General features: G+C 45.5%; 2 protein-coding genes and 1 pseudogene across 4 annotated transcripts; all 3 read left to right on the top strand.

Moving 5' to 3' along the window:
- Positions 1-8,664: 8,664 nt before the first annotated feature.
- LOC103628254 (TORTIFOLIA1-like protein 3) lies at positions 8,665-54,838 on the top strand (annotated as a pseudogene).
- Positions 54,839-61,068: 6,230 nt separating this feature from the next.
- Positions 61,069-62,498, top strand: LOC100283919 (regulator of ribonuclease activity A). Of its 3 annotated transcripts, none has more exons than XM_023302509.2 (2): positions 61,069-61,308; positions 61,648-62,498. In XM_023302509.2, exon 2 carries the CDS (start codon positions 61,667-61,669, stop codon positions 62,171-62,173), a length of 507 nt encoding a protein of 168 aa, XP_023158277.1. In that variant the 5' UTR covers positions 61,069-61,308; positions 61,648-61,666; the 3' UTR covers positions 62,174-62,498. The 3 variants fall into 3 exon arrangements, with proteins under 3 accessions (XP_023158277.1, NP_001150289.1, NP_001335907.1); NM_001156817.2 differs by having other exon boundaries at positions 61,117-61,308; positions 61,642-62,325; NM_001348978.1 differs by having other exon boundaries at positions 61,164-61,308; positions 61,645-62,306.
- Positions 62,499-63,110: 612 nt separating this feature from the next.
- On the top strand, positions 63,111-66,442 carry LOC118471885 (exosome complex component RRP42-like). Its single transcript, XM_020538406.2, is given in 8 exon segments — positions 63,111-63,147; positions 63,150-63,235; positions 63,355-63,411; positions 63,815-63,907; positions 64,055-64,133; positions 64,886-65,010; positions 65,395-65,538; positions 65,902-66,442. Coding segments are annotated over 8 exon segments (861 nt in total). The 3' UTR covers positions 66,142-66,442.
- Positions 66,443-66,473: the final 31 nt, after the last annotated feature.

The raw sequence follows: 66,473 nt of genomic DNA, 5'->3' as shown, positions 1-66,473 counted from the left end.
GATATTGTTGACATGGAATACCCCTACAACGCCATCATTGGTCGTGGTACCCTAAATGCTTTTGAAGCAATTCTTCACCCAGCTTATCTCTGCATGAAGATACCTTCGGACCAAGGGCCTATTGCTATTCATGGGAGTCAGGAAGCTGCCAGAAGGGCCGAAGGAAGCTGGACTGATTCCAAGGCAATCCATAATATAGATGGAGTTGAAGCTTGTGAACAGTATAAGTTCAGGAGGGAAAAAGCAGCTTCGGCTGATCAGCCGAAGCCCATGCTGCTGTGTGAGGATATAGCAGAGCAGAAGGTGCTATTGGGCTCGCAATTATCTGAAGATCAAGAGAAAACCTTGATAAGGTTTTTATTCAACAATAAAGATGTTTTTGCATGGTCAGCCAATGATCTTTGTGGAGTGAATCGGGATGTTATTGAACATTCGCTCAATGTTGACCCATCCTTCAGACCCCGCAAGCAGAGGCTTCGGAAAATGTCTGATGACAAGGCCGAAGGGGCTCGCAACGAAGTAAAAAGACTCCTAAGTGCAGGAGTTATCAGAGAAGTGAAGTATCCAGAGTGGCTAGCTAACACTGTTATGGTGAAGAAGGCCAATGGAAAGTGGAGAATGTGTATTGATTTCACAGATCTCAACAAGGCTTGTCCGAAGGATGAGTTCCCGCTGCCACGGATAGACTCTTTAGTTGATGCAGCAGCTTCTTCGGAACTCATGAGTCTCCTGGATTGTTACTCAGGCTATCATCAAATCTGGATGAAAAAGGAGGATGAGCCGAAGACTAGTTTCATAACCCCAAGTGGTACATATTGCTATCTTCGGATGCCTGAGGGGCTTAAGAATGCAGGAGGGAGTTTCAGCAGGATGACTGCGAAGGTTCTCCAATCTCAGATAGGCAGAAATGTGTTGACCTATGTTGATGACATTATTGTAAAAAGCACGAAGCAAGAAGACCATATTGCTGATCTGCAGGAGACCTTCGCCAGCTTCAGACAAGCTGGTCTGAAGCTGAATCCAGAAAAATGTGTCTTCGGAGTAAAGAAGGGTAAGTTCCTTGGATGCTTGGTTTCAACAAAGGGAATTGAAGCTAATCCAAACAAAATCGAAGCTATACTTCGAATGGAGCCACCAACCACAAGAAAGGGGGCCCAAAGATTGACAGGAAGACTGGCATCTCTTAACAGATTTATATCCAGATCAGCGGAAAGAAATCTACCCTTCTTCGAGGTGCTAAAATCAGCTGAAGTCTTTCAATGGGGCCCAGCTCAACAAAAAGCTTTCGAAGAACTCAAGCAATACCTGATAGATCTAACAACATTAACTCCACCAATGCCAGGGGCTCCTCTGTTGTTGTATGTGGCAGCTTCGCACTCAGCAGTAAGTGCGGCACTTGTGCAGGAGAAGTTTGATGGACAAATCAAGAAGCAGGTCCCAGTATATTTTGTATCTGAAGTCCTTAGTGTCTCAAAGAAAAATTATACAGAACTGGAGAAGGTGTTGTATGCCGTTCTAATGGCATCCAGGAAGCTTCGGCATTATTTTCAGGCATATAATATTATTGTTCCTTCTTCGCAGCCGTTGAAAGATATCATGAGAAATAAAGAAGCTACTGGCCGAATTGGAAAATGGGCTGCGGAGCTTAATGAATTTTACATTGATTATGTGCACAGATCCTCGATCCAATCTCAAGCATTGGCAGATTTTATTGCCGACTGGACGCCAGGGGCTCAGGGCGAAGAAGCGAATAAAGATGCCGAAGCATGGACAGTGTTTTGTGATGGCTCCTGGGGAACCTTCGGAGCAGGAGCAACTGCTGTTTTGGTTTCACCGTCCAAGGTTAAAACTTGCTACGCAGCAAGACTGGATTTCAGCTGCACAAATAATATTGCTGAGTACGAAGCCTTGCTCCTGGGTCTTCGGAAACTAAAGGCGATGGGGATCAGGAGGGCGATCCTTAAAACTGATTCTCAGATTGTTTCGGGTCATATTGACAAAAGTTGCAAGGCTAAAGACCCGAAGCTTGAAAAATACCTAGACACAGTCCGAAGGATCGAAGCTTCCTTCGAAGGATTCTCTGTTAAGAATATCCCTCGAGGGCAAAATGAACATGCTGATTTGTTAGCCAGGTCTGCAGCACAGGGGCTGCCGCTACCTTCGGATGTATTCTTTGAAACAATAAAGGCACCTTCGGTGGAGTTACTTGAAAGAGCAGTTCTTACTATTTCCCCTGTGTACAGTGAAGATTGGAGAACTGAAATAATTTCTTACCTTCAGGGCAACTTCCTATCAGATGACGAAGCTTATAATAAAAGAATAGAGGCAAGAGCTCGTCCGTATATCATTATAGAAGGGGAGTTATACAAGCATGGAGTTTGTGCCCCGTTGCTCAAGTGCTTGTCTAGAGCCGAAGGTATAGAGTTGATGAAGGAGATACATGCAGGCCTTTGTGGATCCCACGTCGGATCCAGGCCGTTACTTGGAAAAGTGTTCCGTCAAGGATTTTATTGGCCGAAGGCAGCTTCGGATGCAGCTGAGTTAGTTCGAAAGTGCGAAGGTTGTCAGAAATCTGCAAGAGATCAAAAACAACCTTCGTCTTTGACACAGCTAATACAACCCATCTGGCCATTGCAAAGGTGGGGCCTCGATCTGCTGGGCCCATTACCACCGGCTCAGGGCAATCTGAAATATGTTGTAGTTGCTGTGGAATATTTTTCCAAGTGGATTGAGGCGAAGCCATTAGCTACAATAACTTCGGCCACTGTCCAAAAATTTTTCTGGCAGAATATTGTCTGTCGCTTCGGAGTGCCGAAGGCTATAACTGTAGATAATGGAACACAATTTGACTCCGAAGAATTCAGAAATTTTTGTGATCAAATTGGCACGAAGATCCACTTTGCGTCAGTCAGGCACCCGGAGTCAAATGGGCTTGTTGAAAGGGCCAACGGCATCATAATGACAGGAATAATGAAGCTAATCTTCAATCAACCAAGGGGAAAGTGGCCAGATCAGCTTACCAAAGTGGTATGGAGCCATAACACAACAGCATCAAGATCTACAGGCTTTACCCCATTTAAGTTGTTATTTGGTGACGAAGCAATAACCCCGGAAGAGGCCAAAGCTGGATCAATAAGAGTGGTAGCTTCGGCAGAATCAGGTCCCGAAGATACTTGTCTCGTGGAAAAAGATGCCTTAGAAGGGATCAGGCTCCAGGCCGTGGAGAATATCAATAAGTACCAGGCTGAAACAGTTAAATGGCGAGATAGAAAGGTCCGGCTAAAAAATATTGAGCCAGGACACTTGGTGCTTCGGAGAGTGGCCAATCCGGATACAGTGGGCAAATTGCAACTGAAATGGGAAGGGCCTTTCTTAGTAGCATCTTCGTCAAGGCCTGGTTCGTACAGACTGAAGGACATGGATGGCAATGAAATTCCAAGATCTTGGAATGCGGATGAGCTTCGGCGGTTTTATGTATAACTCGATGTAATTTTGACTTTTCTTTTCTTTTTCATGGCACCCTTTTCCTTTCTAAAGGGGGAGAAAGGTTTTTAATGGGGCCATCACATGTAATTTTTCTTTTTAGTTTTATAAGAGCAAAATCCCCCAAAGATGTACATGTAAAAGCTGAGAGCGCACCATCGAGTGCCGAAACTGAAAAAGAGAAAAAGCTCCGAAGACGTCCCTAAGGGGATGCAGAGCTTACAGCGAAAAGTCAACGCTGATTCCGCCGAAAGTAAAAGGCGAAGAAGCTCCAAAGACGTTCCCAAGGGAATGCAGAGCTTATACCGTCTAAGTAAAAGACGAAGAACCTCCAAAGACGTCCCTAAGGGGATGCAGAGCTTACAGCGAAAAGTCAACGCTGATATTGCCTAAGTAAGAGGCGAAGAAGCTCCAAAGTCGTTCCTAAGGGAATGCAGAGCTAATGTGTGGTTGTTTCCAAGTAATGGCTGACAATATGGCTTCGGACATATGCTTCGGACATTCATTCGTGCATTACATTACATCATAACATTCGCATGCATAAGCATTCATTCATAGCATTTGTGTTCCCAAGTGGCTGCTTCGGCAAAAAAGCTTCGGAGAAGTGCCTTTTTATGACTTGTTACGCTATGTTGTGTGCAAAAGTGAAAAGTTCCGTTGCTTTGGCACAAAGAAAAGTTTCAGTATAAGGGAGAACTGGATTTTTATGAATCGTTGTAAAAGAGTAGTAGTCTTTTATGTTTTGTCATGTAAAGGAAAGCTTCGGCAGAAAAGAGAAAGTAGTTTTTTATGTTTTGTAAAGGAAAGCTTCGGCAGAAAAGAGAAGTAGTCTTTTATGTTTTGTCATGTACAAAAAAGCAAAGCTTCGGCAAAAAGAGGAAGCGACCTTTTAGGCTTCGTTGTGTACGAAAAGAAGGGAAGGTGTTTTTTCGCCTTCGGCTCAAAATACTGATTTCGTCCACAACAAAGCGCCTCAAGCAAAGGGTAAGAATATATTACAAGGTATGTACAAAGTTCCTTGAAGATAGTCTAGTTGTGTTTACAAGAATTGTTACAAAAATATCCTGAGTTTTTCTACAGTACACTTCTACTGATCTTCATTAAGTTTCAGCTTCGACGACATAATTTAGGCATCATCTTCACCTTCGTCATCCTACATAAATTAAGAGTTTATGAGTAAAAATCAAGAGCAAAGGAAAAGGTAACTCCGAAGTATCATTTCTTACTGGTTCAAGATGACTTTGTGCTTCGTCTCCAGCTTTCTCCCGCCCGCCTTTTGTCCATATCATTTTTATAAATCTATTGGAGATGCTTCGGGCGAGGTCAGGCATATCATCCAGGATTGATGGAGATAAGGTGAAGTTGGGCCTGTTGACAATTTTTCCGTGTTCGCAGCCGGCCTTCAGAAATGCAGCAGCGGTCCCTCGAGAAGCCACCCAGGCACAGAAGTCACCATGCCCAGCTATGACTTCGTCGAGCTCGTCAATCTCCCCCTCAATGTGTTCAAAGGTTTTCGGTAGATCTTCAGCTGAGGGGGCATTTTTCTTGAAGATTTGTCAGTAGTTTTCTCAAATCTGAATTCTGCTGAGCTTCGGCTTCAAGTTTTTCATTGAGATCTTGTTTTTCTCGTACGAACTGCTCGGACTGGCGGAGAAGCTTCGAGTTCAGTTCTGATATCTTTGCTTCAGCTTCCGCCAGTAAGCCTTCGGCTGCCTGGAGCTCAAAGTTCTTTTTCTCAAAAGCATCTGATTGCTCCTTTATTTTGTTCTCTAAATTTTCAATTATAGCTTCGTGCTTCTTATCTTCTAGATCTTGCTGCATCCTCAAAGCTTTGCTTAGAAGCATGCTCTACAAATAAACAACCTTCGTTAAAGAATATTGCCATTATTAAAAAACAATAGAAGTTAGGGAGAAGGATGTTTACCTTGAAATTTGAATAAAATAAGCTGCCGACGATATGTTGTCGTCGATAGCGGCTGATGTCTGTCTCTAGCTTCGGAAAACCGATACTCTTTGATAGAGTACCGATGACCTTAGCTCCAGCTGAGTCCCGGATGCAGCCCAGTTGTTCGTCATCAATGCCCCCAAATAGGAGGGCACCTGACTTGTAGCCGCAAGACTTGGCGTAGTCTTTAAGTTCTTCTATTTCGTCCTTCGTCAGTTTTTGCCCAACTAAGTTCTGGAAAGAGTAGGCTTCGTCGTCCGAAGGGTCTTCGGCTATTTCTTTTCCTTTCTCAGGCACTGTGGCCATGGTTTTTTCAGTAGTCGCACCAGCTTCTTCCGCAGCCATGTCTTCCAAAATCTTGTTGATATTCTCAATCGTGGATTTTAAGTTTGTATCTTCGGCTGTAGCGGCTTCGGTAGCCGCGACCCCCGAAGCTACGCCCTCGACGATTGCTGTATCTTCGGCAGCTGCCGATTTTTGGATTGACGCCCTTGGCGGCGTCTTATCGATAACTTCAGTTACCGCAATGATTCTTTGCCGCTTGGGTTTGCTTGTCTTCGTCTGATCCGGCTCGTCCACCTTTCGAAAAAGCTTCGTCAGTTGGAGCCCTAGTGGACTTAGCTTCGTGGGCATGGGTTCAGTCATTACCTTTAAAATTTCATCCACGTCGCTGGTAGAAGGCGGTGTGGGGGACCCCTCTTCTTCGGGAGATTGGCGCTTCGGAGTGGATATTGTTCTTTTCTTGATAATTTTCTTTTTCTTTGCTGGTCCTTCTTCACCTCTGATCAGAGTTTCGGTTTCAGCCACTCTTTTTCTTTTGTGGCCTTCGGCACCCTTATTCAACTGCTCATAGTCTGGATACTCGAGGCCCAGGGCATCGAATACTCGGTTCAGCCTTCGCTTCGGTCGGGTGCCGAAGGCTGCTGTCATTAATTGATCCTCCTTTTTGGAGTAATTCCCCAAGATTTCATTGCACATTGTCTCAACTGTGTCTAACCACTCTTTGCAGGGTTTCTTAAAGTACTTCTTGAATTTAAAGTGATAAGGCAGACGAACTAGCTCCCCCTCCTTCTTCTCTCCCTCCAGCTTCGGCATTTCCCACTCTTTTAGAGTAGGGAAAACCCTGAATGCCAAGAATTCCTGAACTAGATCCCTGGTGCCAATATTTTTTGAGATAATTTCAAATTCACCCAGAGCAGCCCAGGTGGGACCCTTTAAATCACCGATGCGGCAGCGTGGCCTCGTCTCTCCGAAGATTAATTCCAGAGGGCTTTGTACCAATTTTTCTCTGTCTTCGTCAACTTTTACGTAGAACCACTCAGACTTCCAGCCTGCTGGCCATTTGCTTCGGTAGCTGATGACAGGACACTTTGTTGTCTTCCGGTAGGCAAAATTGTAACAGCCGAAATTATCGTGTAGTCCGTCTGTTCTGGCCTTTGTTTGGTAATGTAATTCGTGGGCTCGGCAGAAGCTGTCGGCAAACGGTTCCACAGCTTGGCTTCGGAGGGCCCAGATATAAACATTGAGTCTAACGATGGCGTTAGGAGTCAATTGGTGAAAATAAATGCCAAATTTTTGCAACACATCTCCAATAATTCCATGGAGAGGAAATCTCAGCCCAGCTTTTAAAAAGCTTTTGAAAATTACAATCTCATCCTTCTCTGGCTTCGGGGTAGACTCCTCTCCCCCGAAGCGAAGTAGCTTCTTCTGATCTTCATTGAAAAAACCTGCTTTTACCATCTTCGCAAGGTCAGCTTTTGAAACAGTTGATTTTCCAAAATCCAGGTGACTGGGCTTGCTGGGTGTAGCAATGTCGTAGTCATCTTCGGAGTCAGTCCCATCAATGTTTTCTTCTTCGGCTGTTGTCGGGTTTGCTTCGGCACCAGGCCCCTCTTCCGCAGTCACTAGACCGGAGCGCTGCATCGCTTCGGAGATGGGCACAGTGCCTGAACTTTCGGCTTCGTCTCCCTCACGAACAACTTTGGCAGTAGATCGCACTCTCGCCATTTGATTCTGAGTTTGGGGAAGTCAGAAACCTTTTTCTTTTTTCTTTTTTCCCGAAGCTCTTCTTTCTGACGAAGCAAGCGTCGAGACGGACCTTCGTTCGATTTTGGGATTTAAGCTTCGGCTATGATGGAAAATTTCGGCAGCAAAACAGTGCAAATAGCAATGAATGCTGTGGTAACTTCACACCTACCTGCTTGTTTATATAGTACTGCAGGTAAGAAGGCGAAGCGGCGGAATTGTTACACCAGGCGCGCCGTAACTTGTACCCGCTGCACAGTGGACCGCAAGGATCAAACAGTAACTCTGCAAGGTGGGACCGACACGCGCTCGGAAGTCGGATCGTTTCTCCGCAACGAGCTCAGGGAAGGTGTTTTTGGACCTTCGGCTTCCCGAAGCTGAAGAGGCTTTTTTCCACGGGTCAAGCTCGTTACGAAGAACGATCTAGCACCGCGAAAGGGGCTACTGTTGGGGTCGTGCTTCGGTGCGCCGAAGGTCTCACACGAAGAAGCAGCTTCGGCTGAAGTCGTCTCCAAGAGATGGCCGAAGGTCCCTTTTCATGGAGCTTCGGCGTTTTAAACCGACATAGAGATAGAATGACCTTTTTATACATATAGGTCTGAGTCAATGCTATAAACTTTCGCAAGGGGCATAATTGTAATTTGTCACAGGCTGCGACCTGTGCCTATAAATAGATGAACAGTACCTCTGTACTATTCACGTGAATCTGTCATTTGCTTTCGCATCACGCTTGTACTTTTGCCTTCCGCAAGACCGAAGGTACATTTGTAATTCAAAGTCATTTATATTCATTAATACAAGTAGAGATAATTCTATGACAATATTTAAATGTTTATTTCATATTCTATAATTTATGTGAATGCATCATTCTTCGTTGTCATGCTTACGAAGGTATGTCCTTCGTAACCTTCGTCCGAGATGCTTTATATCCCGAAGGGATATATCGTTATGGAGGACGAAGGATCTTAACACTTAACATTTTTTGTGTTGCCTTGTTCTTAATTCTTAGCATTTGAGAACAAGTCCCCAACACATCTTTTGTTTGGAAAGAAATTACTTGGACTACCCAACTTGATAAGACTCGAAATAGATCCATTTCATTGAGGTTTTATTCATACCACCTGCTACAGATACCTTGAAATACTGAAAACACACATCCCACCGTCACTATTATTTTGCACTCTTTCTAAAAAAATCAAGTTGCGTTAGCTATGAACAAGTAGATAGAGGAACAACCTCACAACAGCTGCAATGCGATCTTGTTTGATGATCTATGCCTCTGTCTATATATTTTAAACTCCATTCTATTACTCTATCTGCAGTATCAGCGTCAAAATAAAGTTATGATCATAAGAGTCCGCTCCGTCGCCACGCGCTGCGCGCCCTGGCGCTCGTCGCGGCGTCCCACCCGCGCGATGCCGTGGCCCCGCTCGTCCCGCGCATCCTCGCCGCCGCTCTCCACCGCATCCGGGACTAGGACTCCTCCGTCTGCGCCGCGCTCGTCGACACCGCACGTGTCGCGGCGGCGGCCTCGGCCTCGACGTCCGCCGTGCTCCGGCCCCTCACGGACGCGCACCTCCACGAGCAGGACCAGTGCACGCGGTTGGCTGCCGCGCTCGCCACGGCCGCCGCCGTCGAGGCGTCCACCGTCACCGTCGACCTTGCTTCCTACCTCCACAGGCTCCAACCGCGCCTCCTCAAGTTACTTCGCAGCAATGCCTTCAAGGCGAAGCCCGCGCTCATCACCCTCATTGGCGCCTGCGCAGCCATGGGCACCGATGCCAAAGTCACCGCCTCCATCCCGTGCCTCCGCGATGCAATCGCTAGCGATGACTGCGCAGCGAGGAAGGCCGCGGCGGAGGCACTTTCTGCATTGGCCCTAGAGCACACAGATCTTCTCACGACCTACAAATCCTCTTGCATCACCTTCTTCGAGGCCAGAATGTTTGACTATACATGGCCAAATGGGCGGCCCGGCCCGGCACGGCCCGGGCACGACCAGGCACGGCACAGTTAGGGCACGACCCGTTTGGCCCGTTTAATAGCCGTGCCGTGCCGGCACGGCACTAGTGTCTAAGACCAGGCCCAAGTGTCGGTGTTTTGGGTCCTGTGGAGCAAGGGAGAACCTCGCCGCGGGCTTGCAGATATCGAGGAAGCTTGGAGGACCGCTCGGAGCCGATCAATTGCTCGCCGTCGAACCAAATTCGCCGTGGAGCCGCCTCTCGCCGTGGGTAGTGTCGCTGTTGTCGCCTCCAACCTCGGTGAGTAGCGCATCCAGTTAGTTGCGCTAGGGGCAACGCGTAGTCCGTAGGAATTGAGTTATTAGGGCCCTAACCCTGGGATTGGCCGAACGCTGGCCATGGCGCTGCCTAGGGCACTCTGCGCCGCCGTCTGGGCGCGGGTGGGAAGAAGACAGTGTTCTGACCGTCGATGCATGATGGACGGCCCAGATTAGTTTAAGCGTACCGCTTTAGGCAATTGGTTCTGTGCCGTCGATCGGATGATGGGTGGCCACGAAGTGATTCTAAAGTTTTAAATCCGGGCCGTGCATTGCGGATCGGGTGGCGCGGATCCGAGCAAGCCTAACTCTTCGCGCGATATAATCTGAGTCATCCAGATCTAATCCATGGGCCGAAATCAGCCCATACCCCTTCGCCGCGGCCATTTTCTAAAAGAGCCCCCTACCTTTCTCGGTATAAACCCGCAGTCCTCCGCGAGTAGGTCCTGAGTCTTGGGAGCATTTGCATATTAAACCCTGAGGTATCTATTATTAGCGCGCGCAGTCCAGTGTTGTGAGAAAATAAGAAAAAGGGTTTAGAAAAATGGATTTCTAGTGCCAAAATAATTCCAGAACTTATATAACTTATAGAAAATTCATATTAAGTCTAAATGAGTCCATTATAATTTCTATAATTCTATAATATTATTTTTTATCACATAGTACCTCTGGTTTAACATGAAAATTGTATTAAAATTAATCTCTTGGTTAATCTTGTATTGAGTACATAAAACCTTAAGAAATTCATAACTCTTCCGTTCTAACTCTGATTTGATCCGTTCAAGTTGCGTTAGTCTCGTAACAACGCGTAGATCATTATTATGCAGTATATTCTTATGTTTGGTGTGATGTTAATTTTATCTATGTCATGTTTGTTTGTATTGCTACGACTAGCGCGAGGCTACGAGTCATTTGAAGATCATCCTGATATCTGGAATCTCAAGTCCCAGGCAAGTTGTGCCCTTGATCACTTCTTTTTACCTACTCATGTTCTGATTAATCATAATGATCTGCATAGGTTAATTTTGATGGGACCCAATAGGTCACCCTAGTTTGTTCATCCTGAATACCTTGTTTACCCCTGAATCACTTGGGTAGTTCTGCTACTGCTTTATATGGTTTTGGGTTAATATTTCATTACATCTATGTTCCAATTATGTTGTTATTCTATTTATGTTCATGACAAGATCATTAAATGTTAATTGGAACATAGAGCTTAACTTGAGAAACACGTGCCACCACAAGGGTTTATGGACGCCCTTGGCTGATTAATTAGGAAACCTAGTGGAGGACTACCTTACCCGAAAGGGGCAAGGGCAGTAGGGGAGTGGTCAGTGTAGGGAGGCCCTCGGGAGGATTTTGCTGCGATGGCGGTCCTGCAAGGGATTCCTGCATTGGACCTTCCTATAAACTGTAGCGGGTTTTCTGAAGCTAGTGGAACTTTGTAAAGGCCTCGTAGTGTTACCCTGCCTCGCCTCCTCGGTAGAGGTGTATGGGAAGTCGCGATCCCTTGGCAGATGGGTAACATGACTTGTGGGTAAAGGGTACCACCTCTGCAGAGTGTAAAACTGGTATACTAGCCGAGCTCACGGTCATGAGCAGCTCAGGACTCTCTGATGATTAAATTATGGAACTAAATTCAATTTGTCATATGCATTGCATCGCAGGTGAAGTTGTTAATTTTGTTCTACTATTTAATTGGGTTGGTATTTACTTATACTTAGTAACTGCTAATAAAATTTTGACCAACTTTAAAAGCAATGCTCAGCTCTAACCATCCTCTTTGGTAAGCCTTACACTTCACGTGAGCTCCCACCTTTGGCGAGTTCATGCACATTATTCCCCACAACTTGTTGAGCGATGAACGTATGTGAGCTCACTCTTGCTGTCTCACACCCCCCCCACAGGTCAAGAACAAGGTACCGCAGGATGAGGCGCATGGAGGATGCTGTGATGAGTTCGTGAGAGAGATCTAGGCCGTCGTCTCCCAGTCAACTTTGGGTTGCTGGACCGTTGTCTCCGTATAATGTAATTATTTATTTATTTTGTATAGAACTCCTATTATATAGTAAAGTTGTGACATTCGATCCTGTGCCATGATTCATCATATGTGTGAGACTTGGTCCCAGCACACCTGGTGATTATGTTCGCGCCCGGGTTTTGGACCCTAAAATCCGGGTGTGACAGAAGTGGTATCAGAGGAATGTTGACTGTAGGACGAAACCTAGATAGAACTGGACAACCATTACTTACTTACCTTTGCTACTCTGATTCTTTTCTAAACTTTTCTTAATCTTTTCTCATCTATTTCCGCTTACTCTGATTATTCTTACCTTTTCACTTCTAAAAGACAAATGTGGATTTCACACTTTGAAATCCTGTACCCAAAGTGACTTTTAGGAATAGGAGACCTACTCTTAGGAACAAAATCAAAACTATTTTTATAGGTATATATGTGCTTGAATGTTTGTTCTTATGATACATGTCTGATTTGGTTCTTTGATTGAGTGTGATGAATTGTGGAGTAATATCCACAATTGCATCTGCATATACATATAGGCGTAAAAAAACAATATGATAACTCGACAAATTAGATTATTCCTCATTAAAATATATCTAGCTTAATAGATCTATCTTATCTTAAAAGATTCTCTCTTATCTTAATAGATTCATCTTACCTTAAAAGGATTCTATCTTATCCTTCCGACTTGTCATAACCACTTTGCTTACCTCGTCCTAGAGTAACAACCATGACCTAGCCTAAAATAAATAGATCTTATCTAGTTATACCAATCTGATCTAGATCCCACCTAATCTAACATGAGCTAATCCAAATTGAGTTACTTAAGTAAGTTAGACATAAATTAGGCCCTGATTCTGTAAACATATCTTACCCTAAATTAATGCCTTGGATTAACTCGTCCGTAAACAACAACCTAACCTACATCATAGGTTGCCTAATCCAGATATCCTAAAAGCAAAGTAAAACTCTGTTTAAATCTAACTACCTCATGTACCCTAGTTATCCTAGCTATAGCCATATGTCCTCAACTCGGATGGCAACTCCAGGAGGAAGGCCAAAGAAGACCAACATCGTCAAGGAAGGAGAAGGAGATCAACCTCGACATGGAAGAATACGAGTCAAATCAGATTTCGAGATAATTCAAGATTCACCACCCAAGATGAAGTCTTTCCTTATTATACTCATCCTTGCCACGACCTATACTTGCCATAACCGTACCTCATCTAACCTAATAAATGGCTAGACATACAATATTCATATTTTCCAAATCATCTACTAACTGTTATGTAAAAAAAACATGAACAAAACTTTGATTCCCAAAACCAAATAAGAAACTAAAATTCTAGACCAAACCTATTGTATCCCTTTTCTTACAAATCTCGAGGACGAGATTTCTGTTAGGGGGGAGGATTTGTAATACTCAATTTTGTATACAAAGAATATAGAGAGGTCTCCTCATGTCATGTGCCATATTTGCATCATAAAAAGAGCATACATAAAATTTAGAGATGAATTAAAACAATGATAAAAAAATATGCATCATGTTGGAGTTATATGTTTGTGCATTAAATAAAAACAAAAAGATAATAATTATTAGAAGTTGAATTAAACCCTAAATGGGAATTAGGGTTTTGAAAATGAGAAGAAGAGAAATGATATAAAAATATAAATAATATAATTATATTTCTAAAAATGGTACTTTTAACTTCACAAAAGTAATAAAGATTAATGTAGCACAAGTTTGACTTCAAAATTCAAATTCAAATTAAACCTAGAAAGGAAGAAAATAAAATGGGAAGAAAAAGATAAAAGGAAAAAGAATAAAAGAGCTACATGGGCCGACTGCCTCGTTTTTGGCCCATCTCGCTTTTCACCGCGCAGCCCATCTCCGCGTCCACGCCGCGCTGACAAGTCGGACCCGCGCGTCAGTCACAGCTTGCCGCTTCCGCGTCCCTGTTACCCTGGCGTGTGGACCCCAACATCCAGTAGCTTCTTCCTCGCGTAAACAGCTGAAGATCACCGCAACGGCCCCGCTGAAATCGCGCTCGGCACAGCAAATCCCGCCCTGGGTCTCCGCGTCGGTCACTTCCCGGGGACCCGCCTTGTCAGCCGTCTTCCACCCCGCACGTGGGCGCTCGCGGGTAGCAACAAATCGCTGGATCCGCGGAAGATCGGACTTCAACAGACCGCGATTTCTTCTCCGCGATGCTCGCCGGGCGGCTCCCGCGGACTTGCTGCCGCGTATATCGTCAACCGTTGGGCGACTGTGACCAAACACCGCACCCTGACCTCGGTTATAAGTACGCGTGCGTGGCTTGGTTGGCGCCATAAGCAAATCGGGCTGGGGGATTTTAAGGATCCGCCACCGCCATCGATTCGTGCTGCGTTCGTTGGCTCGGGTCGTGCCCTCGGAGTCCTATGGAGCAAGGGAGAACCTCGCCGCGGGCTTGCAGATATCGAGGAAGCTTGGAGGACCGCTCGGAGCCGATCAATTGCTCGCCGTCGAACCAAATTCGCCGTGGAGCCGCCTCTCGCCGTGGGTAGTGTCGCTGTTGTCGCCTCCAACCTCGGTGAGTAGCGCATCCAGTTAGTTGCGCTAGGGGCAACGCGTAGTCCGTAGGAATTGAGTTATTAGGGCCCTAACCCTGGGATTGGCCGAACGCCGGCCATGGCGCTGCCTGGGGCACTCTGCGCCGCCGTCTGGGCGCGGGTGGGAAGAAGACAGTGTTCTGACCGTCGATGCATGATGGACGGCCCAGATTAGTTTAAGCGTACCGCTTTAGGCAATTGGTTCTGTGCCGTCGATCGGATGATGGGTGGCCACGAAGTGATTCTAAAGTTTTAAATCCGGGCCGTGCATTGCGGATCGGGTGGCGCGGTGTAATATCCCAAAAAAAATGTTGACCAAAAGTTAATCTCTGGTGCGTGGATGAGGTTAAGGGTTGTGGGCCATTGGATGCAAAGATAGAAGTCATCTGAGGCGTCGTTTCTTTCTCCAACAAAAACCCTAGGTGGCCACCCCTTTTTTTCCCTTCACCCCCCTCTTGGCCGCCACCCCCTTTTTCTCCCCCTTGGCTGGACGCCCCCTCCCCCTATGGCAGCCATCCTCCATTGCTTCCTCCCCCAAGATCTCCCCCTACGCAGCAAGGATCGAGAAAAGGAGGGGCACGTTGAATTGAAGAGGAAGAGAGGATCAAGGAGATGTTCTTCCCCATCTCCTCTTGAAGATTTCTTGGGGAAACCCTAGGTATGGATGAGATCTTTGTTCCTCCCTGTAATTATAGGCTTTTGGAGGTTGTGGATCATGGGAATTAAAGGATTAGAGGTTGGATTTGATGTGGGGTTAGGTTTTGATCTCGAATTTAGTTTTCTGCAGAATGGTAGATTCGACAGTTTCTGTTCATGCCAGTTTTCCGTGGTCTTAGTGGCCTCAAAAAAATAAAAAGTCTATGTATGAGTCGTAGTTAATTTGTAGATCTTTCCGTGGCCACGAAGAACACCTCAATCGGACATCCGACCAGAAAGTTATTGCAGTTTTACTATAGCAGTTTTTCAGTCTCATAATTCTGTGCAGAATCTGTTCTCTTAAGATTTAGGCAATTTTATCAACAGAATTAAACTGTGGGTTGGTAAAAGAAGTTGTAGATAATTTTATAAGCTTTCCAGATTGTTAAAAAGTGCATTCATATGATTTGTGAAACTCCAGTTATGTTTGTTTTACTGTGGCTGTTCCTGTTTACCTGACAAAAATGAGTGGGTCTGTTCACTGGTGGGTTTCATCTAGTAAATGGCCGAATTGGCTCTTCCAACTATGGAGACTTTTGTAGAGGGATAAAAGTTCTTACTTCCAGCAGAATTTCATAATTTTTGGTTCAGCAGTTTTGGAGATATCGAATTTTAAAGTTAACCATACTGCTGTCTAAAACAGATTCAGTCAGTTATCTTGTCAGATGTTTTAGAACTTGTAGATGGCAGAATTTAATTATCTATTGAATACTGAAGTTGTAGAGTATTTTGTGTAGATACTCCTAGAGTATTTGTTTGATATCACCACTGTTTTAATTTTAAAGATACAAAATTAACAAACAGCGTTGCTGCTGTATAGCATGTGGTTCAGGGTGGGAGTCTTTCCACTGGGTCTTGGTTTCAAGTGTAGGAGTGTTTTGTTGATTGATGGCAAATGTTTGTGAAATATTTGTACTAAGTTTTATGCCCACTAGCAGGTGGCTACACTCTAGATCATGTCTAGTACATTTCTTCTTCTTCGATGAAGGCAAGTGAATGTAGCGGTGGTTGCTTCCGTTCTGACCTGTTATTTCTATCGCCTACACTCTAATATTCAGAAGTATCAGATTCTTTCATAATTGGACTCTATGGAGATGCTTTACTTGCTTGCATTATACTGATGCTCAATCATATATTGATGATGATTATGATTTGAGTATGACTCATGAGATTAATTCACACCCCTGAAGGTAAATGAAGTATTATTTGAGGTTGGTATTGTATCTGAAGGTAAATGAAGTATTATTTGAGGTTTGTGTTGTATCTGAAGGAAGTGAAGTTTATTGATAAATATAGCATGCCATATACATTGCATGACTCATTTGCATATGAAGTTTTGTCGTGACCTATGGTCCGACCGTACCGGTACAACTTAGCATCGTACGTTGCCCGAGAAGGGGTACGATGCGGCTTCATACCCTTAGAGGTATGAAGGCAGAGGACATATGCATTGCATTCATATGCATTCATTGAAGTGATATTTGCAGATGATGTGGTTTTATACCCCCAGAGGTATGAAGATAGAGTACCTACACATTGCATTCCTATGCATACATTGAAGTGATATTTGCAGGTATTGTTGACGCAGGGAAGTGTTATAGAACCTATTGTGGTTGTTCGAGGAAATGAGATGGTATTGGTTATAGTGGGACTACTGAGTTCTATATCTACAAGCATTTCTGATTTTTAATTGTGACTCTTTTAAAATGTTGATGAATTCAATTTGTGGTTTAAATATCTCGTCAGAACAATTAGCTTGCTGAGATGTTTCATCTCACTCTTGCATTACTCAATGCAGGTGCTTGTTGCTCATCAAGGGGAGTGGGAAGTAGCAGCACATCCACCTTCATTCTCATAATAATGCTGCCCAGACGCAGCCATGATTTAATTAGAAACTTCTTGTCAAAGGATGTTTGTTTTTAACTAGTCGTGCGCACTGATTAATTCAGTTCATGTTGTTATGGTTGTCTTCCCATTGCTAGCAGATTATTAATGTCTTATATGTTTTCTTATCATGATATCTATTTATACTTTGTTGCTTCCCCCGTTTATGCAATTTTCAAAGGAGATGCTGTCGAAATTTTATATATGAATATTAGATGTGTAGTTTAGTAGCATTCTGGGGTGTTTGTGGATCCCGGGGTGTTACAGTTGGTATCAAAGCATAGGCTTTAGATTCTTGGCAATTTGAAGATAAATTTGACACACTTGCACATATAGGAAGGGTATGGGTTCAAATATCTTTGATATATATTAATGTCTTTGGAGTGCAGATGACAATAGTTTCACCCCTCCCTATTCCTTTACGGTGATGTGGTAAGTTGTTTATGGCTTAATGCTTGATATAATTTATTTCTGAAATTTTGGTATTGTTTTATTAATGCGGTAGATATCGCTGGTCATTGGTGAGAATGAAGTTGTTATTATGCTTGTGATATACAAGTATGCCTATGTTGTTTTCACCATGTTTTTCATGGTTGAGTTTTATTACAATAATATTGTTATATATGCTTGATTGTGGATGTTTCTAAGAGGAGTGTGAATTGCGTGTTTTGGGGTACAAGGTAATCATCAATTTGAATTTAAGTTGTTGAGCGGTTGGTGGATAGCTCCAACTATCATTGCAAAGAATGATTGTTTATGTTGAGAAACCAGTTTTGAAAGAAATGAATATTGGTACTTTATATGGATTTTTGGGGGAAGTCTTTTCATAGCCAGAATGGCTTACATGTCTCTCTCATATTGTGTGTTTTAGTTGCCACAAAGCCTAGATGTGGTTTAAAGTGGTTGCCTGTTAGTCATACTAATTGTAGAATAAATCTTTGATTCTCTTGATCCATTGATTATGTATTGATACATTGAGGATCTGATGGTTCCCTTTTCGATGCATGCTTGTGGAGCCATTTTTATTAGACCACCTATCTATTGGTTTGAAGGAAGTCCTTGCCTAGCCTAGAGTTGGTTGGGTGTGGCTAGTCACCTATTCCTAGATCATGTGGTGTTTACATCAGCTTAATATGTTTGTCAAATGTGTGAAGGATTAGGGGTTATTATTATTGACTTTGTATGTCTGGTACTTTGAGTGCATCGTATGATAGAATGAAATGTAAGTTTCTGAACTACAGTAGATGAAGACTTATATTATGTGTAGGTTATCCTTACTAGTTGGATATTTTTTTTAGTTGAGATGTTGAATGAAGTATAGTGACATGGGTTAAGCAAGTATTGTGTTGTTGTTGGGCTATCAGTGCTCTATGTAGAGTTTTTGGCATTTCTTCGATGAACTATGCCGCACAAGATGTTATTGGCTTCTTTTGGCTTTATTGCTCCATTAGTTCTATAGATTTTCTCCCTTTTGGTGGGGTGCAAGGAATGTTAGATTACATGATTATCTTTTCATGATGGCAAGAATAAGGTTTAGGAAGATTAGGAGTTTTGTTCCAATAGAACTACTTGTTTCATAGTGCTTTAAGGTGAGGTGTTTGATCTTCTTATACATTCGTCGGGTGTAGATGTTTCACCATTTAATTAAAATTAATTGTTGAAGTTGGTAAGGGTTGTGCTTGGTGCATATTACCCCTTCATAAAAGAGTGTTGTCTTAAGACATTGATGTTGATGTATAGCTGCATCCAAATTTGATGGTGTGAAATTGGAGTGTTGATTGCAACTATGACATGCTTTGAGCTTCATTACATGTTGTTTCATGCTTGATGTCAGGTCGTGTAGTTTCCTTAGACAATTAGTCCAAGGTAGAAGTTCTTGTGTTAATTAAGACCAATAATGGACCCATGTTTTGAATTGTGGTGCTATATGGGGTACCTTGGGTGTTTTGCTTGGAGTGGCCGAATTCGAGGTCGAATTCTTTTTAAGGGGGGTAGAGTGTAATATCCCAAAAAAATGTTGACCAAAAGTTAATCTCTGGTGCGTGGATGAGGTTAAGGGTTGTGGGCCATTGGATGCAAAGATAGAAGTCATCTGAGGCGTCGTTTCTTTCTCCAACAAAAACCCTAGGTGGCCACCCCTTTTTTTCCCTTCACCCCCCTCTTGGCCGCCACCCCCTTTTTCTCCCCCTTGGCTGGACGCCCCCTCCCCCTATGGCAGCCATCCTCCATTGCTTCCTCCCCCAAGATCTCCCCCTACGCAGCAAGGATCGAGAAAAGGAGGGGCACGTTGAATTGAAGAGGAAGAGAGGATCAAGGAGATGTTCTTCCCCATCTCCTCTTGAAGATTTCTTGGGGAAACCCTAGGTATGGATGAGATCTTTGTTCCTCCCTGTAATTATAGGCTTTTGGAGGTTGTGGATCATGGGAATTAAAGGATTAGAGGTTGGATTTGATGTGGGGTTAGGTTTTGATCTCGAATTTAGTTTTCTGCAGAATGGCAGATTCGACAGTTTCTGTTCATGCCAGTTTTCCGTGGTCTTAGTGGCCTCAAAAAAATAAAAAGTCTATGTATGAGTCGTAGTTAATTTGTAGATCTTTCCGTGGCCGCGAAGAACACCTCAATCGGACATCCGACCAGAAAGTTATTGCAGTTTTACTATAGCAGTTTTTCAGTCTCATAATTCTGTGCAGAATCTGTTCTCTTAAGATTTAGGCAATTTTATCAACAGAATTAAACTGTGGGTTGGTAAAAGAAGTTGTAGATAATTTTATAAGCTTTCCAGATTGTTAAAAAGTGCATTCATATGATTTGTGAAACTCCAGTTATGTTTGTTTTACTGTGGCTGTTCCTGTTTACCTGACAAAAATGAGTGGGTCTGTTCACTGGTGGGTTTCATCTAGTAAATGGCCGAATTGGCTCTTCCAACTATGGAGACTTTTGTAGAGGGATAAAAGTTCTTACTTCCAGCAGAATTTCATAATTTTTGGTTCAGCAGTTTTGGAGATATCGAATTTTAAAGTTAACCATACTGCTGTCTAAAACAGATTCAGTCAGTTATCTTGTCAGATGTTTTAGAACTTGTAGATGGCAGAATTTAATTATCTATTGAATACTGAAGTTGTAGAGTATTTTGTGTAGATACTCCTAGAGTATTTGTTTGATATCACCACTGTTTTAATTTTAAAGATACAAAATTAACAAACAGCGTTGCTGCTGTATAGCATGTGGTTCAGGGTGGGAGTCTTTCCACTGGGTCTTGGTTTCAAGTGTAGGAGTGTTTTGTTGATTGATGGCAAATGTTTGTGAAATATTTGTACTAAGTTTTATGCCCACTAGCAGGTGGCTACACTCTAGATCATGTCTAGTACATTTCTTCTTCTTCGATGAAGGCAAGTGAATGTAGCGGTGGTTGCTTCCGTTCTGACCTGTTATTTCTATCGCCTACACTCTAATATTCAGAAGTATCAGATTCTTTCATAATTGGACTCTATGGTGATGCTTTACTTGCTTGCATTATACTGATGCTCAATCATATATTGATGATGATTATGATTTGAGTATGACTCATGAGATTAATTCACACCCCTGAAGGTAAATGAAGTATTATTTGAGGTTGGTATTGTATCTAAAGGTAAATGAAGTATTATTTGAGGTTTGTGTTGTATCTGAAGGAAGTGAAGTTTATTGATAAATATAGCATGCCATATACATTGCATGACTCATTTGCATATGAAGTTTTGTCGTGACCTATGGTCCGACCGTACCGGTACAACTTAGCATCGTACGTTGCCCGAGAAGGGGTACGATGCGGCTTCATACCCTTAGAGGTATGAAGGCAGAGGACATATGCATTGCATTCATATGCATTCATTGAAGTGATATTTGCAGATGATGTGGTTTTATACCCCCAGAGGTATGAAGATAGAGTACCTACACATTGCATTCCTATGCATACATTGAAGTGATATTTGCAGGTATTGTTGACGCAGGGAAGTGTTATAGAACCTATTGTGGTTGTTCGAGGAAATGAGATGGTATTGGTTATAGTGGGACTACTGAGTTCTATATCTACAAGCATTTCTGATTTTTAATTGTGACTCTTTTAAAATGTTGATGAATTCAATTTGTGGTTTAAATATCTCGTCAGAACAATTAGCTTGCTGAGATGTTTCATCTCACTCTTGCATTACTCAATGCAGGTGCTTGTTGCTCATCAAGGGGAGTGGGAAGTAGCAGCACATCCACCTTCATTCTCATAATAATGCTGCCCAGACGCAGCCATGATTTAATTAGAAACTTCTTGTCAAAGGATGTTTGTTTTTAACTAGTCGTGCGCACTGATTAATTCAGTTCATGTTGTTATGGTTGTCTTCCCATTGCTAGCAGATTATTAATGTCTTATATGTTTTCTTATCATGATATCTATTTATACTTTGTTGCTTCCCCCGTTTATGCAATTTTCAAAGGAGATGCTGTCGAAATTTTATATATGAATATTAGATGTGTAGTTTAGTAGCATTCTGGGGTGTTTGTGGATCTCGGGGTGTTACACGCGGATCCGAGCAAGCCTAACTCTTCGCGCGATATAATCTGAGTCATCCAGATCTAATCCATGGGCCGAAATCAGCCCATACCCCTTCGCCGCGGCCATTTTCTAAAAGAGCCCCCTACCTTTCTCGGTATAAACCCGCAGTCCTCCGCGAGTAGGTCCTGAGTCTTGGGAGTATTTGCATATTAAACCCTGAGGTATCTATTATTAGCGCGCGCAGTCCAGTGTTGTGAGAAAATAAGAAAAAGGGTTTAGAAAAATGGATTTCTAGTGCCAAAATAATTCCAGAACTTATATAACTTATAGAAAATTCATATTAAGTCTAAATGAGTCCATTATAATTTCTATAATTCTATAATATTATTTTTTATCACATAGTACCTCTGGTTTAACATGAAAATTGTATTAAAATTAATCTCTTGGTTAATCTTGTATTGAGTACATAAAACCTTAAGAAATTCATAACTCTTCCGTTCTAACTCTGATTTGATCCGTTCAAGTTGCGTTAGTCTCGTAACAACGCGTAGATCATTATTATGCAGTATATTCTTATGTTTGGTGTGATGTTAATTTTATCTATGTCATGTTTGTTTGTATTGCTACGACTAGCGCGAGGCTACGAGTCATTTGAAGATCATCCTGATACCTGGAATCTCAAGTCCCAGGCAAGTTGTGCCCTTGATCACTTCTTTTTACCTACTCATGTTCTGATTAATCATAATGATCTGCATAGGTTAATTTTGATGGGACCCAATAGGTCACCCTAGTTTGTTCATCCTGAATACCTTGTTTACCCCTGAATCACTTGGGTAGTTCTGCTACTGCTTTATATGGTTTTGGGTTAATATTTCATTACATCTATGTTCCAATTATGTTGTTATTCTATTTATGTTCATGACAAGATCATTAAATGTTAATTGGAACATAGAGCTTAACTTGAGAAACACGTGCCACCACAAGGGTTTATGGACGCCCTTGGCTGATTAATTAGGAAAGCTAGTGGAGGACTACCTTACCCGAAAGGGGCAAGGGCAGTAGGGGAGTGGTCAGTGTAGGGAGGCCCTCGGGAGGATTTTGCTGCGATGGCGGTCCTGCAAGGGATTCCTGCATTAGAGCTTCCTATAAACTGTAGCGGGTTTTCTGAAGCTAGTGGAACTTTGTAAAGGCCTCGTAGTGTTACCCTGCCTCGCCTCCTCGGTAGAGGTGTATGGGAAGTCGTGATCCCTTGGCAGATGGGTAACATGACTTGTGGGTAAAGGGTACCACCTCTGCAGAGTGTAAAACTGGTATACTAGCCGAGCTCACGGTCATGAGCAGCTCGGGACTCTCTGATGATTAAATTATGGAACTAAATTCAATTTGTCATATGCATTGCATCGCAGGTGAAGTTGTTAATTTTGTTCTACTATTTAATTGGGTTGGTATTTACTTATACTTAGTAACTGCTAATAAAATTTTGACCAACTTTAAAAGCAATGCTCAGCTCTAACCATCCTCTTTGGTAAGCCTTACACTTCACGTGAGCTCCCACCTTTGGCGAGTTCATGCACATTATTCCCCACAACTTGTTGAGCGATGAACGTATGTGAGCTCACTCTTGCTGTCTCACACCCCCCACAGGTCAAGAACAAGGTACCGCAGGATGAGGCGCATGGAGGATGCTGTGATGAGTTCGTGAGAGAGATCTAGGCCGTCGTCTCCCAGTCAACTTTGGGTTGCTGGACCGTTGTCTCCGTATAATGTAATTATTTATTTATTTTGTATAGAACTCCTATTATATAGTAAAGTTGTGACATTCGATCCTGTGCCATGATTCATCATATGTGTGAGACTTGGTCCCAGCACACCTGGTGATTATGTTCGCGCCCGGGTTTTGGACCCTAAAATCCGGGTGTGACACATTATGTCATCCATATTATGCTTTAGAGGTCAGCATTATGTCATCAATATTATGCTTCAGAGGTCAGCATGTATTTTGTCTTTTGCAGCCGAGTTCGTGATCCACCCATATCTTGCTAGGTGGTGCAATTTATTTGCTCTACGACTGATTGGACATTTGATGGACGTTCCCTGGCTAGTCTTCACGTCGCTTCTGTCGGTCAGATTTTGTACTTCACCGGCTATATTTGGCTTTCCTTTGATCCTTACTGATATCTCATTTTTGTCTTGAGGTATTCATTGCATGCCCTGCACGGATGTGACAGTTTTGAAAAATATACTGATAATTCCTGGGCGTCCCCCCCAATGGGTGTGGGCAAGGGACGGCTTGGTACGCTGAGTGTTTTAGCCAGCTGCTTCTGAGTAGTAATGTGATGTGACGGCGGGCGTAATCATATCATCCGTGTTGTTGACTGGAGTCCCAATGGGTGTTGCGTTGCGTGAAACGGCGTCAGCCGCCTGACGTGTCTTCAGACGGGTTGAAGTGTGTATTGAATGCTTCACGACTGTTCAGTGACCGTGGTTGGAGGCGAGCGGTTGCCTTCTTCTTCTATAAATAGTGCCTTTGCCTCTCTGGTTTTTTCACATCTCTCGCTGTTCTCCGCTGCTTGCTTTCTTCCTCTCCTTGCATTTCCACCATGGGCAAGAACAACAAACGCAAGCGCGAGCCGACTCCTCCATCAGAGGACTTTGGCGACTCGGAATACTCAGAGGAGGAGTTCTCCTCTGAGTCCGAGGGGTCTCCGGCTCCCGTCTCTCCCCCAGCGTCGTCCGATGACTCGGACGACTCTCAGGGGATTGCCGCGGAGGTCTGGACTTACATCCGAGCCGTCGAGCGCTCCGGGCTCGAGGGCTCGGATGAGTCGGAGTACTCCTCGGACGAGGAGGACTCGCCCGAGGAGGACGGCGAAGGTGACGACGACGACGACGACGACGGAAGCGACGACAGCGACGACGGTGACAGCGGCAGCAGGGGCGGCAACGACGGCAGCAGGAGCGGCAATGACGACAACAGGGGCGGCGACGGCGGCAGCAGCAGGGGCAGCAACGGCGGCGGCAGCAGCAAAGGGAGCAACAGGGCCAGTGGCTAGGTGTCACTGGTCTTTAGATGTTAGTATAGTATAGTTAAATAATGTAGTAGTATTTAGTAGTGTAGAGTAGTATAGTGTAGTGTAGAAGTAGTAGTAGTAGTAGCAGTAGGGAAGTATCAACTCATAATGAGTTGATTTGTAAGTACTATTACTTCCCTTAAATGAAGAATGACTTCGCCTCCTCCTGTGTCCATTGTTTTGTTTCGTAGCAAGTTGATCTCTTTTTTGTGAAGTTGATTTCTTCAGAATAGAAACTAAGTAACTCGGGCATCATATGGCCGCTTTGGGGTGATGGCCGAGCTATTGTTGTCGATATTTTACGCATTTGAAATAGAGTCCGAGTGATGATGAAACTATGTCAGCGTCGGAATGATTGATGACCACGTCGGCGCTCTTAGAGCTGACAGCCGAGTGTCTTGTGACATCGCCAGCGTTTTTTAGAGATAGTCGCCGAGCGACGGATGACAACGTCGTCGCTTTAGAGATAGCCGCCGAGCGACTGGGGACATCGTCGACGCTTTAGAGATAAATGCCGAGCGACTGAGGACATCGTCGGCACTTTAGAGATAAATGCCGAGCGACTGAAGACATCATCGGCACTTTAGAGATAAATGCCGAGCGACTGGTGACAACATCGGTGTTTTAGAAATAACAGCCGAGTTAGAACGGGCCGTGTCGGCCATTTTTGAGGGTAACAGCCGGGTGATGATGCAGCACACCGGGGTTTTAGAAGTAACCGCCGAGTGAGGACGTGGCACGCTGGTGTTTTGGGAGCAACTGCCGGGTGCTGACTGGGCGCTTTTGGAAACGGTATCTGACTCGGGAATATCCCATAAGTATTGCGCTTTCAGCTGCCTCTGCTTTCCGTGCCCTAGTTCTTGCTTTCCTGCCTTCAGATTCTCTCTGCAATTCGTCTCCCACTCTGTTCGCCGGTAGAATTGAGATGGCGCCCAAGCGGAAAGCCTCGAGTTCATCCGCCGTGGTGATTCCCCCAATCGACCCCAACAACCAGTTGCCTTTCGCAGGTAACCATATGTCTGTTGTCTCCGAGCCTGACCTTCTCCACCTTGTGTCCATCGGGGTCCTTCCCCCGAGGGAGCTTTGTTCTTGGCGGATTTGCCACGGGGTCACTGTTCCGACAGAGGATACCCACGAGTCCGTGATTTATGTTCCTTTTCTTCTCCGCGGTCTCGGTCTCCCCATTTCTCCCTTTTTCCACGGCCTCCTTGATTTCTACCGCCTTAACTTGACTCACCTGAATCCCAATTCTATTCTGCAAATTTCCATTTACATTCATTTATGCGAAGCTTTTCTTGGCGTGCTGCCACATTTTGGTTTGTGGAAATACTTGTATCACTGTCGCCCTGGGATGGCCCGGGGGCAGCATCAGCTGGTTGGGGGTGCTAGTTTAGAGATGCGTCGTGGGAGGAAGACTGAATATCTTGAAATCCCTCTCAAAGACAGTATCAAGGGATGGCGCTTGGAGTGGTTTATTGTTGAGAATCATGGAAATTCTCTCCCCCCTAGGTCGGGAAGACAGCCGGATGTTCGCACTCCAAGTTGGTCCGAATCCCCCACTGATCAGGAGGTGACTGAGGCAGGGGCTCTGCTAGCTGAAGTTGGACTGCTGAAGGAGAGGGGTCTGACTGCAGAGGCTGTGGTTGCTGATTTTGTTTTCAAGAACATTCAGCCGTTGAAGGACAGGGCTTACCCGGCTTATCTGTACCGAGGCCTACCTGACTCAACTCGGGTTACCAACAAAAGAATTCCCTCTGTAGACTTGGTGAACCGACTTGAGATGATCCTTAGAGGCAAGGTATCAAACGTTGGTGCCCCAGTGGCATACTCGGCCTGGAACCTGCCTCCTTCCAAAGCTTTCACTCATTTTGTTTCGAATCCACCTGTTGCTGATGGCAGTTTGGGCCTTAGAGTGCGACCCTCTGCTGAAGAAGTTAACGCCTTGGTTGCCTCGCTCGGGGAAATTCCTGATGATGAACGGCAAGTTCACTTTGAGGTACCTTTGGATCCTAGTGACACAGAAATAAGTGCTATGCTTGATTTGCTGGCTGAGGACTCTTCTGATGCTGCTCCTGCTGGGACGTTGGTGGTGGCGCCTCCCCCAGAAACTGATACAACCTTGGATGTTCAGAGGTGAAAGGGAATTAGGCTTACACCTAGTTCCTAAATAATTTTGGTGGTTGAATTGCCCAACACAAATAATTGGACTAACTAGTTTGTTCTAGTGTATAAGTTATACAGGTGTAAAAGGTTCACACTCAGCCAATAAAATGACCAAGTATTGGGTTCAACAAAGGAGCAAAGGGACAACCGAAAGCACCTCTGGTCTGGGGCACCGGACTGTCCGGTGCACACCGGACAGTGTCCGGTGCACCACCGGACAGTGTCCGGTGCACCAGAGGACTCCAACTCAAACTTGCCACCTTCGGGAATTTCTAGAGGCGCTCCGCTATAATTCACCGGACTGTCCGGTGCACACCGGACAGTGTCCGGTGCTCCAAGGAACGACGCCTCAGGAACTCGCCAGCTTCGGGAAAACAGAGCGGCTGCTCTGCTATAATTCACCGGACATGTCCGGTGTACACCGGACTGTCCGGTGTAACTGCGGGGCAACGGCTACTTCGCGCCAACGGTCACCTGCAACGGCATTTAATGCGCGCCAGCGCACGCAGAAGTCAGGCGTGCCCATACTGGCGCACCGGACACTCTACAGGGCATGTCCGGTGCGCCACCGGACATCAAGGCGGGCCCAGAAGTCAGAGCTCCAACGGTCGAATCCCAACGGGTTGGGTGACGTGGCTGGCGCACCGGACATGTCCGGTGTGCACCGGACTGTCCGGTGCACCATACGACAGACAGCCTCCACCAACGGTCATGTTTGGTGGTTGGGGCTATAAATACCCCAACCACCCCACCATTCATTGCATCCAAGTTTTCCAGCTTCCAACCACTATACAAGAGCTAGCATTCATTGCAAAGCACACCAAAAGGATCAAATCCTCTCCCAACTCGACACAAAGCTTTAGTGACTAGAGAGAGTGATTTGTAGTGTTCATTTGAGCTCTTGCGCTTGGATCGCTTCTTTTCTTTCGCATTATTTCTTGTGATCAAACACTCACTTGTAATTGAGGCAAGAGAGACCAATTGTGTGGTGGTCCTTGCGGGAAGTTTTGATTCCCAAGTGATTTGAGAAGAGAAGCTCACTCGGTCCGAGGGACCGTTTGAGAGAGGGAAGGGTTGAAAGAGACCCGACCTTTGTGGCCTCCTCAACGGGGAGTAGGTTTGCGAGAACCGAACCTCGGTAAAACAAATCCGCGTGTCACACTCTTCATTTGCTTGCGATTTGTTTTGCGCCCTCTCTCTCGGACTTATTATTATTATTTCCAACGCTAACCCGGCTTGTAGTTGTGTTTATATTTGTAAATTTCAGTTTCGCCCTATTCACCCCCTCTAGGCGACTATCAATTGGTATCAGAGCCCGGTGCTTCATTAGAGCCTAACCGCTCGAAGTGATGTCGGGAGATCACACCAAGAAGGAGATGGAGACCGGCGAAAAGCCCACTACAAGCCACGGGAGCACTTCATCGGGAGAGTCCCGTACCAAGAGGAAGGAGAAGAAAGACTCCTCCAAAGGGAAGGAGAAGAAGAAGGACTCCTCCAAAGGGAAGGAGAAGAAATCTTCTTCACACAAAGAGAAGAAGGAAAAATCCTCTTCTCACAAGCCTCGTCGGAGTGGGGACAAGAAAAAGAAGATGAGGAAAGTGGTCTACTACGAGACCGACTCTTCATCAACATCCACCTCCGGCTCCGACACGGCGTCCGTCACTTCTAAGCGCCAAGAGCGCAAGAAGTATAGTAAGATTCCCCTACGCTACCCTCACATTTCTAAACATACACCTTTACTTTACGTCCCATTAGGCAAACCACCAACATTTGATGGTGAAGATTATGCTAGGTGGAGTGATTTAATGCGATTTCATCTAACCTCACTCCACAAAAGTATATGGGATGTTGTTGAGTTTGGTGCACAGGTACCATCCGTAGGGGATGAAGACTATGATGAGGATGAGGTGGCCCAAATCGAGCACTTCAACTCTCAAGCAACAACAATACTCCTCGCCTCTCTAAGTAGAGAGGAGTATAACAAAGTGCAAGGGTTGAAGAGCGCCAAGGAGGTTTGGGATGTGCTCAAAACCGCACACGAAGGAGATGAGCTCACAAAGATCACCAAGCGGGAGACGATCGAGGGGGAGCTCGGTCGGTTCCGGCTTCGCAAAGGGGAGGAGCCACAAAACATGTACAACCGGCTCAAGACCTTGGTGAATCAAGTGTGCAACCTCGGGAGCAAGAAATGGGATGACCACGAAATGGTTAAGGTTATTTTAAGATCACTTATTTTTCTTAACCCTACTCAAGTTCAATTAATTCGTGGCAACCCTAGATACACACTAATGACTCCCGAGGAAGTAATCGGGAATTTTGTAAGTTTTGAGTGCATGATCGAAGGCTCGAGAAAGATCAATGAGCTTGATGATCCCTCCACATCCGAGGCTCAACCCGTCGCATTCAAGGCGACGGAGGAAAAGAAGGAGGAGCCTACACCAAGTAGACAACCAATCGACGCCTCCAAGCTCGACAATGAGGAAATGGCGCTCGTCATCAAGAGCTTCCGCCAAATCCTCAAACAAAGGAGGGGGAAAGACTACAAGCCCCGCTCCAAGAAGGTTTGCTACAAATGTGGTAAGCCCGGTCATTTTATTGCAAAATGTCCTATATCTAGTGACAGTGACCGTGGGGACGACAAGAAGGGAAAGAGAAGAGAAAAGAAGAGGTACCACAAGAAGAGAGGCGGTGATGCCCACGTGTGCCGTGAGTGGGACTCCGACGAGAGCTCCACCGACTCCTCCGACGACGAGGACGCCGCCAACATCGCCGTCACCAAGGGACTCCTCTTCCCCAACGTCGGCCACAAGTGCCTCATGGCAAAGGACGACAAAAAGAAGAAGGTTAAATCAAAATCCTCCACTAAATATGAATCTTCTAGTGATGATAATGCTAGTGATGAGGAAGATAATTTGCGTACTCTTTTTGCCAACCTTAACATGGAACAAAAGAAAAAATTAAATGAATTAATCAGTGCCATCCATGAGAAGGATGATCTCTTGGACTCCCAAGAGGACTTCCTAATCAAGGAAAATAAAAAACATGTTAAGGTTAAGAATGCTTATGCACTAGAGGTAGAAAAATGTGAGAAATTAACTAGTGAGCTAAGCACATGCCATGACACTATTGCCAACCTTAGAAATGAAAATGCTAATTTGTTAGCTAAGGTTGATTCTCATATTTGTAATGTTTCAACTTCCAATTCTAGAGATGATAATGTTGATTTACTTGCTAGGATTGAAGATTTGAACATTTCACTTGCTAGTCTTAGAAATGAAAATGAAAAATTGCTTGCTAAGGCTAAATTTTTTGATGTTTGAATACTACTATTTCCGATCTTAGAAGTAAAAATGAAATATTGCATGCTAAGGTTGTAGAACTAAAATCTTGCAAACCCTCTACATCTACCGTTGAGCACACTTCTATTTGTACTAGATGTAGAGATGTTAATGTTGATGCTATACATGATCACATGGCTTTAATTAAACAACAAAATGATCATATAGCTAAATTAGATGCTAAAATTGCCGAGCATAACTTAGAAAATGAAAAATTTAAATTTGCTAGAAGTATGCTCTATAGTGAGAGACGCCCTGGCATCAAGGATGGCATTGGCTTCCAAAGGGGAGACAATGTCAAACTTAATGCCCCTCCTAAAAGATTGTTTAACTTTGTTAAGGGCAAGGCTCCCATGCCTCAGGATAACAAGGGTTACATTTTATACCCTGCCGGTTATCCTGAGGACAAAATTAGGAGAATTCACTCTAGGAAGTCTCACTCTGGCCCTAACCATGCTTTTATGTATAAAGGTGAGACATCTAGCTCTAGGCAACCAACCCGTGCTAAGTTGCCTAAGAAGAAAACTCCTAGTGCATCAAATAAACATAGCCTTTCATTTAAAACTTTTGATGCATCTTATGTGTTGACTAACAAATCCGGCAAAGTAGTTGCCAAATATGTTGGGGGCAAGCACAAGGGGTCAAAGACCTGTGTTTGGGTACCCAAAGTTCTTGTGTCTAATGCCAAAGGACCCAAAACCATTTGGGTACCTAAAGTCAAGAACTAAACTTGTTTTGTAGGTTTATGCATCCGGGGGCTCAAGTTGGATCATCGACAGCGGGTGCACAAACCACATGACAGGGGAGAAGAAAATGTTCTCCTCATATGAGAAAAACCAAGATCCCCAACGAGCTATCACATTCGGGGATGGAAATCAAGGTTTGGTCAAAGGTCTTGGTAAAATAGCTATATCTCCTGACCATTCTATTTCCAATGTTTTTCTTGTAGATTCATTAGATTACAATTTGCTTTCCGTATCACAATTATGCAAAATGGGCTACAACTGTCTCTTTACTGATGTAGGTGTCACTGTCTTTAGAAGAAGTGATGATTCAATAGCATTTAAAGGTATGTTAGAGGGTCAGCTATACTTAGTAGATTTTGATAGAGCTGAACTCGACACATGCTTAATTGCTAAGACTAACATGGGTTGGCTCTGGCACCGCCGACTAGCCCATGTTGGGATGAAGAATCTTCATAAGCTTCTAAAGGGAGAGCACATTTTAGGACTAACCAATGTTCATTTTGAGAAAGACAGGATTTGTAGCGCATGCCAGGCAGGAAAGCAAGTTGGAGCCCATCATCCACACAAGAACATCATGACGACCGACAGGCCGCTTGAGCTACTCCACATGGATCTATTCGGCCCGATTGCTTACATAAGTATCGACGGGAGTAAGTATTGTCTTGTAATAGTGGATGATTATTCTCGCTTCACTTGGGTATTCTTTTTGCAGGAAAAATCTCAAACCCAAGAGACCTTAAAGGGATTCTTGAGACGAGCTCAAAACGAGTTCGGCTTAAGGATCAAGAAAATAAGAAGCGACAACGGGACGGAGTTCAAGAACTCTCAAATCGAAGGTTTCCTTGAGGAGGAGGGCATCAAGCATGAGTTCTCTTCTCCCTACACGCCACAACAAAATGGTGTAGTGGAGAGGAAGAATCGAACTCTATTGGACATGGCAAGGACCATGCTTGATGAATACAAGACTTCGGATCGGTTTTGGGCCGAGGCGGTCAACACCGCCTGCTACGCCATCAACCGGTTATATCTACACCGAATCCTCAAGAAGACATCTTATAAACTCCTAACCGGTAAAAAGCCCAATATTTCGTATTTTAGAGTCTTTGGTAGCAAATGTTTTATTCTTGTTAAAAGAGGTAGAAAATCTAAATTTGCTCCTAAGACTGTAGAAGGCTTTTTACTAGGATATGATTCAAACACAAGGGCATATAGAATCTTTAACAAGTCCACTGGACAAGTTGAAGTTTTTTGTGACGTTGTGTTTGATGAGACTAACGGCTCTCAAGTAGAGCAAGTTGATCTTGATGAGATAGGTATTGAAGAGGCTCCGTGCATCGCGCTAAGGAACATGTCCATTGGGAATGTGTGTCCTAAGGAATCCAAAGAGCCTCCAAATGCACAAGATCAACCATCCTCCTCCACGCAAGCATCTCCACCGACTCAAAATGAGGATGAAACTCAAGTTGATGAAGTAGAAGATCAAACAAATGAGCCACCTCAAGATGACGACAATGATCAAGGGGGAGATGCAAATGATCAAGACAAGGAGGATGAAGAGCAACGACCGCCACACCCAAGAGTCCACCAAGCAATCCAACGAGATCACCCCGTCGACACCATCCTCGGCGACATTCATAAGGGGGTAACCACTAGATCTCGTGTTGCACATTTTTGTGAACATTACTCTTTTGTTTCCTCTATTGAGCCACACAGGGTAGAGGAAGCACTCCAAGATTCGGATTGGGTGGTGGCGATGCAAGAGGAGCTCAACAACTTCACTAGGAAGGAGGTATGGCATTTAGTTCCACGTCCTAACCAAAATGTTGTAGGAACCAAATGGGTCTTCCGCAACAAGCAAGATGAGCATGGTGTGGTGACAAGGAACAAAGCTCGACTTGTGGCCAAGGGATACTCCCAAGTCGAAGGTTTGGATTTCGGTGAAACCTATGCACCCGTAGCTAGGCTTGAGTCAATTCGTATATTATTGGCCTATGCTACTTACCATGGTTTTAAGCTTTATCAAATGGACGTGAAAAGTGCCTTCCTCAATGGACCAATCAAGGAAGAGGTCTATGTTGAGCAACCTCCCGGCTTTGAAGATAGTGAGTACCCTAACCATGTTTACAAACTCTCTAAGGCGCTTTATGGGCTTAAGCAAGCCCCAAGAGCATGGTATGAATGCCTTAGAGATTTCCTTATCGCTAATGGCTTCAAAGTCGGAAAGGCCGATCCTACTTTATTCACTAAAACTCTTGAAAATGACCTGTTTGTATGCCAAATTTATGTTGATGATATTATCTTTGGGTCTACTAACGAGTCTACATGTGAAGAATTTAGTAGGATCATGACACAAAAGTTCGAGATGTCTATGATGGGGGAGTTGAAGTACTTCTTGGGATTTCAAGTGAAGCAACTCCAAGAGGGCACCTTCATTAGCCAAACAAAGTATACTCAATACATTCTAAACAAGTTTGGGATGAAGGATGCCAAGCCCATCAAGACACCCATGGGAACTAATGGGCATCTCGACCTCGACACGGGAGGTAAGTCCGTGGATCAAAAGGTATACCGGTCGATGATAGGTTCTTTGCTATATTTATGTGCATCTCGACCGGATATTATGCTTTCCGTATGCATGTGTGCAAGATTCCAAGCCGACCCTAAGGAAGCTCACCTTACGACCGTAAAACGAATCTTGAGATATTTGGCTTATACTCCTAAGTTTGGGCTTTGGTATCCTAGGGGATCCACATTTGATTTGATTGGTTATTCGGATGCCGATTGGGCGGGGTGTAAAATCAATAGGAAGAGCACATCGGGGACTTGCCAGTTCTTGGGAAGATCCTTGGTGTCTTGGGCTTCAAAGAAGCAAAATTCGGTTGCTCTTTCTACCACCGAAGCCGAGTATATTGTCGCAGGCCATTGTTGCGCGCAATTGCTTTGGATGAGGCAAACCCTGCAGGACTACGGTTACAAATTAACCAAAGTCCCTTTGCTATGTGATAATGAGAGTGCAATCAAGATGGCGGATAATCCCGTCGAACATAGCCGCACTAAACACATAGCCATTCGGTATCATTTTCTTAGGGATCACCAACAAAAGGGAGATATCGAGATTTCTTACATTAACACTAAAGATCAATTAGCCGATATCTTTACCAAGCCTCTTGATGAACAAACTTTTAACAAACTTAGGCATGAGCTCAATATTCTTGATTCGCGCAATTTTTTTTGCTAACTTGCACACATAGCACATTTACATACCTTTGATCATGTCTCTTTCATATGCTATGACTAATGTGTTTTTCAAGTCTATTTCAAACCAAGTCATAGGTGTATTGAAAGGGAATTAGAGTCTTCGGTGAAGACAAAGGCTTCCACTCCGTAACTCATCCTTCGCCATCGCATCTCTCCATCTTTTGGGGGAGAGAACTTGAGTCCAAAGCAAAAGAACTCCATCCTTGGTATAATCTTCGCTTATTTATTTATGTCCCAAGGGGGAGAAAGTTCTAATAAGGTCTGTAATGATTCCGTTTTTGGCGATTCATGCCAAACATGGAGAAAGTATGAGCCCAAAGCAAAAGGACCGCACCACCACCAATTTCAAAAACTTAGTTTTTTCAAAGAGTATTTTCAATTGGTATCTTATTATGTTCAAAAGGGGGATAAAGTAGTATTTCAAAAAGGATATATCAAAACCCTCTTGAACACTAAGAGGTGAATCTCATTTAGGGGGAGTTTTGTTTAGTCAAAGGAAAAGCATTTGAAACAGGGGGAGAAAATTTCAAATCTTGTAAATGCTTTGCCAAATCTTATTCACTTACCTTTGACTATTTGCAAAAGAACTTTGAAAAGGATTTACAAAAGAATTTGCAAAAACAAAACATGTGGTGCAAGCGTGGTCCAAAATATTAAGAATGAAAGAAATGATCCATGCATATCTTGTAAGTATTAATATTGGCTCAATTCCAAGCAACCTTTGCACTTACATTATGCAAACTAGTTCAATTATGCACTTCTATATTTGCTTTGGTTTGTGTTGGCATCAATCACCAAAAAGGGGGAGATTGAAAGGGAATTAGGCTTACACCTAGTTCCTAAATAATTTTGGTGGTTGAATTGCCCAACACAAATAATTGGACTAACTAGTTTGTTCTAGTGTATAAGTTATACAGGTGTAAAAGGTTCACACTCAGCCAATAAAATGACCAAGTATTGGGTTCAACAAAGGAGCAAAGGGACAACCGAAGGCACCTCTGGTCTAGGGCACCGGACTGTCCGGTGCACCACCGGACAGTGTCCGGTGCACCAGAGGACTCCAACTCAAACTTGCCACCTTCGGGAATTTCCAGAGGCGCTCCGCTATAATTCACCGGACTGTCCGGTGCACACCGGACAGTGTCCGGTGCTCCAAGGAACGGCGCCTCAGGAACTCGCCAGCTTCGGGAAAACAGAGCGGCTGCTCCGCTATAATTCACCGGACATGTCCGGTGTACACCGGACTGTCCGGTGTAACTGCGGGGCAACGACTACTTCGCGCCAACGGTCACCTGCAACGACATTTAATGCGCGCCAGCGCGCGCAGAAGTCAGGCGTGCCCATACTGGTGCACCAGACACTCTACAGGGCATGTCCGGTGCGCCACCGGACATCAAGGCGGGCCCAGAAGTCAGAGCTCCAACGGTCGAATCCCAACGGGTTGGGTGACGTGGCTGGCGCACCAGACATGTCCGGTGTGCACCAGACTGTCCGGTGCACCATACGACAGACAGCCTCCACCAACGGTCATGTTTGGTGGTTGGGGCTATAAATACCCCAACCACCCCACCATTCATTGCATCCAAGTTTTCCAGCTTCCAACCACTATACAAGAGCTATCATCCCTTGCAAAGCACACCAAAAGGATCAAATCCTCTCCCAACTCCACACAAAGCTTTAGTGACTAGAGAGAGTGATTTGTAGTGTTCATTTGAGCTCTTGCGCTTGGATCGCTTCTTTTCTTTCGCATTATTTCTTGTGATCAAACACTCACTTGTAATTGAGGCAAGAGACACCAATTGTGTGGTGGTCCTTGCGGGAAGTTTTGATTCCCAAGTCATTTGAGAAGAGAAGCTCACTCGGTCCGAGGGACCGTTTGAGAGAGGGAAGGGTTGAAAGAGACCCGGCCTTTGTGGCCTCCTCAACGGGGAGTAGGTTTGCGAGAACCGAACCTCGGTAAAACAAATCCACGTGTCACACTCTTCATTTGCTTGCGATTTGTTTTGCGCCCTCTCTCTCGGACTTATTATTATTATTTCCAACGCTAACCCAGCTTGTAGTTGTGTTTATATTTGTAAATTTCAGTTTTGCCCTATTCACCCCCCCTCTAGGCGACTATCAAGAGGCCTGTCAGCGTTCGCCCAAGACGCCCTTCCCGATCCAATCAACTTGATCCTCCTGCTGACGAGTAGAAAAGGAAAAAGAGACGTCTCCGGCGAGTATCTAGTTTGGATCGGGATGTTGGTCCTTCGGTTCCTGCTGCTGAAGAAGTGCCTGTTCCTGAATTTACTGACGCTGAACTCAATGGGGGTGCTCCACCTGCTGCTGATCCCAATGGGAGTGCTCCTTCTGCTGCTGACCCCAATGGGGGTACTCCTTCTGCCGCTGACCCTAATGGGTGTGTTGTCTGTGTTGCTGATGAAAACGACGGGGAGGAAGAAGATGAGGACCCTTTGACTCGGAAGAACAGTCGGCAGTATGTCGCCAGTGGTGAAAGTAGTGGAGTTCCTTTTCCTGCTTTGTCTGCCCTCCTCGGTCTACAAGAATTGTCCCTGGCGAACTTTGATCAGACTCTTGAAGATATGGTCCCAGAGGATCTGTTATCGGAGCCAGCGGATGATGGTGTGATGGAGGTTTGTACTGATGTGCTCGACGCTGGGTTGGGGTCATCCCGCGCCTCATCGACCTTAGAGCGCGGTCTTGAGGGTCAGGAGACTGACTTGGATCGTCTTGCTCCCATGGAAGTAATTGAGGGACCCTCAGCCTTAGAGGCGGCTACTGCAGAGAACTTGGTCCTCAAGGATGGTGTTGACAATTGCCCAGCCCCCGAGGATGTTGCCGGGGATGACTCGGCTCGGGTGGGAAACGCAGGCCACTGCCCAGCCCCCGAGGGTACTGCCGGAGATGATCCGGCTCAAGTGGGTAGCGCAAACTATAGCCCAGCACCCGAGGGTGTCCGAGCGGGGTCTCCCTCTTGTACTTCCATGGATGTTCACGCAGGATCTTCTCCGCGCTCCGGTTGCATGGTGGTAGCCCAAGCTTTGGGCCAGGGAGTCGCTTTAGAGGCTAGCGTTCCCGCTGACCAAGTTTTGGGCTCTGTTGATGGTACCGAGTTGGTCCCTGCTGGTTCATTGCAAGTTGCTTCGGGTGGCGACCTTACGCCAGGTCGTCAATTGATTTCTCACGATTTGGGAGTCCCTTCGTTCTTCTCCAATCTCTAGGTACTATGGTATATTCTGGCCTGACTTTTACACCATACGAACTGCTGCCAACACGCTCATATGTTCTCTATATCAGGCATTGGTGGACGGAATGGCTAGTCAGCTGAGGTTGCAAGGTGCTTCTGTTCCAGAAGGAGCTTCATCTCTGGCACGTTGGAATCCGGTGTTGCTCCAACATCGCGTCTCTGATTTGGAGGCGACGAATGCTGGTTAGTACTCTTTTGCTTCTTATTGTCTATCTTATTGAACCGCTTTACATTTTGACTCTTTTTGCTTGATTGTCTCTTGCTAGATATGGCTCGGCAGATTTCCGTCCTTGAAGAAAAACATTCTCGAGGTCAGGCTGAACTGGTCCAGCGGTGTTCTAATTTTGAGGAAAAGTATTCTCAAAGCCAGACTGAGCTGGCCCAGGTCTCTGCTGCTCTGAATGATGCTAAGACGCTGGACTCTACTCTTCGCGCTCAGCTTGATTCTGAAAAGGTGACTTATGAAACTGTGCCTTGTATTGCTGTGTTTTTATTGCTTGCATGATGTTTGAAGGAGTTGATTCTTGTTTGCAGGAAGAAAAAAGTGCCCTTGTTGCTTCTCGCGACAATCTTGACAGACTGTATCGTGATTCCAGCAACTCGTTGACCATCCTAGAGAGGAGTCATCGCTTCACCATGGAGGAGTTAGACAATCATCGCTGTAAGCTGCAGGAATCCACAGATGAAGTGATCCGTCTCCGGCAGTTGATATCAGCTAAGGATGCTGCTATCAAAGAACTCCGTGCTTCCAAGAAATCCATCGCCCAAGAGCTAGAGACTGCTCAACTGGCTGTCAAAGTTGCTGAAGAAACTTCCATTACTCTGAGGGCCCAGCGCGATAGAGCCATGGATAAAGCCATTCGCGCGAGGCGAATCTTGATGAGGAGACCCGGCGTGGTTGTTCCTGAAGACATAAGGGCTGACGTGAACGCTGCACCTGATTCCTCAAGTCGCCCTTCTTCGTCGGATGCTCCTAAGAAAGATATTGCAAAATAGAGAAATATTTTGCGTGCTTTGAGCGCGCGGTTAGCATGATCGAATATTTGTTAGAGGACACCAGTTCAGTATTTGGATGATATTGTTACTCTCCTATTGTTTTGGAATTCGACAGTACGTAAATTTGCAGTAGTAAAGTGCTATGTGATGGTTTTGGAACTTGTTTATGGGATATAGAAGTCACCCCTATATGAGTATTCGTAAGCATGTGAAGTCGTCTTAAGTCGTCGCTGACTTGAATCGACTGCTTTTGTTAGTAGGGCATAGTGGTCACCCCGAGTTAAGTAAGCGTGAGCATGTTGCACCGTCTCAAGTCGTTGCCGACTTAAGCCGATTGCTCTGTTAGCAGGGCATAGTGGTCACCCCGAGTTAAGTAAGCGCGAGCCTGTTGCACCGCCTTAAGTCGTTGCCGACTTAAGCCGATTGCTCCGTTAGCAGGGCATAGTGGTCACCCTGGGTTAAGTAAGCGTGAGCATATTGTACCGACTTAAGTCGTTGCCGACTTAAGTCGATTGCTCCGTTAACAGGGCATAGTGGTCACCCCGAGTTAAGTAAGCGCGAGCATGTTGCACCACCTTAAGTCGTTGCCGACTTAAGTCGATTGCTCCGTTAGCAGGGCATAGTGGTCACCCCGAGTTAAGTAAGCGCGAGCATGTTGCACCGCCTTAAGTCGTTGCCGACTTAAGTCGATTGCTCCGTTAACAGGGCATAGTGGTCACCCCGAGTTAAGTAAGCGTGAGCATGTTGCACCGCCTTAAGTCGTTGCCGACTTAAGTCGATTGCTCCGTTAGCAGGGCATAGTGGTCACCCCGAGTTAAGTAAGCGCGAGCATGTTGCACCGCCTTAAGTCGTTGCCGACTTAAGTCGATTGCTCCGTTAACAGGGCATAGTGGTCACCCCGAGTTAAGTAAGCGTGAGCATGTTGCACCGCCTTAAGTCGTTGTCGACTTAAGTCAATTGCTCCGTTAGCAGGGCATAGTGGTCACCCCGAGTTAAGTAAGCGCGAGCATGTTGCACCGCCTTAAGTCGTTGCCGACTTAAGTCGATTGCTCCGTTAGCAGGGCATAGTGGTCACCCCGAGTTAAGTAAGCGCGAGCATGTTGCACCGCCTTAAGTCGTTGCCGACTTAAGTCGATTGCTCCGTTAGCAGGGCATAGTGGTCACCCCGAGTTAAGTAAGCGCGAGCATGTTGCACCACCTTAAGTCATTGCCGACTTAAGTCAATTGCTCCGTTAGCAGGGCATAGTGGTCACCCCGAGTTAAGTAAGAATGCAAGTCAATCATGAACAAACTGAATATCTTTGAAGCCTTTTTTTATTGATGACATATTTCCCGTTTTACAGAGTACATCGTCGTCCCGATAGCTTTTGAAATACAGCTAGGGATAAAACTTCCTGAGGTGTTCTATATTCCAGGAGTTCCCAATTTCTGTGTCGTCCATCTGAGTGAGACGATATGATCCCGGCCGAGTGACTTCTACTACTATGAATGGTCCTTCCCATAAGGGCGATAGCTTGTGCCGTCCCTCCCCCGTTAGAATTCGGCGGAGGATGAGGTCTCCTACTGAGAAGGATCGTTGTCGCACGGCCTTGTCGTGATAGCGTCTCAGAGTCTGCTGGTACCGTGCCGATTGAATTACTGCGTTCAGCCACTCTTCTTCGAGTACATCGACATCTTCAAGCCTGGTTGCTTCGGCCTCTGCTATGCTTTCAAAGATCAACCTTGGCGCCCCAAACTTGAGATCAGCAGGCAATACTGCCTCTGACCCATAGACCATGAAGAAAGGAGTGTTTCCATGCAGAGCTCGGCTAGGTTGGGTTCTTAGGCTCCAAACGACGTAGAGCAATTCCCTTATCCACTTTCCTGCGAACTTTTCATTTTTTCGAATACCTTTTTCCTGAGTGCCTCCAATATCATCCCGTTAGCTCGTTCAACCTGCCCGTTGGCTCTCGGGTGTGCTACCGAAGCATACTTGACCTGAATGCTTTTTTGCTCGCAGAAATCGAAGAACTCTGAACTTGTGAAGTTGGACCCCAAGTCGGTTATGATACTGTTCGGTATTCCAAATCTGAATATTATGTCTTGTATGAATTCCACGGCTTTAGCTGAGGTTAAAGAAGCAATGGGTTTGAACTCTATCCATTTAGTGAATTTGTCGATTGCTACCAGTACATGAGTGTATCCTCCTTGAGCTTTCTTGAAAGGTCCAATCATATCTAGCCCCCAGCATGCAAAGGGCCAAGTCACCGGTATGGTCTGCAATTGCTGTGCTGGTAGATGTTGTTGCTTCGACAAGTACTAGCAAGCTTCACACCTCTGAACTAACTCGGCGGCATCACTTTTCGCTGTTGGCCAATAGAATCCCGACCTGAAGACCTTCCCGACTAGTGTCTTGGACGCTGCGTGTATTCCACATTATCCAGCATGAACCTCATCCAGAAGTTGCTTCCCAGTAGACGATAGAATGCATTTCATGAAGATGCCTGATGCGCCCCTTCTGTATAGTGTCTCCCCAATGAGTGTGTAGTGAGCCGACTGTCTGGCGATGCGCTCGGCTGCATTTTTATCGTCTGGCTCCTCTTCATTCTTTATATATCTGATGATCGGCCTTCTCCAGTCATCAGAGCTTGACTCTGGTTGATTCACGATATTACACTCTTCTGCCTGATCCATTGAGATGCTTGGTTGTGGTATTTCTTGTACAAAGACTCCGGGTGGGACCTGAGTTCTACTGGATCCTAGCTTGGACAATACATCGGCTGTCGTGTTTCGATCTCTTTCTACATGATGAAATTCCAGGCCTTCAAATTTATCTTCTAGTTTTCGGACGGCAGTGCAATATTTTCCCATTGAATCATTCGAACAGTCCCATTCTTTGTTTATCTGGCTTATGACTACCAAAGAATCTCCGTATACCATTAGTCTCTTGATGCCTAATGATATGGCAATGTTTAGTCCGTGGATCAGAGCTTCATACTCGGCTGCATTGTTAGAGGCTGAAAATAGCAACTGGAGGGCATATTTGAGGTGCTCGCCTCCAGGTGCGATGAAGAGAATTCCCGCGCCTGCTCCTTGCAGCTTCAGCGACCCATCAAAATACACCCGCCATACTTCTGCAGTTTCTGGGTTCTCTGGTACTTGTTGTTCAGTCCATTCTGATACGAAGTCAACCAATGCTTGGGTTTTGATGGTAGTGCGAGGTCGAAATTCGATGTCATGAGATCCCAGTTCGCAGGCCCACTTGGCTATTCGGCCAATGGCTTCCTTGTTGTGAAGGATGTCCCCTATCGGAAAACCAGTGACTACTATGACTTTGTGGTCGTCAAAGTAGTGACGTAGCTTGCAGGCAGTTAGAAGTACTGCGTATAATAGCTTCTGAACTTGAGGATATTTTTTCTTCGAGGGACCCAGAACTTCACTGATGAAATAAACGGGATGCTGCACTGGGTAGGCATGTCCTTCTTCTGCTCGCTCGACTACCAACACGATGCTTACCACGTGAGTCATGCAAGAGATATACAACAGCAGATTTTCAGCTGGTTGAGTTGATGTGGCTCGCCGCGGTGGTTTCAGTACTGGTGGGGTTGTCAAGAATTTCTTCAGTGCATCTAGGGCTTCCTGTGCTTCTGAAGTCCACTGAAACTTGTCCACCTTCTTGAGTAGCTTGTAAAATGGTAAACCTTTTTCTCCTAGCCTGGATATAAATCTGCTCAGGGCTGCCATACATCCGATAAGTCGCTGAACCTTCTTTTGTGATCGTGGAGCTTCCATTTTCATGATAGCTTCAATCTTATCCGGATTAGCTTCAATTCCTCGGTGGCTGACAATAAATCCGAGTAGCTTCCCTGCCGGTACCCCAAAGACACATTTTTTGGGATTAAGCTTCCATCGATATCGCCGTAGACTGTTGAAAACCAGCTGTAAGTCTTCGATGAAGTTTTCCGAGTTCTCTGTTTTGATTACTACGTCATCCACGTAGGCTTCCACACGCTTGCCCCAGTGATCGGCTAAGCATGTTTGAATGGCTCTCTGATAAGTCGCTCCAGCGTTTTTGAGGCCAAACGGCATGGAGGTATAGCAGAAAGCACCGAATGGAGTGATGAACGCTGTTTTTTCCTCGTCTTCCTTTGCCAAACTGATCTGATGATACCCGGAATAGCAGTCCAGAAAAGACAGCACAGAACATCCAGCGGTGGAGTCTACCACCTGATCTATCCTAGGGAGCCCGAAGGGATCCTTTGGACAATGTTTGTTGAGATCTGTATAGTCGACACACATGCGCCAATCCACTTTATTCTTTTTGAGTACAAGAACAGGGTTGGCTAACCACTCGGGATGTAACACCTCTCTAATAAACCCAGCCGCGACCAAGCGAGCCAACTCAGCGCGAATGGCCTCTCTTTTGTCGGGCGTGAAGCGACGTAGTTTTTGCCGGATCGGCCTTGCTTGGGGGTAGACCTTCTGTTTGTGCTCGGCCAGTTCTCTCGGGACTCCCGGCATATCCGCAGGTTGCCATGCGAATACGTCTCGGTTGTCTTGCAGAAACCGGACGAGCGCGCCTTCCTATTTATCGTACAGACTGGAGCTGATGATGGCAGTCTTGCGTTCATCAGCAAACCCCAGGTTGATCCTTTTAGTTTCTTCAGTCGGCCGCATAGAGGTCGCGGCTTGAGCTCCGTTCGCCGGTGCTGTAAGGTCTTCCTCAGGCTTAGAGTTCGCCTGCGCTGAAGAAGTCGCCGACGGTTTGGTGGTGAGGGCTGCTTGGATGGCCACTCGGAAACATTCTGCGGCGCCTTGGAAGTCAGCGCACACAGTTATGATTCCTTGTGGCCCTGGCATCTTCAGTATCATGTACGTGTAATGCGGGATGGCCATGAATTTTGCCAATCCCGGCCTCCCGATGATGGCGTTGTACCCGCAGTAGAAGTTTGCTACTTCGAACCTCAGGAACTCGGTTCTGTAATTCTCCGGAGTTCCGAAGGTGACAGGCATGTAGATGTGGCCCAACGGGTATTCCCCTTTGGTCGGCACGATGCCGAAGAAAGGAGTGTCCGACTCGTGGAGTTCTTTGAGGTGAACTCCCAAGCCTTGGAGTGTCCGAGGGAAGGTGACGTTGATGCTGTTTCCCCCGTCCACTAACACCTTCTTCACCCTGCTCTCTCGGATCACCGGATCGACGAGGAGCGGGTACTTGCCTAGGTGATCGAAGTTGAGCCATTGATCTGCCCGAGTGAAGGTAATCGGGTGCTCCGACCACCGGTACGGAGCGGGAGGACCGGTGGTCGCCACCAATATCTGGCGATCGTTGAGCTTTTGTTGTCTTCTGTTCTCCTGCGACAAATGTCCGCCGAAGATGACGTTGACCTCTCTGTCAACGCGTGGGAAGGCTCCTCCTTCCCCCTCCTCCTGCTGCTGGGGTTGTCGTGGATCTTCTGGTCCTCCCCGCGGCGGAGGAGGAGGTAGAGGTTGGAAGGGTCGGCCGTGTCCGATGGAGTGCTTGAAGTCCCTGCAGTTCCGCAGGGTGTGGCGCATGTCCTTGTGGTACGGGCACTGGGCGTCGAGGATGTCGTCCAGCGTGCGCTCGCCTCCGCGAGGTCCACCCCGGGCACGAGAGGCAGGTGGTCCGGCGGCGTGCACCTCTTCGCGAGGTCTTTTCTCCCAGCGCTTGTCGGGTTGCTGGTTCGCGTCGCGTCGTGGCGCTGCCGGTGCGGGCTTCGCTCCCCCGATGAGGTCCTGAGCTCGCTCGTCGGCGGTGATGTAGAGGTCGGCTTCCCGGAACAGCTGCTCGGAGGTAGTCGGCGCTTTCTGCAGTATGGCTCGGACGAAGGCCGAGTCATTGGATCCTCTGTAGAAGTCCTCGATCACGGCCGCCTCCGTGACCTCGGGGATACGATTTCTCATGGTCTGGAACCTTTTGAGGTACGACCAGAGAGTTTCGTCCCCCCAACGCTTGATGGATTTGAGGTCCCACAGTTGCGCTGGTTTGTCGGAGAGGGACTGAAAGTTGGCGGTGAAGCGTCGACTGAAGTCGTTCCAGTCGTCGATGCAGTGTCGAGGTAGATGTCGCAGCCATTGTAGTGCGTCTTGCCCGAGGATGATGGGTAAGTACGCGGTCATCACACCCTCGGATGCTCCGGCGGCTCGGGCGGCAGTGGTGTAGACGGCCAACCAGCCTCCTGGATCCTGCTTAGGTTCATATTTGTCGACATTGGATACCTTGAAGTTAGGGGGCCACTGAATGGCCCTAAGGCGCGGAGTAAGGGCTGTCACTCCACACGTGTCCTCCTGTCGTCGGGGATGACGTCTGTCCCGGGGAGGGGAGTAGTCGTTGTGGTTCCTCGACCGACCCCGGGTAATACCGCCAGTCGAAGCCGTTGCTGACTCGGTTCTAGTTGCCTGACTCCGAGCTGGGATGCCGTGATCCCTGTCGTACTCCTCCCGGCGGCGGATCTCGTTCTCATGCCGTCGTTCACGCGAAGCGTTGATGGAGCTTCGCGCGTCCCGGCGACTGTTGATGGCGTGTCGTAGATCGTTCGGCGGGTGAGCGAGCGGTAGAAGATGGTTGGCTGCCTGGGTGAACAGTTGTCGATAGCCTTCGGCGTCGAGAGTCCGAGGGAGTCCATCTGCTATCCGAGCTAGTACCCCTCCGACTTCACTTGGCGTGTTCATGGCTCGGGCGAAGTCGGGATTCAGGTTGCGCCCGAAGAGTGGATTTTCCCAGCGCTGCCTTGCGTCCTGCTCGGCTTGTTCCTGAGCTCGTCGGCGATCACGTCGGCGGGAATTCCTTCGTTCTCTGAAGACGCGTTCCTCCGGAGTTTCTCCTATCTCCGAGACCTCGTCCCGCGAAACAGGTTGCTCCGGATCCCGTTCTCCGGCCTCATGATGTCGCCGAATGTTTCGGCGCCGGTTTCTCCGCCGGCGGGATTCCCGCTGAGGTGGTTCTTCTCCGGGTGCGGTCGGCTCGTCGTCGGAGACGGGGGGCGACTCCACTCTCCCAATGAAGAGGATGTCGGGGTAGAATGGTGCGGCGGTTGTGGCGATCTTCTTCCCGTTCTCCTTTGAGGGTGGAGGAACGGAAAGAACGACTTGCTTCCTCCCGGTCTCTTTCTTCCTTGCGATCTGTGTCCATTCTTTCGTCGGGGAAGCAGACAATGGAGTTCTCCGGGTCAGCGGGCTCTCGGCCCCTGGCTTGCCGAGGGCGATCTTTTTTCGGAGCGCTGGAGGTCGCGCTTTTTCCTTCCTCACCCCGATATTCTCGGAGCGTGTTGGAGTGGACTTCTTCTTTGGCGGATCGGCGATGCGGTGTAGAGTTCCCTCTTCATCTGCTATGGACGAGATCGTTCCAAAGCAGAATACGGATCCGGGTCGGAGGGTGATCTTGCTGTAGAAGGTGACGACCATTGAGCTAGCTTGGATCGGCGACACCCCGCCTACCTGGCGCGCCAGCTGTCGGTGTTTTGGGTCCGACCGCACACCCGGGGTTGCCTCTCAAGGTGTTTTAGGAGTAGGACGGTGTCGCCGACTGTAGCCAAATGGTTCGTGCCCGATGCACGAGGAACAATGGACAATGTTTACAGGTTCGGGCCACTTCGAGATGCATAACACCCTACGTCCTGGCGAGTATGCTTTGTGTAATGGGTTACAAGGGAGCTCTCGTAAAGAATTGAGGTGGGTGGCTGAGTAGTAGGATCGATCGTTCTGAAGGGGTACCCCCTAGGCCTTATATATTCGACCGTGAGGCAATACATGTGGATATGCACCTAAGAGATAGTGAACCGCTTTTGTCTATCTTCCTATGATTCTGCTGACTTATCCTCGTCTGGTTACGTCGTTCGGGGCTCCAGCGCGAGAAAGTCGGATCTTCTGTTGTGGTCGCTTGCTCAACGCTGTGGGGCCGTTCAGGTTTGCGCCCACCCGGCCTTATGTCGATCTGCTTCACTAGTCGTTTCTCCCTAGGCCCATGAAGGAGTGACCTCACGATTTGTTGGGCTCTTGGGCCTTTCGTGAGGTCTTTTATCCTTCCAGTGGACCCGGGGGATATCTATCCCCCACACCAAGCACGACACTAAGCCTGCTTAGCCGTGCCGTGCCAGCACGGTAGGCCCGTTTAGCCCATTTAGCTCGTTTTGCACTACACCACAGAATTTTAGTCAGACATTCACAAACACAGTTAAAACATACTAAAATAGCTAATATTGAGCTGTTTAGTGCAATGGCTGACTCATTAAAAACCTATCTAGGTAAAAACTCACCCTTGTGAGAAAACCCTAGATAGGAAAAAAGAGTACAACACACAGCTAACTAGTCGTGCTTGGATCTAATCATGCATAATCGTGCCTAACCGTGCCTAGGGGCTAATCGGGCCGTGCCCGTGTCGGCCCAGCGTGCCCGGTGCTCAGCCCAGGCACGACACTACCCATCGGGCCGTGCCGGCATGGGCCCGACTCCAGCTGTACCATGCCGTGCTCCGGGCCGGCCCGATTAGCCCGGCATTATTGGCCATCTATAGGTTTGACAAGGTTGGTCATCAATTTGGTTTGGATCTTATTTTTGGCATTTTTTATCTTGACTGTGGGGTTGACCGGCTGAGTAACAAAATTCTTCAATGCAGGTCAAGGTTGTGCGAGAGTCGATGAACCAGATGATTGAGGCGTGGAAGGAGATCCCGGGTGCTGAAGAGGACGAGTGCTCCTCCGCTCTGCCACCAGCGTCCCAGTCACAACGAAGATGTTCTCTTACAGGTGAGGGGTATCCCCTTCGTACTGTACTTGGCTACTTTCTACTACTTCCGCATGTACAGATCTGCTAATCTTTTTCCTATACCTTGCAAGAAGTAAAGAACTAAATAGAGTCTCTTGTTGTTTACTTATAAACTCTTGATGAAAAGTTGGGTAAATGCTACACCTATTTTTTTATATACAAATTATCCTGTAACTACTCAGGGAGTGCAAGTGATGGGCGATATCTAGCTGCTTCGCTGGGCTCAAACTCAGTTCCTTCAGCAACAAGGAAGAGCATATTATCTGTAAGCAGATCATCTCCACCTGATGTGTCTACCAGTGTCACCATAACAAATAGTCCTTCATCCATCAGGAACAAGAAACTCTCACTGCCTTCATATCACAAAGTGTGCCAAGCAAATAATTGTGATTACAAGGTCGACATTGTTGTTTCTCTGGATGCTACCCCAATGAAAGTGGTGACGGAGGAGAAGCTGCTGAAAGGACGCGGTGTGAGAGACAGACTGGAGTCTAGGAGGACACTCTTCAAAGGCAGCAAGGATAGGTCGGCCAAGCTGGCTGCCCACAAAGCAGGGTCACAAGTTGTTCCGTACGAAGGTGGTGGTAATTTGGAAGAGATTTCAGAAGTTGAAGGTGGATCGGAAAGGTATGCAGTTCACAAAGATGATATCTTGTCAGAAATAAGGACACAACTCCTTCAGATTGAAAATCAGGAAAGCAGTTTAATGGAGCAAATGAGTATCTGTCACCATTAATGCTGAGTTATCGATCGAGTAGCTCGTTAATTCATTAAAATTCCTTGCAGATTCTGACTCTGATGTTACGGTTTATTTTTTCAGTAACCAGAGGATGACAAGCCTGCTACAGGAGTTGGTCCTAAGTTATACAATAAGCCTGACTTTTTTTTACAGAGTACACAAATGCCAGGTTTTTCCTGTTTGGGCTAGCACCACAAATGGAAACAAAAAATTGGACTCAGCCCATCGTGAAGATATGAATGAAGAGCATTGTCCCATTATTCTGTTTTTTCGGTAATTAAAGCATCATCTCCATTCTTGGTTGTTCCCATTTTTCTATTATTTACTAAGTAGCTTATCTGGCTAATGTTAAAAACTGGAAGAAGACCATTGAAAGGGAAATAGGGTCAAACCTTTTTCTAAATGATTTTGGTGGTTGAATTGCCCAACACAAATAATTGGACTAACTAGTTTGCTCTAGATCACATGATCTACAGGTGCCAAAGGTTCAACACAAACCAATAAAAAGAACAAGTTAGGGTTCAATAGAAAGGAGCAAAAAGGAAACCGAAGTGTTCCCTGGTCTGGCGCACCGAACTGTCCGGTGTGCCACCGGACAGTGTCCGGTGCACCAGGGTGAATCAACTCAAACTCCTCAGCTTCGGGTTTTCCAGACGTAGCTCCGCTATAATTCACCGAACTGTCCGGTGCACCACCGGACTGTCTGGTGCTCCAGCGGAGCAACGGCTACCTGTGCGCAACGGTCGTCTCTGACGGATGAACTGTGCAGCACAGTAACGCGACAGAAGTCAGAGCAGAAGTGAAAGGGAATTAGGCTTACACCTAGTTCCTATATAATTTTGGTGGTTGAATTGCCCAACACAAACAATTGGACTAACTAAGTTTGCCCAAGTGTACAGATTACACAGGTGTAAAAGGTTCACACTCAACCAATAAAAAGACCAAGTTTTGGATTCAACAAAGGAGCAAAGTGGGAACCGAAGGCCCTCTGGTCTGGGAGCACCGGACTGTCCGGTGCACCACCGGACAGTGTCCGGTGCACCAGAGGACTCCAGCTCAAACTCGTCACCTTCGGGAACTTCCAGAGGCACTCGCGCTATAATTCACCGGACTGTCCGGTGTACACCGGACAGTGTCCGGTGCGCCAAGGAGGAGCAGCCTCAGAAACTCGCCAGCTTCGGGAATCTCCAACGGCTAGTCCGCTAAAATTCACCGGACTGTCCGGTGTGCACCGGACTGTCCGGTGCGACTCCGGAGCAACGGCTATCTCCGCGCCAACGGCTCTCTGCCGCGCATTTAATGCGCGCCCTGCACGCGCAGAGGTCAGGCGCGCCCATACTGGCACACCGGACAGCAAACAGTACGTGTCCGGTGTGCACCGGACACCCAGGCGGGCCCACAAGTCAGAAGCTCCAACGGTCAGAATCCAACGGCAGTGATGACGTGGCAGGGGGCACCGGACTGTCCGGTGTGCACCGGACTGTCCGGTGCGCCATCGAACAGACAGCCTCCCAACGGCCACATTTGGTGGTTGGGGCTATAAATACCCCAACCACCCCACCATTCATTGCATCCAAGTTTTCCACTTCCCAACTACTACAAGAGCTCTAGCATTCAATTCTAGACACACCAAAGAGATCAAATCCTCTCCAAATTCCACACAGCGCCATAGTGATTAGAGAGAGAAATTTGCCGTGTTCTTTTGAGCTCTTGCGCTTGGATTGCTTCTTTTCTTTCTCACTTGCTCTTGTGATCAAAACTCAATTGTAACCAAGGCAAGAGGCACCAATTGTGTGGTGGCCCTTGCGGGGAAGTTTTGTTCCCGTTTGATTGAGAAGAAGAAAAGCTCACTCGGTCCGAGGGACCGTTTGAGAGAGGGAAGGGTTGAAAGAGACCCGGCCTTTGTGGCCTCCTCAACGTGGAGTAGGTTTGCGAGAACCGAACCTCGGTAAAACAAATCCGCGTGTCTCACTTGTTTATTCGCTTGCGATTTGTTTGCGCCCTCTCTCGCGGACTCGATTTTATTTCTAACGCTAACCCGGCTTGTAGTTGTGTTTATATTTGTAAATTTCAGTTTCGCCCTATTCACCCCCCCTCTAGGCGACTATCAATTGGTATCAGAGCCCGGTGCTTCATTAGAGCCTAACCGCTCGAAGTGATGTCGGGAGATCACGCCAAGAAGGAGATGGAGACCGGCGAAAAGCCCACTACAAGCAATGGGAGCACTTCATCGGAAGAGTCCCGCACCAAGAGGAGGGAGAAGAAGATCTCCTCCAACAAAGGGAAGGAGAAGAAATCTTCTTCTCACCACAAAGAGAAGAAGGAAAAATCTTCTTCCCACAAGCCGCATCGGAGCAGAGACAAACAAAAGAGGATGAGGAAAATGGTCTACTACGAGACCGACACTTCATCAACATCGACCTCCGGCTCCGACGCGCCCTCCGTAACTTCTAAACGCCAAGAGTGTAAGAAGTTTAGTAAGATCCCCCTACACTACCCTCGCATTTCTAAACATGCACCTTTACTTTCCGTCCCATTAGGCAAACCACCAACTTTTGATGGTGAAGATTATGCTAGGTGGAGTGATTTAATGCGATTTCATCTAACCTCACTCCACAAAAGTATATGGGATGTTGTTGAGTTTGGTGCACAGGTACCATCGATAGGGGATAAGGACTATGATGAGGATGAAGTGGCCCAAATCGAGCACTTCAACTCTCAAGCGACAACGATACTCCTCGCCTCTTTAAGTAGAGAGGAGTATAACAAAGTGCAAGGGTTGAAAAGCGCCAAGGAGGTTTGGGATGTGCTCAAAACCGCACACGAGGGAGATGAGCTCACCAAGATCACCAAGCGGGAAACGATCGAGGGGGAGCTCGGTCGGTTCCGGCTTCGCAAAGGGGAGGAGCCACAACACATGTACAACCAGCTCAAGACCTTGGTGAACCAAGTGCGCAACCTCGGGAGCATAAAGTGGGATGACCACGAGGTGGTTAAGGTTATTCTAAGATCGCTTATTTTCCTTAACCCCACTCAAGTTCAATTAATTCGTGGTAATCCTAGATATACTAAAATGACCCCCGAGGAAGTTATCGGGCATTTTGTAAGTTTTGAGTGCATGATCGAAGGCTCGAGAAAGATCAACGAGCTTGACGAACCCACCACATCCGAAGCTCAACCCGTCGCATTCAAGGCGACGGAAGAAAAGAAAGAGGAGGCTACACCAAGTAGACAACCAATCGACGCCTCCAAGCTCGACAATGAGGAAATGGCGCTCGTCATCAAGAGCTTCCGCCAAATCCTCAAGCAAAGGAGGGGGAAAGACTACAAGCCCCGCTCCAAGAAGGTTTGCTACAAATGTGGTAAGCCCGGTCATTTTATTGCTAAATGTCCCATATCTAGTGACAGTGACCGAGGCGACGACAAGAAGGGGAGAAGAAAGGAGAAGAAAAGGTACTACAAGAAGAAGGGCGGCGATGCCCATGTTTGTCGGGAATGGGACTCCGACGAAAGCTCTAGCGACTCCTCCGACGACGAGGACGCCGCCAACATCGCCGTCACCAAAGGACTTCTCTTCCCCAACGTCGGCCACAAGTGCCTCATGGCAAAGGACGGCAAACGGAAGAAGGTTAAATCTAACTCCTCCACTAAATATGAGTCTTCTAGTGATGATAATGCTAGTGATGAGGAAGATAACTTGCGTACCCTTTTTGCCAACCTCAACATGCAACAAAAGGAAAAACTTAACGAATTGATTAGTGCCATCCATGAAAAGGATGATCTCTTGGACACCCAAGAGGACTTCCTTATTAAAGAAAATAAGAAGCATGTTAAGGTTAAAAATGCTTATGCTCTAGAAATTGAGAAATGTCAAAAATTATCTAGTGAGCTAAGCACTTGCCATGAAACAATAGACAACCTTAGAAATGAAAATGCTAATTTGTTAGCTAAGGTTGATTCTCATGTTTGCAATGTTTCAATTCCCAACCCTAGAGATAACAATGATGATTTGCTTGCTAGGATTGAAGAATTAAACATTTCTCTTGCTAGCCTTAGAATAGAAAATGAAAATTTAATTGCTAAGGCTAAAGATTTTGATGGTTGCAAAGTTACAATTTCCGATCTTAGAGATAAAAATGATATTCTTCATGCTAAGATTGTTGAACTTAATTCTTGCAAACCCTCTACATCTATTGTTGAGCATGTATCTATTTGTACTAGATGTAGAGATGTTGACGTTAATGCTATTCATGATCATATGGCTTTAATTAAACAACAAAATGATCATATAGCAAAACTAGATGCTAAAATTGCCGAGCACAACTTAGAAAATGAGAAATTTAAATTTGCTCGTAGTATGCTTTATAATGGGAGACGCCCGGGCATCAAGGATGGCATTGGCTTCCAAAAGGGAGACAATGTCAAAATTAGTGCCCCTCCTAAAAGATTGTCCAACTTTGTAAAGGGCAAGGCTCCCATGCCTCAGGATAACGAGGGTTACATTTTGTACCCTGCCGGTTATCCCGAGAGCAAAATTAGGAAAATTCATTCTAGGAAGTCTCACTCTGGCCCTAATCATGCTTTCATGTATAAGGGTGAGACATCTAGCTCTAGGCAACCAACCCGTGCCAAGTTGCCTAAGAAAACTCCTACTGCATCAAATGAACATAGTCTCTCATTTAAAACTTTTGATGCATCTTATGTTTTGACTAACAAATCCGGCAAGGTAGTTGCCAAATATGTTGGGGGCAAGCACAAGGGCTCCAAGACTTGTGTTTGGGTACCCAAAGTTCTTGTGTCTAATGCCAAAGGACCCAAAACCATTTGGGTACCTAAAGTCAAGAACTAAAATTGTTTTGCAGGTTTATGCATCCGGGGGCTCAAGTTGGATACTCGACAGCGGGTGCACAAACCACATGACAGGGGAGAAGAAGATGTTCTCCTCCTATGAGAAAAACCAAGATCCCCAACGAGCTATCACTTTCGGGGATGGAAATCAAGGTTTGGTCAAAGGTCTTGGTAAAATTGCTATATCTCCTGACCATTCTATTTCCAATGTTTTTCTTGTAGACTCATTAGATTACAATTTGCTTTCCGTTTCTCAATTATGTCAAATGGGCTACAACTGTCTATTCACTGATATAGGTGTCACTGTCTTTAGAAGAAGTGATGATTCAATAGCATTTAAGGGTGTGTTAGAGGGTCAGCTATACTTAGTAGATTTTGATAGAGCTGAACTCGACACATGCTTAATTGCTAAGACTAACATGGGTTGGCTCTGGCATCGCCGACTAGCACATGTTGGGATGAAGAATCTTCACGAGCTTCTAAAGGGAGAACACATTTTAGGACTAACAAATGTTCATTTTGAGAAAGACAGGGTTTGTAGCGCATGCCAAGCAGGAAAGCAAGTTGGTGCCCATCATCCACACAAGAACATCATGACGACCGACAGGCCGCTTGAGCTACTCCACATGGACCTATTCGGCCCGATTGCTTACATAAGTATCGGCGGGAGTAAGTACTGTCTAGTTATTGTGGATGATTACTCTCGCTTCACTTGGGTATTCTTTTTACAGGAAAAATCTCAAACCCAAGAGACCTTAAAGGGATTCTTGAGACGGGCTCAAAATGAGTTCGGCTTAAGGATCAAGAAAATAAGAAGCGACAACGGGACGGAGTTCAAGAACTCTCAAATCGAAGGCTTTCTTGAGGAGGAGGGCATCAAGCATGAGTTCTCTTCTCCCTACACGCCACAACAAAATGGTGTAGTGGAGAGGAAGAATCGAACTCTATTGGATATGGCTAGAACAATGCTTGATGAATACAAGACTTCGGATCGGTTTTGGGCGGAGGCAGTCAACACCGCTTGCTACGCCATCAACCGGTTGTATCTACACCGAATCCTCAAGAAGACATCATATGAACTCCTAACCGGTAAAAAGCCCAACATTTCATATTTTAGAGTCTTTGGTAGCAAATGCTTTATTCTTGTTAAAAAAGGTAGAAAATCTAAATTTGCTCCTAAGACTGTAGAAGGCTTTTTACTTGGTTATGACTCAAACACAAGGGCATATAGGGTCTTTAACAAGTCCACTGGACTAGTTGAAGTCTCATGTGACGTTGTGTTTGATGAAACTAACGGCTCTCAAGTAGAGCAAGTTGATCTTGATGAGATAGGTGAAGAAGAGGCTCCATGCATCGCGCTAAGGAACATGTCCATTGGGAATGTGTGTCCTAAGGAATCCGAAGAGCCTCCAAGTGCACAAGATCAACCATCCTCCTCCATGCAAGCATCTCCACCAACTCAAAATGAGGAAGAGGCTCAAGTTGATGAAGAAGAAGATCAATCAAATGAGCCACCTCAAGATGATGGCAATGATCAAGGGGGAGATGCAAATGAGGAAGACAAGGAGGAAGAGGAACAAAGGCCGCCACATCCAAGAGTCCACCAAGCAATCCAACGAGATCACCCCGTCGACACCATCCTCGGCGACATTCATAAGGGGGTAACTACTCGATCTCGTGTTGCCCATTTTTGTAAACATTACTCGTTTGTTTCCTCTATTGAGCCACACAGGATAGAGGAAGCTCTTCAAGATTCGGATTGGGTGGTGGCGATGCAAGAGGAGCTCAACAACTTCACTAGAAATGAGGTATGACATTTAGTTCCACGTCCTAATCAAAATGTTGTAGGAACCAAATGGGTCTTCCGCAACAAGCAAGATGAGCATGGTGTGGTGACAAGGAACAAAGCTCGACTAGTGGCCAAGGGGTATTCACAAGTCGAAGGTTTGGATTTTGGTGAAACCTATGCACCCGTAGCTAGGCTTGAGTCAATTCGCATATTATTAGCCTATGCTACTTACCATGGCTTTAAGCTTTATCAAATGGACGTGAAAAGTGCTTTCCTCAATGGACCAATCAAGGAAGAGGTCTATGTTGAGCAACCTCCCGACTTTGAAGACAGTGAGTATCCTAACCATGTCTATAAGCTCTCTAAGGCGCTTTATGGGCTCAAGCAAGCCCCAAGAGCATGGTATGAATGCCTTAGAGATTTCCTTATTGCAAATGGCTTCAAAGTCGGAAAGGCCGATCCTACACTCTTTACTAAAACACTTGAAAATGACTTATTTGTATGCCAAATTTATGTTGATGATATTATATTTGGGTCTACTAACGAGTCTACATGTGAAGAGTTTAGTAGGATTATGACACAGAAGTTCGAGATGTCTATGATGGGGGAGTTGAAGTATTTTCTAGGATTTCAAGTAAAACAACTCCAAGAAGGCACCTTCCTAAGCCAAGCAAAGTACACTCAAGACATTCTAACCAAGTTTGGAATGAAGGATGCCAAACCCATCAAAACACCCATGGGAACCAATGGGCATCTCGACCTCGACACGGGAGGTAAGTCCGTGGATCAAAAGGTATACCTGTCGATGATAGGTTCTTTACTCTATTTATGTGCATCTCGACCGGATATTATGCTTTCCGTATGCATGTGTGCAAGATTCCAAGCCGACCCTAAGGAAGCTCACCTTACGGCCGTAAAACGAATCTTGAGATATTTGGCTTACACTCCTAAGTTTGGGCTTTGGTATCCTAGGGGATCCACATTTGATTTGATTGGTTATTCGGATGCCGATTGGGCGGGGTGTAAAATTAATAGGAAGAGCACATCGGGGACTTGCCAGTTCTTGGGAAGATCCTTGGTGTCTTGGGCTTCAAAGAAGCAAAATTCGGTTGCTCTTTCCACCGCCGAAGCCGAGTATATTGCCGCAGGTCATTGTTGCGCGCAATTGCTTTGGATGAGGCAAACCCTGCGGGACTACGGTTACAAATTAACCAAAGTCCCTTTGCTATGTGACAATGAGAGTGCAATCAAAATGGCGGACAATCCCGTCGTGCATAGCCGCACTAAGCACATAGCCATTCGGTATCACTTTTTGAGGGATCACCAACAAAAGGGAGATATCGAGATTTCATACATTAATACTAAAGATCAATTAGCCGATATCTTTACGAAGCCTCTTGATGAACAATCTTTTAACAAACTTAGGCATGAGCTAAATATTCTTGGTTCTAGGAATTTCTTTTGTTAACTTGCACTCATAACTCATATACCTTTGATCATATCTCTTTTATATGCTATGACTAATGTGTTTTCAAGTCTATTTCAAACCAAGTCATAGGTATATTGAAAGGGAATTGGAGTCTTCGGCGAAGACAAAGGCTTCCACTCCGTAACTCATACTTCGTCATCACTCCAAGCAACTCTCTATTCTTTGGGGAGAAATGAGCATCAAACAAAAGGACCGGACTTCATCCTTGGGGGAGAAATGAGCCCAAAGCAAAAGGACCGGACTTCGTCTTTGGTAAAATCTTAACTCATTTATGACCAAAGGGGAAGATAGCACTTCAAGGGCTCTAATGATTCCGTTTTTGGCGATTCATGCCAAAAAGGGGGAGAAATGAGCCCAAAGCAAAAGGACCACCACCACCACCAATTTCAAAAAACTCAGTGTTGAATATTTTCAATTGGTATCCTATTGTGTTCAAAAGGGAGAAAGTAGTATTTCAAAAATGGTATATCAAAACCCTCTTGAAGGGGGAGTTTTGTTTAGTCAAAGAAGAAGCATTTGAAACAGGGGGAGAAAAAGTCAAATCTTGAAAAAGCTTTACAAAAATCTTATTCATTTACCTTTGACTATTTGCAAAAGAACTTTGAAAAGGATTTACAAAAGAATTTGCAAAAACAAAACTCGTGGTGCAAATGTGGTCCAAAATGTTATATAAGAAAGAAACAATCCATGCATATCTCTTAAGTATTTATATTGGCTCAATTCTAAGCAACCTTTACACTTATATTATGCAAACTAGTTCAATTATGCACTTCTCTATTTGCTTTGGTTTGTGTTGGCATCAATCACCAAAAAGGGGGAGATTGAAAGGGAATTAGGCTTACACCTAGTTCCTATATAATTTTGGTGGTTGAATTGCCCAACACAAACAATTGGACTAACTAAGTTTGCCCAAGTGTACAGATTACACAGGTGTAAAAGGTTCACACTCAGCCAATAAAAAGACCAAGTTTTGGATTCAACAAAGGAGCAAAGTGGGAACCGAAGGCCCTCTGGTCTGGGAGCACCGAACTGTCCGGTGTACACCGGACAGTGTCCGGTGCACCACCGGACAGTGTCCAGTGCACCAGAGGACTCCAGCTCAAACTCGTCACCTTCGGGAACTTCCAGAGGCACTCGCGCTATAATTCACCGGACTGTCCGGTGTACACCGGACAGTGTCCGGTGCGCCAAGGAGGAGCAGCCTCAGAAACTCGCCAGCTTTGGGAATCTCCAACGGCTAGTCCGCTAAAATTCACCGGACTGTCCGGTGTGCACCGGACTGTCCGGTGCGACTCCGGAGCAACGGCTATCTCCGCGCCAACGGCTCTCTGCCGCGCATTTAATGCGCGCCCTGCACGCGCAGAGGTCAGGCGCGCCCATACTGGCACACCGGACAGCAAACAGTACGTGTCCGGTGTGCACCGGACACCCAGGCGGGCCCACAAGTCAGAAGCTCCAACGGTCAGAATCCAACGGCAGTGATGACGTGGCAGGGGGCACCGGACTGTCCGGTGTGCACCGGACTGTCCGGTGCGCCATCGAACAGACAGCCTCCCAACGGCCACATTTGGTGGTTGGGGCTATAAATACCCCAACCACCCCACCATTCATTGCATCCAAGTTTTCCACTTCCCAACTACTACAAGAGCTCTAGCATTCAATTCTAGACACACCAAAGAGATCAAATCCTCTCCAAATTCCACACAACGCCATAGTGATTAGAGAGAGAAATTTGCCGTGTTCTTTTGAGCTCTTGCGCTTGGATTGCTTCTTTTCTTTCTCACTTGCTCTTGTGATCAAAACTCAATTGTAACCAAGGCAAGAGGCACCAATTGTGTGGTGGCCCTTGCGGGGAAGTTTTGTTCCCGTTTGATTGAGAAGAAGAAAAGCTCACTCGGTCCGAGGGACCGTTTGAGAGAGGGAAGGGTTGAAAGAGACCCGGCCTTTGTGGCCTCCTCAACGTGGAGTAGGTTTGCGAGAACCGAACCTCGGTAAAACAAATCCGCGTGTCTCACTTGTTTATTCGCTTGCGATTTGTTTGCGCCCTCTCTCGCGGACTCGATTTTATTTCTAACGCTAACCCGGCTTGTAGTTGTGTTTATATTTGTAAATTTTAGTTTCGCCCTATTCACCCCCCCTCTAGGCGACTATCAAGAAGGTCAGAGGGGCACCGGACTGTCCGGTGCCGTATGAGGACAAAGCCTCCAACTGTCGACCAGCTCCAAGCCCTAACGACAGGGTGACGTGGCGGCGCACCGGACACTGTCCGGTGGCGCACCGGACTGTCTGGTGCGCCCATCGCCAGCAGCCTTCTCCAACGGCTACAATTTGGTTGGTGGCTACAAATTCCACCCCAACCGGCCACTTCAAGGTGTGGGAGTCCAAGCAACATTCCAAGTCATATAGTTGACATATCCAAGCCCTCCCAACCACCTCTATTCATTGATCCATCCTATACATAAGATTTAGACCACTTCAACCTACACAAGTACCACAAAAGAGAGAACAAGCAAAAGAAAGCTTCTCGTGTGAGTTTAACAATAGTGCCTTGTGAGATTCATCGAGAGAAAGTGTGTGCTACATCTTGTGTTCATTTGTGCGTGGAGTTTTGACTCCCATTGAACTTCCTCCAAAGTTTTGGAGGCTTGTAAAGCTAGCAAGAGACACCTAAGAGTGTGGTGATCCTTGCGGGGTCTTAAGTGATCCTTGAGAAGAAGAAGAGCTCGCCGGTCTTGGTGTTCGGTGGAGAGAGGGAAAGGGTTGAAAGAGACCCGTCCTTAGTGGACTTCTCAACGGGGACTAGGCCTTCGAGGGCCGAACCTCGGTAAAACAAATCACCCGTATCCCTTGTGTTTATTGCTTGTGATTTGTTTGTTCTCTCCCTTTCTAAGTTCTCTTGCGCTACTCTTTGCTAATATTATTTTGTGTTGCTTCAAGTTAAATTCTCATTTAGAGAAGCAACTCCTTGCAAGAAAGAACTTGTGTTTATCCTCTTTTTGTCTAGAGCCCTCTTGCATTATTCTCTACTTCTAGTAGTATTGCTATTGATTAAATTCTGCACTCTTTGAAAACTATACTCGTTGCAAGCAAAGGACTTAGTTTTGCACTCCGATAATTGTGTTTCTTGTTCCAATCACTAATCAAGGGATCTAGTTTGTATTTATACTTATAATTTTGAGGTTTCGCCTATTCACCCTCCTCTAGGCGACTTTCAACCATGTTTCTAGCATGAACATGCCAGCATGGTGCCATCAACAACTTCCCTGTTAGCTCACGGTACACCATGCTCCAGCCTGTCCCCTGGTTATCACTAATTCAGTCATCTGTGGTGCTGATTGTGTTCCCAAGATGCACTGAAATAGAGCAAGATCAAATGAGGATGAAGTTACTGTGTAGAGATTTTTGTTCCCCCTTTGTAGCAGCATCCATGGATTTTTATTTGCGCAGAATTACTCTCTTTTACTGGTTCATTCAATAATTCAATTTGTTGCTTGGAAACCACTGTATAATAAATACAAATGCTATGGTATGATTTTGTGAATTCTGATCGCTCCTTTTCTTGTTAGCATGAATTCTTGTAATTTGGCATGTCTTTTTGGTTTTGCATATATGGTCTGGTCTTGAAAGAATCCTGTACGGATGAATGATGCAGTAGGATGGTAGCTTGTAGTACAGGAACGGGTTGGTAGGCCAACTTTGAGATTTGCATCATGCTGCGAGGAAATTATTGATAGAGAAATCAAAGCAACAAATTCGTGTTCTGGAGACTGTTCATGCACAATATCTTGCCATTATGGCACTATCAAGATCTCTCAATATGTTTTTGCTTCTGTTTTTGTCTCCTAAAAAATGATTGTGTCTGGTCATTCACTCATTCTTCTTGTAGAATTCAAGTTTCTATCTTCAAATCTGAATTGAATTTAAATGAAAGTGACACGAGAAACATGATTCATGTTTCTTTTGTCTTATTTTGATGTTTTCTCACCTAAAGATATGTGCTCATTCCTGAAATTGACTGTGCTATTGTGTTCATGGCAATTTGTATTTTTGAATTTCAATATATTTTATTATAACATGTTCACTCCGTAGCAACGCACGGACATTCACCTAGTTAAACATTATGAATATAGGTGTGGTTTGATGTGATGTCTGTCAACATGGGTACGTGTTTGCTTCACTCTCCGCACAACGCCCGTTGTCATCCCTCATATATACCATGAAAACAAATATAAACAGCCTTCCCCCTACTCATGAATCATTCGGCAATTTGTACCCTCCATCTCAAACTATAATTCGTTTGTTAAGTTTCACCAACTTGTCTTATTCATTTTTTTTGCGAAAAATGAAAAAAAATCAAAGCCATATTTAAAGTGCAGTATATGCTAAACCATATCACAATAAATAATAATAATTATGAAGTTTTTTAATACAATAAGTCAGTTAAATTTGTATTAAAAAGGTCAAACGAATTATAGACTGAAAAGGAGGGAGTACTTTACTAGAGGAAGAAAAACTCTCACATATGATATTTATGGAGAACAACAATATTGTACTTATGGTATGTTTTTGTCTTTTGTGAGGAAAAAAATCACTTGAGTGGATGAACATGCAAAAAACCAAAAATCAAGTTCCGAAGTGAAAAGGAATCGATGGAAAGTAGAATGGAAAGTAGAGATGGTAACAGGAACCTGATGTTCGATTCCACGAGAAATTCTTTTAGTAAGGATGAAGATAAGAAAGTTTTTATTTCTCCAACTTGTATGTGACGATATTTCCATGTAATGCTAGTGATAAAAATAAATAATTATCTTTTCAAAAGATCACTAATTATATAAGTATGTTTATTTTAATATACACATAGTAATTTATTACATCCAATAATATGTATAAATGACAATGTTTTAGATTTATAATAAAGAACACACATTTTAATTATAATTTAAGTGAGGATAAAAATTCTCGTTAGGATTTGTTCGGTTTGGAATGGATTAAGGGAGCACCTCTACCAATCTCAATCAATTCATTTCAAACTTTAAGGATTTACAAACATACGTTTATGGAGATCTTTCATCATGGGATATGAAACTATTTATTGACGGAGAATTTTTCGTTGCCTTCCTTCCTGTAATGAGAAGTGAAAAAATAAAAAATAGACGAACGAAAAACAACTGGCTCGAGAGCGAGAGGGACTGTACGCTGGACCGCCGGCATCAGGATGAGAGCAACCGAAGCGCACTGCCCAGTCCCAGCTGCCTAGGTCTGCCGCCTGTCTTGACCCCACCCACTGGCCACTTCCCCTCCTGTCCGTTCCCAAATCCCGTCCCCTCCACCCGCACTCCATTGGCGCCGCTCCCCTCCCCTCGCCGCCGCCGGAGATCTGATCCGATCCGATCCGATCCGTTTGTGCTTGTGCTGGTGAGTCATCCTTCCTATCGCTATCCTTGTCCTTTGGTATTATACTGTATTATTATTGTCTAATCAGATCCAAGGTAGCAATTTCTATCCCCTTCCCTATACACTCCAGTCATATTCATAGAGTAGACAATAACGAAATCACGACCCCGAGCGCGAAAGGAAAGGAAAGGCAGGTAGTAGATGCATAAGTAAGTGCTAGCCCGTATTGCGCCGGTGACTGCACCACAATCACATGTTCCTCTGGGCCAAGAATCGAATGCACAACCCTGACTGAGTGACGGGGAATCAATCTCCTTGTGTTCAGTGTTTGATTTCCCTGTCTTCTCATGACAGCAGCAGGAGTGAGAAGTAAAAAAATATGGCTGCCCTGCCACTGGCCACCGCCGAAGTATGCGACGCTAACCCTCACCTGATCATGAACGGCGAGCTCCGCGCGCTCCAGCCAATCTTCCAGATCTACGGACGGCGCCAGGTCTTCGCCGGCCCCATCGTCACGCTCAAGGTCTACGAGGACAACGTCCTGGTCCGCGAGTTCCTCGAGGAGAAAGGCCACGGTAGGGTCCTCGTGGTCGACGGCGGCGGCAGCATGCGCTGCGCCATCCTTGGCGGCAACCCCGTCCAGCAGGCGCAGAACAACGGGTGGGCTGGTATCCTGGTCAACGGCTGCATCAGGGACGTGGATGAGATCAACGGCTGCGACATCGGTGTCCGGGCTCTCAGCTCGCACCCTATGAAGGCCAACAAGAAGGGGATGGGCGAGAAGCACGTCCCCGTCAACATCGCTGGAACCAGGATTTGCGACGGCGAGTGGCTCTACGCCGATCCCGATGGCATTCTTGTCTCCAGGACGGAACTCACCGTGTAGACAGACACCTGGTTGTATGTGTGTGTGTATAAGGAATCGGGCGCTCTTGCTGTTAAGCCCGAGCTTGCAATAATGGATTCTTGCTGGATCACACATTTATACTTAGAATAATCGAATGCTTGCTTCCTTGGTTACAAGATGTTCTTGGACAATTCTTTTTTTTGTTCCTTGTCAATTTTCTATTCCGGCGACGAAGTTGATTAAACTATAGATCCCCTTGTTGGTGTAGTTCTGAAGCTGAGTGTTCTGTGTCTTGGCCCTGTGCCTTTGTTCAAGTCTGTATTTCATCTTTTGAAAAGAAGCTTAGACGCATACTATTAATTAATCTGATTAATCTTATGTCCCTTTGATATTTGGATGTTGATATTGGAGGACATAGAATTTTATAAAGCTGATTCTAATTTCCAATTTCATGCTCCAATATCTGCATCTCTGAACGGAGTATTAGCGAATTCAGCTCAACATATGCCAATAATGCCATTGCCCTCAAGGTTCAAGAGCAAAAGCAGGTTGATTTGGCACTTATTTAAAGTATACACATAGTGGCAAATTTAGAAGAAATTTAGGGCACCGGTTTGCAATTCTGTGAAGTTATTTATTAGTTTTAGCAGGATGGCCATTGTGCCATGACTGTTTCTGTTGGGTAGGTGGCAGACTATAAAATTTCCCAACGCTGCGTTCACCCCTGCCGCTCTCTTCTCCCGCTCTCTCGCCTCCTGTAGCTAGGCCAGGTCTCAGTGCTCATTCTCACTCCCTTCAAATTACCGGTGACGAGTATCCACTAAGTACGCACACCCCTTCCCTCGAGTTCCCGCTATTTGGCTTTCGTACTGGGCTGTGATCCAGTTACGAGACATAACTGAGTAGCACTCTAGGTGTTCGACGGAATGCCTCTGGCACCGGTTGTGTTCATTTCTGTCCCGCAGTGTCCAGGACGATGGTGGGCCTCTCTGAAGGGGAGAAACACTTCATCCGCGCGGCATTGCACAGGACTTTCGCACTGATGGACGTAGGCGGCTGCAGTTCCGGTCCCTTTCCGTCGAAACCGGAGTCATTCCACAGTTAGGTTTCACAACTTGTTTTGGGGCAGGCACCCACAAGCCTCTCTCTTTTCCTTTTTTTTTTCTGGAATGCCCCTGTGCCTGCGCGTTTATGCTGCTTCGGATTGGTGATTGTTACAGGCGAATGGCTCAGCGCGTGTTAGGTTGGGGGCCACTGAAATAATCGCTAGTGTCAAGGTAAGAGCCTGCCTCCGCTTGCATTTTGCTGCAAATAGGGCAAGGCAAGTATTTTCTTTTCATGTCTAGTTCAGTCCTCTCTGATGTTCCCAAGACAGTGAGGTTGTCAGTTATTGATTGTTAATAAGCATTAGACACGTATGTTGCAAAGATAATGCTTTAACTCGATTTTGTTATGTAAATCTGTTAACCCTGAAATCTCAATGCAAGTTTTGTTTGATCCATCTCAGTGGCAATAAACATTATGTTAGAGAGTCAACAAGTTGGTGTCTATCTGTCTACTGATATTGTTACTACTTAGATAAACTCGATAAAATAAACTCATTGCAAATAGAGTGTTGTATCTCTTCCATGGTGTCATTTTATTTGACTTTCTATGTTTTCGATGGCTTGGCATCTGCAGGCTGAACTAGGAAAACCAAGCATTCTTCACCCTGACAAAGGAAAAGTTGACATTTTTGTCGACTGTAGTCCAACCGCTGAGCCTCTGTTTGAGGTTGGCGATTTGCTGTGGCTGGATCGGATGAAAATAACCAACAGTCTAATATATTACTTGTGTTCATCATATACCCAATGTTTGGCACTGTAGTCTGGACTTTACTTCTGTATGCATATCTTATTTCCTTTATTTGGAATTTTCTAGGGTAGAGGCTCTGAAGAATTGTCTGCTGAGCTCTCTGTTTCCCTGCAAAGATGCTTGTTGGGTGGTAAAAGTGGTGCTGGTAAGATATAACTTCATTGCCTCCCTAAAATCCTTGTATTTGACGTGGTCTGCGTACGGTGATCTCCTTTAGTTTGATATTCCTAATGTCTTTATTGTTTATATTTATCATCAGTTATAACTACTACTTGGACATGAGTGTCATCATTATTTGTGTCGTTACGACTGGTAGTACAATTGATTAGATGTATTTTCCTTAGGTTAAACTTTTGCTAAGCAGTGAATTATACCTATCAATTTGGATGTACGTTATCATTTATTAAGCATGTTTGCTTGGATACGCAAACTAGAGCGGCATCACATATCAGTACCGTTTGCCATTGCCATGCCTGTTTAATTGCAGGCGTACATAATAATGTTGCAAGTGTTATTATGGATGACATATACAAAAAAATAATTAATTAATTAGTGCCATTATTTCTGCCAGTCATACTACATTTCATATAAAGGTGATTTTAGTGCGCTGTAGTTGTTGAACTTTCATATCTGTTACTGTCCTTCAAATTTCCAGGTTTTTGGGGAGATTTCATTTAGAGATTAGCGTGTTAACCAGTTATTCTTTGATCCAGACTTATAGTCAAGAAATCTTTAATGAGAAATTGATTCTCATGTTGGTATCCAACTGTTTGTGTGTATACACTTTTCTTTCAATTTAAACTTATACCAACAATATTTTGTTGCCATTTAATTGACTATGCTGCATTGAATTGATAACACATCTGTCAGCATCAAGTAACAACATTCTCATTTCAGGTGCTGCAATTGATCTGTCATCCCTAATTGTTGTTGATGGAAAGGTCTGCTGGGATCTGTACATTGATGGGCTTGTGGTCAGTTCTGATGGTAATTTGCTAGATGCGCTAGCTGTTGCGATAAAGGTGACTTTTTGACTTGTATTGCTTGTTACTTGCAGTTTTAAATTTCGTATTTTCTTGCAACTGTTTGAATGGAGCCTATAATTTCTACTTTTAGTTTGTGCTAGCTTAACAATACCCAGTGAGCTGTGTATATGATTGAGTTACTACCCCAAAATTCACCGATTCATTTCTTCTGTGAATCCCACTTTGTTGTTTAAGAGTCTGGTCAAGTGACATGACAACCCTTGGCATATCCTCAGACCATTCTATTCGAGATAAAGTGTTTTTTTTCCTTTATGTAAAACACAAAAAATCCATGCTATGACTGATGGGCAGTGCATTAGTTGGACACAATACGATGCAATTAGCACATTTGTAGGGTGCTAACATTCCATGTACATGCAGGTTGCTTTGAGTGATACAGGTATACCAAAAGTTAATGTTTCTGTTAGTGCTGCATCTGATGAGGAACCTGAAGTTGATGTAAGTGATGAGGAATTTCTGCAGTTTGACACATCCGGTGTGCCTATTATTATTACATTAACCAAGGTAATGTGTTCCTTACCGAACTATTTATTCTTTGGTGTTGAGTACTTGAGTATGAGTAGACATACGCATTATTGATTGCATGATGTTCGCGTGCAAAGTGTTAAAAAGTGGTCCAACCTCTAGCGTATGTATCTTGAGAGTTTTGAGATACAAAATATTGAGTAGCTTCAATACTATTCATGTCACACTAGACTTATCAGTTGAGAGTGCCCCTGCATGCATTGACACGTGAAGAACACTACCCAGGAAACAATTGGCCACCACCGGCAACAAAAAAAATGCCCTATTTTATGCTTTTTCTCCTGCTGCAGTATCTACGAAAATTCAGGTCAGTGCCCTGTACACGCATGTTTCATATTTCAGGTGGGTCGGCACTACATCGTTGATGCCACCTCAGAGGAAGAATCCCAGATGAGTTCTGCAGTGTCGGTGTCAGTCAACAGGCATGGCCAGATATGCGGGCTTACCAAGAGGGGAGGGGCAGGGCTGGATCCAAGCGTCATCTTCGACATGATATCTGTCGCCAAGCATGTGAGCCAGCAGTTCATCTCCCTCTTGGATTCAGAGATTGCCGCCGCCGAAGCTGAAGAAGAGGCTCAGTGATTGATGAAAAGGAAAAAGGACTGGTTGCGTAAATGCTCGTGTGTTCCAACTTCAACCAAATGCTGTAGAAATCTTCAGGAATTTGGTTCCATTTTTATGTTATTATTAGTAGTAGTAAACACCGAGGATTTGGATCCTGGGAACGAACGACGTCGTGTTGGCTTTGGCTGGGCTCAGAGGAACGAATACTGAATCTTGGGTCTGATGATCTGATCCTCTTGTGCCCCCAATCCGATGATAAATTTGGCCCCTCTCACACCAAACCAAACACTATGGATTTCCTCCATCCGTTTTCAAACAATTTCGCACGCAATTTTGAATCTGATTTCCAC

Source organism: Zea mays, chromosome 5 (assembly GCF_902167145.1).
Source record: "Zea mays cultivar B73 chromosome 5, Zm-B73-REFERENCE-NAM-5.0, whole genome shotgun sequence".
NCBI classification, from domain to species: domain Eukaryota; kingdom Viridiplantae; phylum Streptophyta; class Magnoliopsida; order Poales; family Poaceae; genus Zea; species Zea mays.
This window is presented reverse-complemented; position numbering and strand designations above follow the sequence as displayed.

Bases quoted from the DNA above. Each gene is read 5' to 3' on its own strand.
- LOC100283919 (XM_023302509.2), top strand. From the start codon at position 61,667: ATGGCTGCCCTGCCACTGGCCACCGCCGAAGTATGCGACGCTAACCCT.